Below are 71,428 nucleotides of genomic sequence, written 5' to 3' on the forward strand. Positions count from 1 at the left end.
TTGGGCTTGTGAATGATGAGATTCTATACATTCTTAGTTGCAACTGTAGCTTTTCACAGAAGAGAAAAGTAACCTCAGTGAAGCCAAGTGACACTCTGATGGTCAGAAAGGGTGACAGTCAGTGCTGGAGTGATCCAGTGGACTTGGTGCTTGCCACCAGAATTCTCCACCACCTACAGCTAAGGGGATTACAGTGTTCTTTTATTTTTTTAATGACTTGCTTTTATTTTTCTAATTATTTTTTATTGAAGTGTAGTTAACTTACAATGTTCGTTTCAGGTGTACAGGAGAGATTCAGTTATAAACAGATGCATATGTATATAAATAAGTTTTAGATTGTTTTTAGTACAACTCATTACAAGAACTTGAATATAGTTCCCTGTGCTATATAGCAGGTCCTTGTCATTTATTTTATATTTATTAATGTGTATCTGTTAATCCCCCCTTTCCTGCCTGCTAAATACAGTTTGTTTCTATGTCCATGAGTCCATTTCTAGCAGCATCGTTTTTCCTAGTTAATATATGCTGCTTGGCGGCTTTCAGTTTCAGTAATTCCATCTTATCTGTGGGCGTTTTACTTCTGGTGGGCCTGTATATGGTTTTCACACGTGGTAACAGAGATCTGTATTTGGGAGAACTCCAGGCCTCCTGTAGTCCCTGGTACAGCTCACCCACTGAGCTGATGCTTGAACTGGGAAAAAAACACAGTAAATGTTAGAATTTCCACTATGATTGAGACTTCAAAGTTTCTATAACCTCTCTAGCCCACCTTAATTTTGGCTGCACCCATACTGGGTAAGTTGATGGAACTCCATGTTATGGTGATGTAGAGACAGGGCCTTGTATGCTTCTTCTCTTTCCTTTTTCTAACACTCATTCTCCTGGGCCTCCCAGATCTTCCCACAGTGGTGCCCAGGGCTGGCTTGGTGCTGCACTCAGGCAATATTTGTTAATAAGGCCCTTTCCTCATCTCTTCTCAGCGTCCGTTTCCTTCTCTGCACAATGAGACCATAGACTAGGTAAGTGCTTTTCAGTTTCTTTTAAAGCCATGTTTCCTTTGAGAAACAGAAAATGCAAATCTCTCCTCCCATCCCAACTGTTTAGATTTTGATACGTCCTCCAAGGAGTGACAAAGTTCTTTGTGGAAAACTGATGTGATTGTGATTCCAGGTGGCACAGAAAAGACTCTTCAGAGATTTATTGCAGGGAAAGGGCAGGAAAGGGGCTGTATGTCACACTTTCTAGTGTGAGCAGTGGAGAAGGGGATTGGGTTTAAATACGGTGTCTGATGTGGCCTCTCTCTAATCTTGCACAATGTGATAAACTTCTCTCCCTCAGTTTCTTCATGTGTCAAGTTGGGGTGATAGTATTTTAGGGTTTTTGTGAAACATTATACACATAATCCATTTGTGTCTCTTTAGAAACAAGAGCTGCTAGGGCGTCAGTGATTTCTTTGAAAAAAAAAAAAATCTTGTCCATAGCACTTTGTCTGTGTGTATTTTGAAGTTCCTGGAGGGTGAGTGTTGAAACTAAAGTCCATCGTCGGACAGGTGGCCCTTGGTTCTCTGTGCCCCAGATTGCCCCCTCCTCCCCAGTCCTCTTCCTCAGTCCAGGATGAAGTTCCCTTGTAGATTTACACAGAGGTCTTGTGGAAATGGCTTTTCATTTTATTGTTTCACAAAGGAGGGCTGCCATCATGATCTCTGTGGTCAGGTTTTGGTGAACTGAAGGCTATGCAATTGGGGGTTTCTATTTAATAAAAAGAAAAATAAATTACAAATACAAACTTAGACCTAGGTTGGTGAGAAGGGCTCTTGGAAGTGGGGACCACTAGATTTGTTAGCTTCAGTTGCAGTGGCCTCTGGCCACGAGGACCCATCCTCGTGCTCTGAATTTGGAGGGACAAGTGGATTCAGTGGGAAATTTAACTGAGTGTATCTCATGGTCTAGGGATTGTTCTATTTGTGCTGTGTGTTCCTTATTTGAGACAGTGAGCTCATTTAACCTCAGTATCCTCTTTAAAATATTAGACTTTTAATTTTGTGATGTAATGTAGATTCCCATGTAGTTGTAAGAGATAATATGGAGAGGGCCTATGAACTCTTTGCCCAGTTTTCCTTAATGGTTCGATCTTGCAAAATTCGGGTACAATTCATTACTGACTCACTAACCCTTTGAAGTTTGTGTTATTGCCTTCATTTCTATTCACGATTAAACTGGGACTTAGAGAAGCACACAGGCCTGCCCAGGTCACCCACATGGTTAGTGCAGAGTCGGGTGAACTTCGGCTTGGGATTTCTAGGCAGTACCACTATGATGGTCTATAGCAGGGAGCAGCATTCACTTTGCTTGTTTATTCATTCATTCAACAAACATTTATTGAGTAACCTCTGTGGGTCAGATGCTTTCATAGGGTTATCTGATTCCTCAGCAGTAATGAGAATCAGGTTAAGTTTTCTTTTTTTTAATCTGAGAAAATTAGATGTGAGAAGTTATAACCCCCACCAAAGGTAATATAGCTCATAAAGGAGCGATAGTGAATTTCTACAGTCCCCCCTTTTTATGCAGGTGGTACCCTAGGCATTTTAATTTGCAAACTTGCGTAATCCAGATATATTCTTGTAAGGCAAGGATTTTTTTTTTAATTGAAGTACAGTCAAGTTTACAATGTTGTGTCAATTGCAAGATGTTTTTTGAAATTTGAATTAAAAATATTTTTTGAGGAGGGTAAGTATGATTGTTTATTTGTTTCATTTTTGAAAATGAGGTACTGGGGTTTGAACCCAGGACCTCGTACATGGTAAGCACGTGCTCTACCACTGAACTGTACCCTCCTCCCCAAGGCAAGTTTTCTTACCCATTATTCTGCAGCTTAGGAGTTCAAACAAATTGGAATTGAAATCCTGATGTTTAGATCCCACTGTGGTTCTTTTCTCTATATTCTACTTAAAGGGGTTTGGAAAGCTGTTCCTTTGTTCATTTCTTTATTCAGCAGTTTTGAGCACTGACTTTGCATCAGGGTCTGGCTAGGTACTTGGAAACAGAAAACAAGAAATGACACTGCTGTGCAGGCGCAGCAAGCCTAGACCAAAAGCTGGGTAATGTGATCCGAGCTACAATAGCCATGTGCAGATGCTGAGGACAAACTGTACCCCCGGCTTTGCTTGGGCTTCCCTTGCCTTCTGGCTGGTACACACGAGGTCACCGCAACCCAGAGGGGCGCACAGCCCACAGCAGAGTATGTATATCGATCTCCTCTCACCTCTCTGCAGGGACTGCAACATGAGCACCCCTGACTACGTGCAGTGCGCTGAGAACGACCAGATTCTCCCCGTGATGGTAAAAGCCGTTGGGATCATCTCAGAGGAGAATTTTTTTGCATCTATAAGCGAATCTCCTTGGTGAGCCAGATCAGCCCGTGCGGCTCCCAGTGGGCACTCTGTATCCACTATAGGCACCACTATGCGCCCGAGAATGAGTGGAGAAACTTCCAGACACATTGCAAGGTCGTGGGCCTTGTCACCATTACCGACTGCCTCTCGGCCAAGGCCTTCGAGAAGCTCCACGTGCAGAGGAGCTGTATGGCACCTCGTTAATGACTCTCAGCTCTTTGTCTTTGTGCTGTATGGGGAGGTGGCCGAGCAGACGCGCACCGACGTGGCCTTCAATCTACGAGGCCTGCAGGCTGGTGGAGAAGAGGATCGAGGACTTCACTGAGTCACTCTTCATCATTCTGAAGTCCAAGTGGCTGGATAGGGCCCCCAACAAGTCTGGAGACAAGATCCCCCTCCTCTGCACCTTGTTGGAGAAGGAGGACTTCATGGGACTGGACACAGAGAGCAGGTAAGCCTACCTGTAGGACCGGCCGCCCTGGCTGTGTGCCGGATTGCTTCCCTACATCCAGGAAGGGATCAGCAAGGAAGAAGGCTGTCTTGTAGCCAAGGGTGGAGGAAGGTGCAGCCCGCCGATTTACAGACATTTCAAAGTGAATCCACCTTTGTTTCAGAGAGATCCTTTTAGGGTTAGTGTGGACACTTCCTCCCGTTTTTCAGCCAGGACCACTGGTGGGACCCCTGGAGTTTCTGTCCAATAGAGTAGAAACAGCCACTGATGCTAGGAGCGCTGAGGAGGAGGCTGGTCTGAGCTGACATGTGCTGTAGGTCAAATGCACATCAGAAGCTGAGGCTTGTCTAGAAAAAGGAATGTATTCTATCTTGTTACTTTCTATATTGATTACATGTCAAAATAATAGTATTTTACATACAGTAGAATAAGTAAGATCTGTTCTTAAAATCAGTTTCTAATATTTGTTTTTTTGTTTGTTTGTTTAATTTTTAAATGTGGCAACTGGGAAACTTTCTTTACATGGATCTCATCTCATTTCTGTTGGGCAGCCTGTCCTGGGACAGTCTCATCCCTTTGCTTATAGATGAGATGCTGAATCCCGAGACGCAGAACGAGGTGCTGGTTTAGCTGCAGCTGGAGCCAGTGTCTGCTGCCTCCCAGGCCCAGCACCTGCAAGGCTCAGGCCCTCTCTCCCTGCCCGACAGCCACCATGCCAGGTTAGGACATCAGAAACACCGCCAGGGACTTCCGAATGAACTCCTTATGCAGGGAAAGTTGTGTTACGGAGTATAGGACAGAGCAGGGAAAGGTTCTTCCTCACTTTGCCCCTGTGATTAGGTCAAAGGCCTCACTTTGCCTCGGAAGTGCAGACGAGCTCTTCTGGGCAGCCTACCCCCTCACCCTCTGCTCTGTTTCCCATGTGTCTATCGTGTTGTCCCTCGGGCAGTAAAGGTTGAGATGCCTTTGCCGAGAGGTGGTTCCACTTTGCTGGGGAGGGTGAGGGAAGTTGTATCCCCCCGGCCTACGGCCTCGGGCTTTGAGTTTGGAGAGCGCTCATGGCGGTCCCAAAGGTGACGGTCGGAGAACCTGGCACGTACTGCTGGGCCCGCTGTGGAGGCGGTGCTCTGTGATTCTTGAACATACCTAAGATCAGATCCTACTTTCTGGTTGTTGGTCAGTTGGAGGAGAAGACTCCAGAGAATTGATAAAAAGAATGTCCAGACCAGCCCTGTGAGTGAGAGGCACAGGGGACCCGAGTCCCACCTGCGTGTGGTGTCTGGCGAACTCTGGATGAATTTTCAGTTCCTCCCCGGACATGCATCTGTGGCTTAAGGAAGGGGCAAGGCATGTCGTGGCCATGATCTGTACTTGTCCTCACAGGGCCCTGTGATCTACATGTCCGCATTCCCCTTCTGCTCCTTGGAGATTAGGTGGCAGGTTTAGGAGCCTGGGCACTGCTGAAGGCACAGCTGCCAGCACCGGGCTTCTCCCAGACTGACTCCGTTCACCTCACCTGTCACCTCCTGCTGAGCCCCCAGACATTAGTCAAGGTAGGTACATCGGTGCAACGTAAGCAGGGACCACCTTATCCCCCTGCACACACTGGTGGGTGAGCAGTGGAAGCCTGGAGCCCTGCCCCAGCCCCCTGGACAGTGCTTCCTCTTTTGTCATAAGAGGCACTGGTGACATTTTTGCTCAGCAACTGCTTGGCTCTGAGTCTGTAGACCCACCAGAGAATGCCAGCTTGTTTTTGCATTTTGAAGTCTGCCCTTGGGATTCGGCGGAGTAGCTGGATGTGTGCTTAGCCCATAGTGGTTGACACTGTCCCCATTGTTTACCCAGAACCTCGTGTACCAGGCATGGCTCTCGGCATCAAAATACAGCAGCGCATTAAACCTCCCTCCAGGTGGGTCTCTCTGTTTTGGTACAATAAGCGCCCAGCCAGCATCTGAACGTCAGTGAGATAACGCGGCCAGTGAGCTCGGGTCAAGCACATTCTTCTCCAGTCAGTTTTACTCCATTGTTGCTTTTACTATTCCACAGTCATTAATTTATATAGCAATGCTTTGGTGCAGGATCAGAGCCTAATTCTCTCCTGTTACTCTTGGTGGCAGTGAGTAAAACTGTCCAGCCTGAAATGCGACAACATTTTGTAGCTCAAAAGCTATCTAGATGCATGTAGGTGGAGTTTAGGTTAGGGGAGCTGATCACGTTGGTGTCCCCGGCAGCGCCGCTCCCCACAGTCTCCTGCCTTCCCTGGAGCAGGAGGTTAGCGTGGGTCTCACCGTCCCCGCGTCCCTGGCCTCACACACTCAACTAAGCTCTTGTACAGGCTGTCAAAGTCATTTTTGTCCTTCTGTGTTTCTAATTTTCGCTTATTCCTCTTTTCCTTTTTCTTTTTTTCCTTCTTCTCTTGTACTGCCCAGTGAGGATGTTGTTACGTCTGAAAAAGGTGGGCTGTGCACACCCTGCATTGGAAATAGCCAGATCACCCACCATACTGTCTACATCGCTTTAAAAAGCAAAAACTTAACAGCTGACTTGATTCATGTATTATCCTAGTCATCTATTTATTTTGTAATTTTTTGGAATATTTGCTTTCTTAGCACATTACCCACTGGTGTTTGATACCTGTTAAAATCCTTGCTTTGAGGAACCTGTTTGGTCCTCCTTATATTTGGTGACAAATGCGCCCTTATTAAATTTGTTTGTTTTCAAGAAGTGAGATGCGAATTGATTTAGGCTGCTGCTGAGGGATTCTTTTCATGGAGTATTTAAATTGGAAAGTCAAAGTCTGCAGCATCTTGATTGATTCGGCTTTTACACAAACGTGCTCGGCATGTGGTTCCTGGCTGTCGCTGTGTGACGTGCGTGACGGCGTTTCCAGGCCGGCGGTCACTGGTGAGGAAGTGGCCGGCTCGGGGGTGAGCAGCTGCAGGGGACGCTGTTGGAGGAAGCAGTCACTTTTTTTTTTGCATTCAACTTCCCCGTGCCATTTAGTTTACTTTGCCTTCATAAAGGAGCAGTATCGTGTCTAAAATCCATGCCACTCTTTTGTTCCCTTTACGAGGCTGGTTTCTCTGAGTATCAGGACTACATAGCCTTCTCCGAAGAGGCTGGCTCACCTGGTGGACAAATGGACCGCTAAAGGGGATCGAAGGTTCCACTCTGTTTCAGCCAGTGGGCATTCATAGCCGGGTCTGTGGTTTGCCTCAGCAGCCGTGCTGGCCTCCCTGCACCGGCCTTTATTTTAACCAATGTTGGCAGTAAATAGCTGACTCCGTGTCTGTTGCAGCTGATGTCCACCACTGACGGCCGTGTCGTTAGTTTGTGGTAGTGAGACACCAACACCTCAGTCAGCCGTGGAGGAAGATGCTTTGGCCGACCTAGGACGTTGCATTCTCACCCCCACCATGGTTCATCTCACCCGGGGGAAGTGTTTGGCCACCACCATCATGCTGACCATGAGGCCTTGTTTCTTCTTTCATACTCTGGTCCAAATGTCGACTCTGCGTTATTCACTGACTTGGTCTCGTTTGAGACAGGCCAGAATTTCTGAATGAGTCCATCACATTCTGGGTGGGGAACAGAACAGAAGTAAGTGTCGCAAGTTGAATGAGTTTAGGCTGTCTGGGTTGGCAAATGCAGGCTGGGATCTGTGATGACTGGGCTGTACCCTGGACACAGGCCTTTCCTGTGGCTCCTGAGAGCCCAGGGGTCGGAGTGAGAACATCCTTGCCTGGGCTCCTCCATCCTCTTTTGCTCACTGGCAGCTGTGTCTGCTCACTAGGAGCTCCCCAAGACCTCGGGCCCTTCAAAGCTCAGACCACGGACAAACCTTGAGTCCCTTCTCCTGGGCCTCCTTTGTGAGAATCCAGTGCCTTCTGAGGTGACCCTTGCCAGGAGATGCCTCCCCCTCCAGGGAGCACCCTTCAGAGGACTGTGACTCACTGCACACTGCTGTGAGCTTGTGGGGTTCCGGCCGTGGTCCCTGCAGAACCAGACTTGAGATGGGCTTAGCGACGGAAATAACAAGACTGATTCCAGGGCAGGGCCGGGGGGAGGGAACAGGGGAAATTTAATGTGACCTCAAACACCTAGATGTGTGCTGGGGCTGTTACTAAATTGGGAAGCCTGGGAGATACCTGCCAGGAATCGAATTCCAGAGTAAATGGTGGACATGAGGCATTTTTTAGATGCCATTTGTCATCCAAGTTAGGACTTCAAAGAGTCACTCGGGTCTATGAGCCTGGGGATCAGGTGAAGGTGCCGGAATAGCGATACACGTTGGGATTCGTCCTTCTTAGCTGGTGTTCACAGCCTTACATGTGGGTTAGCATTTCTCCAGAGGTGCAGACTGAGGGTGGGGGAGGGCAGGGCTGTGCCTCGGTTGGAGGAAAGCCCAGATCATGCAGCTTTGGTGTGTCAGTCAGCGGCGTTTGGGATTTTCACAGCAATGCCATTTATCCTTAAGGGGCCGGGTGGTGGGCAGGGCCAGCCAGGAAGAAATCTGAAGGGAGGTTCGTGGCCATGTGTGTGTCTTGGGACGTTGCAGAGTCTGCAGGGTCCTGGAGGGTAGACTACTCAGAAGCTGGACTTGGAGTGGGGAGTGGGGAGAAGGTAGTCACACTTAACTTTTGAGGGAGGGAGGGAGGCCTAGGGAGTCCCCACCCTACCGGACTCGATTTCCCATGAGCAGAAAGCAATCATACAGGATCTGAGATGAAAAGGGATGGGTGCTGGGAGGGGAGCCAAAGTGGAGAATGGTGCTTGGACTGTTCTAGAATAGTCTCCCTGTATAATAGAGTTAAAACAACCCAGACTCTAAAGAATATTGATAGTAACTGGGGAGGAGGCAGTTTTTCTGGCCTCCTAAGGGTAAGTTATATATCTGGGGATACACAGAAGAAAAGGGCAGTCTCTTGCTGGGGCTTGATCCTTACCAGAGGCAACAGTGCAAGTTTAAAGGGAGACAAGGGCAGCGGAGGGAAACTAGCCAGGCCCCGTTTCAGGTACCAGGCAGCCGCCCTACTTTCGTGTTGCATTCAAATCCATGCCTCCCAGGTGTGCGGTGGCAGCCCCGTTTTGCAGATTGGGAAGCCTTCTCAGAGGGGTTAAGGAATTGTTCCGTTTAGTGGCTAGTAAATGCTGTAGCAGGATTCAAGCATGGCCTTGTCAGACTTCAAGGGCATGTTCTCTCTACTAATTCCTGTTGTACCTGGAATGGTGAAGTGAGTCAGTTTCGGAGCCTTTCAGAAAAAGTACGATTTAAGTGCCTCAGGACTGTTTCACAAAGCTCAGTGTTCTTTGATGGTTTGGAAGCACTGCAGTGCTTTACACCCTACAGATGTAAGGTTTTACTCCTTTGACGATAACGTGGTTGCAAATGACGTACAGGTGCAAAACCAGACTTAGCAGCTTCTGAAGGGAAACTCTCCAGTTCTCCCTTGATAGGCTGTCTTCCACGGGATGTAACTCTGCTGCAGCTTAGGCCTGAGGTTTTCGTATGGAGTGAGGGTTTGATAACCAATGTTAACATAAAACGATCAGATGGAGAAAATCGATGTTGGCAATTTATTTTTGGGTTTCATTAGAAAAGATGCATTGTTGGTTAATAGCCCATATAACGTATGAAATTGAGTACAGAACATTGCATTTCTTACTTTCTACTTACAAATGTGTTCTATTGTAAGGTTGTCTGCTTTGAAAATTCAGCTCAGACACTAGGGCCCCTATCAGTGTGTTGGTGTGATTGCATTTACACAGTGCATGTAATCTGGGCTTCCACAACCCCAAACACTGCAGTGCAGAATCATGGGCTGTAGCAATCACTTAGTTACGCAAATACTTCTGAAACTATATGATTCCAAAAAAAAAAAAAAAAGAGAGAGAGAGAGATTGCCTTTATCAAAGTTCCTTTGGAATTTAACAGCATACTGTTGTTGAGCAGCTCTGGCTTGCTTTATATATGAATATATACATTTCTTTGCATGTAACTTGGTTCTTGGACTAAAACACCAAGCTCTTGCTTTCCATGAGCCACAAAAATCGTAGCCAAATGACACATGTATGAAACATTTTATTCTTTTTTTCTGAGAAAGGATCCTTAAATTTGGGACTTGGGCTCTAATTTTGCTTTTTGCTCTTCCCACCCCTCATCATCTCACTCCTTTTTCCCACGTGGCCTCCAAGATGTCATGGTCTCAAAGGAGTGGGTGGACAAACACCAGTTGGTTGCCATGCAGTGCTGCTGTAGAAGAAGCCCAGCCACAAGCTAAAGGGTATTATCAGAGAGGACTTCCTGGAAGAAATGGGCTCTACATTCAGTTCTGAGGACAGACTAAGAGTCAGCCAGGAGAAGGAGTCAAGAATGTGGCTCATGTGGCAAGTGTAGCCCGGGCAGAGGCCTGGAGGCTTGTGGTTGGGGACTCGTGGAGACTGCCCTCTGTGGTCCAGGGTGGAGGGTGCCCTGCTGGGGAGGACACTGGAAAGGGCCTGGGAGGAGGGCTTTGGAGGATCTTGGGTTTTACTAAAACTGACACAGGAAGCAGTGAAGGCTGTCAGCAGGAAGTGACCCTCAGGAAAGGTACTTCTGGTTTTGCTTCTGATATTCTACAGAAAGAAGGGCCGGGATGGGTGAAAGCAGGTATGTCTCTCCCTTTGAGACCCACCCCGTCATTCATTTATTTATAACACGTGCACTTCTGAGTGTCTAGGGTAGAGAGGGTGGACCTACATTAGTAAGCAAAATGCATTAGCTTCTTGGGAGCTTAGCAGTGTCAGAAGTTGACTTAGCCTAGAATGTTCTAGGAACAGAGGAACAAAGTGGGGAGGTTGGAGGGAGGGAAGGCTTCCTTGACAAACAGTCAAAATGAGCCTGGAGGCAAGTGGGAATTAGGAGCAGGTCAGGGGGACCCTGAGGTCACTGGGGACCTGGGTACTGAGGTGAGGCTGGGCAAGCAGGGTCAGGGGTGGGGCTAGAACTTTACCAGGGAGCCACTGAAGGGTTTGAAGTGGGGTTGATGTAATCAATTTTGTGCTATGGGAAGGCTGCCCTGGCTCTCTGTGTGTGTGTGTGTAGCGGGGAAGAGGAGGAGGGTGCCACCAACTGGCGGGGTCATTAGAAGACTATTCTCAAGCTGGGAGACGACCAGTGGGAGAGGTGTGTCTGGGCTGCTTGGGGACGGCAGGGGCAGTGTGTATGCCAGATTTCCTTATGGGGCGGGCTTGTTAGCGGGGCCACTCTAGCGATACCTTGTGGCTGGAAGAAAACAGATGGAGGCCGCCAGGTGGACTTTCTTCTCTCCTTCCCTGCCTTGTGTGATGATCTTAGCTCAGCCAACATATGGAACAGAAGAGCTAAGTTCCAGGGTAGCCCAGGATTTTATTGCACTCGTTCGAGTGAGATCAGATAGGACGTAAGTTTGTGTTCATATCTGCATGTTCACTTAGCTAGAAACGTCCCGTGTTTTGGATTTCCATAGGGGTTTTTATTCTTGATAAAAATTGCTTTCTTGGTGAGAGGAAATTTAACACAGCTGTGGTTTTTCTCAAAAAGAAATCATACCTTTTAAGAAATATAATATTCAAAAGAATCGGAATATTTAAAAATGATAAAGTAAGGTTTTGGTGTAGTTTCTTTGGTTTCTGAGTTAATGTGGAGTTAGAGCCTTTGCATTACTTAATAGCACATACTTGTCAGTATTTAAATAGCTGTTAGTGGGCGCACCAGGCCCCACCTCTCAAAGAATCGCTAAAGTTTGCTCTGAAATAGTGAAGTCATAAAGCTATTATTTGCAGAAGCCAAACAGTTGGTTTATAATCTGCAGCATAGCTCCCTTTATAAAATAATAATAGGATCAACATTAAGAAAGTGGAAGATAATTGATTTTCTTTTAAAGCTGAAACATAAACTTTCTTGTGCTAATGTTGCAACTGGAAATTTTGAAAAGAAAAATCCTACTCTAATAACATCTACGTGGAATACATATATGCCTTTCACGTTTGTAAAGTAACTGCGCAGTGGTTTTTGAAGTCAGGACCATTACACCACAGATACTGGCAGTGACGGTTGCTGGTTTTCAATGGAAGAACATAAATTTGCCTTCTTAGCTTTTTAATTTTTTTGTAGTGAGTGGGTTGAGTAGTGCTTTGTCAGTATGATTTTGGGGCAATTTGGGGGCAGAAGTCATGCACCAGCAGTGAGATATTTCCATGCATTTTACTTTCTGGACATCAACAGGGCACATCTGGGGTTGGTACCTGCAGGCTGGGATGCTGCAGGACTCCCTGATCCATCACCGTTATGTCCTGGAGCTGCTGCGGTCAGTGAATTGTTTTCTGTGTCTTGGAGGTAAGGTGGTCTGATGCAGATGATCAGATGTGTACTTAAAGTACTATTACTTGAAATAAGAGAAACCTAGAAAACTGGCTCTAACAATAAAGGATAAGGGAGAATTGTCTGAGCTGCTTGAAGTGGGGAGTCTTCTCAGGTGACTCCCTCACAGTGATCCCTTTCAATATCCGCCCCAGCCCTGCACGGTAGACCTGCTGAAGCAAGCAAGCCCTTTGCTCAGAAACGCAGTGAATTTCCTTGTGCCTCTGTTGGTTGGCTTTTTTTTTTTGAAAGCACATCTTGCCCTTTGCTTAAATGCCATCCCTGCCAGTCACCTCTTACACTCATTCTTCTGGACCTGGAACATACATAGCTGCTGAATGGATGAACAGAATGTAGTATCTCCATGTAGTGGAACATTATTCAGACGTAAGAGTGAATTAAAAAAAATAATAAAAGCGAAGATGAAAAAGGCCTCCTGCTCTGGGAAGTCCACCCTGACTGTTCAACCCGCCCTTTTCCCTTTGAAACCCAATCCCTTAGACTCCACTCTACTCTTTTTGATAGTACTTACCACCTTCAAATAAACTTGAACGTTTTCAAAAAAAAAAAATAAAAGACAGAGATGCTGATACCACTTCAACATGGACGAGTCTTTATAACAGCATGATAAGTGAAAGGAACCAGACACAAACGGCCACATATTGTTGATTTCAGTGATCTGAAATGCCAAGAAAAGGCACGTGCAGAGGCAGAGAGCAGGTGATGGTTGCAAGGGGCTGGGTGGAGGGGTGTTAGGGAGTGACTGTTAGTGACAAGTGGTTTCTTCTGGGATGATGAAGTGTTCTGGAAATAGATGGTGGAGAGGGCTGCACAACCGTGAGTGCGCAGAAGGCAGCTGAGCGCTGTCTCTGGGAGTGCCTGTTTTTGGGGCGGCTTTATTTTGTTCTCATCCTGCAATGTGAAGGGTCATCTTCTGCTGTGGCCGTTCTACTCCTGTGAGTGGTGAGGCTCAGAGACTTTGCAGAGTCATGTTTCTTTTTTCCCCCTTGCTGAGTGTAGGCAAAAAAAGTTTAAGCCTGAGAAAGTGCTCCATCTGCAGATATGTCTTTCGGGTTTGTATGGTGTAAAAATCTTGAGAGCTTTTTAATCTTTGAGGACAGTCTGTGGGGGGAAACAGCCCGTGAAGCCTGGGTGAGACCTTGAAAATCTGTGCTTCCCTCCCTGACATGGGTGGGGATTTCACCCCCATTCAGGCAGTGAAGGTCCCAGACCCGTGAGCAGACTTGACAATCGCGAATATTTACGTGTATCCGCTGCTTCATCTTGGATATTAATTTCAAGCTGAGTCAGTTTGTGGCGGCAGCCTCATCCTACATCAGGAATTTATAGTATCTGCTCTTTGAGGTGAAGATCTGACAGACTTGATTATTTAACAGTCTCGAATTGATATCTCAGATTCCTTTGTCAAAAGCAAAACAGCAGAAATACAGACATCCTTTAATAACAATGTGACGTGAAACGGGTTTAGTCTCTATGCCTCAGTGGCCTTATCTGCGGGTGGAGATGATAACAGTGCTTCCCTCAGATGGTGAGGGGGGAGTGAGAAGCACAATGGAGTCCTTACACGAGATGCTCATGAATGACCGAATTTAGTGCTCTCAGCCTGGTGAGGTCTCAGGGGCAGAGATGTCAGAACAGAGCAGTCCTAGCCGGAGCTTGATCCACATTGGCAGCTGTTACGATCAGTATCACCACTGTGGGTTTTCAGGTAGTTTTAAGACTTGGTAATATGAATTCATGAATAATGTTAGAAGACTAGACATCTCAGATCCAATTTACATAGTTCTTAAGATTTCCTCTGAGAAATGGATGGTTTCTTCCCCATCTTAAACCTGAGATGAGTCTCTAAAAAAATTCTCTATTCCTCCATCTTTTTGCTTTAATTCTCCATTTCTTAAAAACAAAGTTTTTAAATGGAGTTAATGGGGACTGAACTGAGGGCCTCATTCTTGCTAAGCACATACTCTCCCAAATGAGGTATAATCTCCCTCCTGATTTTTTTTAAAATTTACTTTCTTCGTATTCAGAGGTCAGAGGCCTCTAATTCTTTATCTGGAGACTTGTCCATGAACCAGTAAAACTATAATTAATGGACAAAACTTAGTTTATTAAAAAAATCCATATAATATTCTGCAATCCACCCAAAAGGAAATGCTGATTGACTTAAAATGTTTCTCCTTTAAGGTGATTTCTCCTGTTTGGTCTAGCTTAATTTGTTAACAGCCATCCTCATCATCATAATGACCAAACTCGCTGTGAGTGGACACCTACCTAAGGCTAAAATGCTTTCCTCATGTTTTCCTTCATAGCAGGTGTTTGAGGGTAGGTATCAGTGTCTCCTTTTTTGCAGCTGAGGGATTGAGAGATGGGCCAGCTTGTCCCAAATCACACGCAGCTGGCGGTGGCTAGCTCGGTGCTGGAATCCAGGCTGCACAGGATGCATTCTCAATTTCTCCTCTTATCAGCCTCCCGTTGAGTGGTTACCCGAACCCCTGTGAGTCCATAAATGATCGATTTTAGCGATCTCAGCCTGATGAGGACTTCAAAGGAGAGACACCAGTGAGAATGTGAGATAGAGTGACATAAATTAAAATTGTACATTTCACAAATGTTTTATTCTCAGGTAATGACTTAAAAAGGTAATTTTTTTTATTTTAGTGCTTTGTAAGCACTAGAAACAAAACCTTTAAAATAATTATTGTGCAAAAGAGAAGTTGGCTTTGAAAGTCGAACCTTTGCTAATGGTGTTACTTGTTTTTCTCTAGTGGTGCTTATTGACTGAAAAATTTACAAAGACTGAAATGTTCTTATGTAGTCTTAATATGGAAGAAAAGATTGTCAGTGAGTATTGTAAATAAAATCCTGACTCTTTTCTTTCCTGATGATGAATATGTTAGTTGTTTTCATGGCTTAAGTACATTTCGTCATTTGTGAAATTTGAGTAATATCGTTTACCTTGTCTGACTGTGAGAGTTAGATGCCTTGTATACAAATCACCCAAGAGGTGCTTAATAAAACTGTGCTTTCACAATGACAGATATTTTAGAGGGATCAACTCTGAATACTAAATAGTGTCGCTTATTTCTGATGCATATTCAATATGTATATATATGATATATGTGAATATGCCTTAAACTAACAAGGATTCAGTTTTTTTTTAGTGCAGTATGAAGTTTTAATGAAATCTGTATCATTCTAGTGAGACAGGGACTAGTTAAATTGCCTTAAGCAGACGACCTTGAAGATTATTTATACAGAATGTGTATTGTTACAACTCCGAATTCATGTTGCCGTGTAACCATCCACTCAGACTTTTAAATTCGTGGGATTCTGACCAGAACCATTAAGTTTAGAAAAATCCACATTGATCATTTTCAGGGAATAAGCTTCTCTATTTAGTGATTAAAGAAAATTTTGATTTTTTTCTGCACTCTTAACAGGTTTTAAAATATAAAATTTTTATTTGAAATGTCACTCTTTTAATAGAGAGAATTAAGCTCATGCTGTTTTAATATGTAAATAAATGTTTTTGTTTTTCAACAAACGTGTTATTTCCTGGCTCTTTGAGAAATATTTTGCAAGATACTTAGATTACCTACTGTTGGAAAAATACAGACTTGACTTTTATGAATATTGGCATAGTACAGATCTGTTGGTTTATTCTACAGTGCAAGACATGAGGCCTAGGAGAGATTTGCTGCTGATTGCCAGGAGGAAAGATCTAAGATCTCAGTCTCCCCTCCTGTTAATTTAAGTAGCTGGACTGAATTCTTTCCTCTTCTAGGATGAGTTTCCATGAGCCTATGTCTTTTTTTTATATTCAGGAGTATTAGCAATATCATATTAAATACTGAATACCCCTCCCTTCCCCCCGAAGCAAAGTGTAGTGTGTGCTAAATAAGCTTTTAGTTATCTGATTCTCCTTTCTCACCCTACAGGCAATTTTTGTGTTGCACCTTTCCAGGCAACCTGGAAGGTCTTTTTAGCGATAGGTGGCGCTATTGCACTTTCTAACCGTCTTAATTTTCCTGTTTGTAAAAGAAGGCTTAAACAAATTTATTTTATTTTGATTTCTTTGCTTAATGCTTCAGAATAGCCCAATGTCCATTATGTCTGTCTACCTGGAAAAATTATTCTGCTTATATCTTAGTTTTATTCTGTCATCTCGCTGTGAACATTTTAGACTTGCTGTGCAAAGAATGGCAAAGTCGGACTTTTCTTCCAGTGTTAGAAACCAGTGAGCCTGGATTTTATAAAACAGCTAGAAGCGGCCTCTGGAGCAACTTAAAGGTAAAAAGTGTGTTGAGTTCACTGAGTATTGACCCTGCCGCTGTGTGTTAATTGGTGGTAGGAGATTTGGTGCATATACGAAGGGGTGAAGTGCTTTGACTTGGGTTTGCGTGCACGCGCTGCCACTGAGCCACGTGAGCCTGAGTCAGTTTCTTCTGAGTTTTTCCCTTGCATGTGATTTGGGGATGCTCGTATCTGCTTTGTAGAATTGTGAGAATTAGTAATTATGTAAAGTGTTTACCACAGTGGGTATGTCAAGAGGGCTCTTAAACTTAGATGCTGTTTTTCTGTGTGAAGCCATCATTTGAGAGTCTTTGGCAACTATTAAGAAACAGGAAAATAAGAAAAGCTGGTTTTATGATGAAAGATATTTGAGGAGGTTTCATAATTCCTATACCTATAATTTAGCATCACCAGAGTCAGAACTGTTACACAGTTGCCATGAACCAACGTTAAGCCACAGAATTTTTTGTTACTTCATATATGTCTGGGCCTCAGGGGATCCAAGTTATACACATGTTGTCTCCAGCAGCCAACTGAGAGATGACACAAAAGACAAGGCAGGTGATAAATGTCTTCTTTGTTACTGATGAAGCCACATTCTCCATGAACTTCAGGGCTGTGGGAAAATGCGTGTCATGATACTGTGTCACAGAATTAGAGACTCACCCTGTCCCAGCTTTCTCTGGGCCACAGCGAGCCTTCCCTTGAGAGGCCCTGCCCCTTCATGCACAGGGCTGTCCTGCCATGGAGCTGAGCATCCTGGGTGCTTCCAAATGGTGGTCAACACTGGAGGGAAAGGAAGGGTTTCACATGCCCTGCTTGTCTCCCCAGACTCACACATCACTCTGTTAGTGTGACGAGGTCTAGCTGTGGGCCAGAGGTCAGGGGTGTGAAGGGAGAAGTACTCTCAATGGCCTAGAGGAGTGGGAAGAGGCATCCCCTCCTTCAGTTTAAACAGGTGGTGGGATGGAAAAGAAGGGTGCACCCCAAGTGTTTATAAAAGGAGAAATAAGGATTTCCTTTGTGACTTAGTCTAGCCAGGAAACACAGAAGACGATTAGAAAGGAGACGTGTAAACCACTGTATTTTTAAGTTGACATTTGTTGAGAACCAAAAATGTGCTACATTCTTTTCTGAGGGTTTTACAGAAATGAATCATTCAATCTTCTCAACAAGCGAGTAAGGAAGGTTTGATTGTTATCCCAGGTTTACAGTGTGGAAATTGAGGCACACAGAGGGTAAGTAAGTTTGCCATGGTCACAGAGTTAGTAACTGGCAGAGCTGGTATTTAAACCCTGGCTGTTTGGTTTTGAGGCTCCCAGAGATGGGCTTTGGGTGTTTAGATGTATCTACGTCCCTGGATTTCTGTACGTCTGTGCATCAGTTAGCCCAGAAAGGACAGAGAAGGGAGAGTTACACAGGGGCTCAAAGTCGTGTCTCGGCCACTGTCCACGAAGAGTGCACCGTGATTGCCGTTAATTGTTTTCCAGGCAGAAGATCTGTTTGTATAACAGAAATTTAGTCCATTGAGTTAATCTAGAAACCCTTCCTGCTCTGCTTCTGTCCACGCTTGCCATGTGACTGCCCGGGATTTGGCCGTTGAGGAGAAAATGCACTCATGGTTGAACTCTGATATCGCAGGCTGGTTCATAGTTTCACGTCTTCTGTTACATTAAGTTAAGTTTCTGGTTTTCTTGCATCAATGTCTCATGCATTTGGTTAATGTGAAACCAGTCCATGGGAGCCCAGGGGTAATGACGGTATAATTTCTTAGAACGTTGTGGCACTTCTAGCCGTGCAGACCTGACTGGAGGATGTCCGCCTTCCTCACTGATTTCCCGCAAGAAAACGGTCGTCTCCAACCCCCGGATATGAGGCTGGGAGCTCTCTGAGTAGGCCAGTCAGAGTCCAAGTCCAGCAATCAGAAAATGATGAAGTACCTGGAAGTGGGTTTAATAGAAGTAAGGGGCTTCCAGGCAGTCCGATGGGTTGTTCGAATAATTTGGTGAAAAGCTGTCCACTGTCTGTGGTTTAGCTGCTTCTTTGCTGTTGAAAAGTCTGGATTAGATGAAGGGATTTTAAAAAGCAGAAAGGAGTGATTTCAGGTGGTACATCCACACCGGGCAGATGTGATTGGTGACCGCCTGTGTGAGGCATATACAGAATCTTACAAACTTCATAAAACAGTTTTAAAAGCTCTGCCATCTGAGTGCACTTCATATGGGGTCCAGTTTATCACTGGTCGTGCTGTGAGGGCAAGTAACTGATGATGGCAGAAAGAATATGGAGGCATCAAAAAGGTCTCAGTCATGTTCCCTCTTTAAAGGATGTGGCACAGTGTAATATATTTGAGCTGGTTTTTCACTGAACAATTTTTAGTGTTTTCTGGGACTCCCCAGTTCCCCAAGGTTCCATGCAGCTGGGTGTCCCCTAAGTGCAGCTCTGTCAGCGCTTGCCCTGGGGTGACGTGGTGTCACGGGGAGCAGGGCAGTCAGCGTCCCCTGCTCCTCCGAGCTCTGTCTCCTCATCCGCAGTGCCGGGTTTCTCATCCGTGTCTACTTAGCAGGGTTGATGAGAATCACACGTGATGGTTATCAGGTGTGATTTGTGGTTGTCTCTGTGATTGGTATATAGTCAATAATTGATAGAAACACTTGTTTTTTTATTGTAATTACGGCTCCTCGATTGCAGTGGTTTTTAGTCTATTTTTTATAACTATATTCTTATTTTTAAATATGACCTTATTTCTATTTATTTTTTTGGAGGTACTGGGGACTGAAGCCAGGACATTGTGCATGGTAAGCAGGTGGTCTACAAGTGAGTAACACCCACCCTCCTTGTCTGCACTTAAAAATAAATATTGCAGTACACAAAATAGATCTTAAACACCATCATGGGACCTAGTCTCTGTATAGGCAATTGAACACTTATACTATATCAATAAGAATATATGTTGTTTGGACATACATTTCTGAATCTGTTAATGTGCTTAAAGATGATCACAGCTAGTGATAAACACGAGACTTGGATCCAGTACTTCTTAGGGTCTGTTTTGCCATCAAGGAAAATTACATTCTACAGAGAAGGCTAATTGGGTCTCTTTGATATTTGGATGGTTTAGCAGATGATCAAGGCTTTCAAAAGCTGACAGTTTTGTATTTTAAACAAACTACAAAGTTATCTTCTAGAAGTTGTAAGTCCTAAGCTTGTGAAGTGCCCAGTAATCCAGGGAGAATATGTCTGTGTCTGTGTGAATGACTGTGTGTGTGATTTCAGGAAGGTAGAAATAAGTTCCATATAGACTTCTGATATATTTCTCCTCTACTTTAAGATGTAGGCTTATATTTACACAAATAACTTGATATTCTTTTGTCATTTGGCATATTGGTGGAAATAAGTCATTCTCATACTTATTTCAGAAGGGTTGGGAAGCATGAGCTAAGAAAACGGGAGGAGAAAGAGGCAGGGAGGCACTTCACACTTCATGCATAATATGAGAAACAGTAACTTTTCTTTTCTCTTTTCTTCTAAAGCAAACTGGCACTGAATTGTAACCTGCTATTACTCAGAATTGCTTTTCTGATCAGATACAAGTGCCTCAGATTTTTCAAGGCAACATGAATGATGAAATGTGTTTTAGCAGTTATCTTTAAAAGTAGTTTTATTTTTCAAGTAAAAGGCTATAGACTGTTCTTTCTTCCAGCGTTACACGAAGTTCTCATTGATCCAGGTACATGATTTATGTGCTTAGTTTCTGTGGGTTTTTTTGGTTTTTTTTCAGTGCTTGTTTCATTGTGGTGTGAATGAATGTTTAAAATTTCTGGATTTTGATCTTTAGAACATGCTGATTTATCAGAACTTTTAAAAACCTGATTGTTCTTTCATCCTTGTTTGGTAGGGCACCCTATTGGTTACTGTTGTCTGTTAAAGAGGGAAATTTTTCCTCTAGCCTGCAGATCATTAAGTGAGTGGTTTGCAGTGTGCCTTTAAATTTCATTGAGTGTGTTGAACATGATTGTCCAGTGAATTTTGAATTGACTCACATTAATGACTTTGTTTCTTTGGCTTTTGCTCCTCTCCACAAGAGTTTGAATTCTCTGTTGCATTTTGTATACGTGTTCTTCACAGGGGAAGAAATTTTGCATTTTTTACAGAGGTGGGTTTTCGTAACCCCTCTGAATGCATTCTGTAATTGATACAACAAAAATCTGTTATTGCAGTGCTTAATAATTTGATAAACTAGTTTTTGGCTTAATCAGAAACAATGACAGAGTGATAATAAAAAATAGGAAAACCTTCCTTCCTTTGAAGAATAAAAATCAGGTGGTCAGGCTCACCCATGCTTTGTGCCAGACACACTTACTCTCATGTCATTGTGTATCATGATTCGGAGATGGAGTTGTTTCAGGTTTATAGATTTTTCTTTAAACATTTGTGTTGAATTCTTTCTCGAGGCTGATGTATCCTGTTGGGTTTGTTGAAAGTTTAGAAGGGAAACAAATGCGTTTTTTTGGTTTCGGGAGGTCTGAGTTGCTTATGATAAAAAGCTGAGTGTGGGCTGGGAAAAAAAGTGACACTCCCTCTCCTCCCAGTTGAAATTGATGAACAATGAAATCAATTAAGTGTATCGGTATTTGACCAATAGAAGTTAGCGAGCCCAAACTGGCTAGTTATGCCCAAAGTTAGTACTGAATTCACCTGCAGAATTAAGTGCTTTACCAAGAAGCAGCAGCTTAGAGCAATCAGAAAAATCAGTAAAATGATGAGATATAAAATGAATATAATATCTTTTATTTCTGAAACGTTTCTACGTTAAGTTGTGTAGAGCTAAAATTAAGTTTCAAGCACCAGGAGTTAAGAATGTGGGTGGTTCTGTATGATCGTTATTCAGGGATGTGCCTAGACCCTGCTAGAGTGGCTGAAGCTGGCAGGAAAAGGCCTAGAGCCAGGATTTGTCATTCTAGGGTGTCCTCCAAAATGGTTCCATGTGGGAGCCCATGATTGGGTTAAGAAATTTTAACAGACACCAGCCTCCTGTCAACTTTAAGAAGAAAAAAATATTCTTAGTAACTGCTTTTCAAACAAGCGCCTGTGCATCCTTACTGCTGTCTCCTTGCCTTAAATAGCAGAGACAATGCTTTGCTTGCGAAGTTGAGGTTTTAGATAGCACTCAGCTCATTGCAAAGCAATGACCTAGGCCCTCAGCTATAAACGCTGGGCTTGTGTACAGTTAGATAGTCTATTATCCCCAAAACAAGGACCTAGCTGCTCTGGTGGTCTGCTGTGTAATTGACATATCTAAAGAATACATCTTACTCCCCTCACCCCATGACTTCCCTAAAGATACACTAAGCCTTTGTACTCATGTTGGATTCTACAATCTGTCTGATCCCTTCTTTCCCCAGGTTTCTGTTTACTATCAACACTGTAGCTGTTAATGACTTTTTACTTTGATTATACACAATAAATATGGGAGCATTTGAGATGTTCGTGGATTTGGCTCCCTACTCCCTCTCTATTTCTTGACTATTTCCACAGAGTCTTGAGTAATCATTCCGTGTCGGTAAGACTTCTGCCAGCCAGAACCCACAGTTCCAGGTGAGAACGATGCAGGCTTTATCTCTCCTACCCGAGGGAGAGAGAGAAGAGAATTGAGATATGCTCCCCTAGTGGTCCCTTCCTGCCCCAGGAGACTACAGTTCACCTGCAGCCTTCTAGCCTCTGCTCAGAGGGCCTCTGTCCCAGGACTGACCGCAGCCTTTTCTTCCTTTGTCAACATTTCCTGTGCCTTTCCGAAGTTGGTCTCTTCTCTGAATTCAACCCTGGCAGATGTGATGGTGGTCAGCGTGCTGGTGGGCAGTCACATGGGGACTTCCGGGAGCCATGCTGTTTCCTCAGTCTCTCATTCAGGGTTACAGAACAGTCGAGCCCCGAAGGAAGCCCATTCACGTGAGGTCAACAGAGTATTTCATCACTTTCATTTTATTTTTAAATTTTCAGTGGAGAAATAATTTGTAGCAAACTGTTCCAGGTATTCGGCCGCCTGCTTTCCTCACCACCTTTTCCTTGTTGCCTCTGGTGCTTGTTTTAAGAACCAGGTTTCTTCTCTGATCATTTCTAGCAGCTGGGCTTGCTAAATCCTTGATCTGCATTTGAAGCAGAAGGCTTCTTGGTGATGTCAAACTGATTTTCCTATTTCTGAATATTTCGTGAACACTCAGCAACAGTTTCAAGTGAATTTCTATTGTCCAATTTCGGTTAACTCACATTTGCTGATCTCCTGCTTTCATGCTGAGGGCAGTTTCTTCTTCCTGTATTAAAAGTTAGCAATTTGCATTTACTATTTGAAGGTACTGGCCATAGGTTCTTTTTCCTTAACAGTTTTAATACAATTCACCCATTAACATGTGAAGCACTTTTTACTCTATGCCCAGAATTATGCATCTAAGTCAATCTCAGAACATTTTCATCCCCCAACAGGAAGCCCCATATGCACAAGCAGTCATTCCCATTTTCCCCACCCTCCCCCAGCCCCAGGGAGCCACTTTTCTCTCTCTGTGGATTTACCTGTGCTGAACATTTAATGTAAATCGAGTCACTTCATGTAAGTGGAAGAGTCTATTGTGACTGACTTCTTTCACACTGAGTAACGTGTTCAATGTTTGTCCACGTTGTGGCCTGGGTCAGTACTCTATGCTTTGCTATTGCTGAATAATATTCCACTGTATGGCTGAGACCCTCTGTTTACCCATTCATCACGTGATAGACATTTGGGTTGTTTCTGTTTTTTGACTCTGACTAGTAATGGAGCCGTGAATATTCCTGTAGGAGTTTTTATGTGGACATTTGTTTTCAGTTCTCTTACGTGTGTGCCCAGACAGCAGAATTGCTGGGTCATTCATAAACCAAATGTTCAACTCTCTGAGGACCTGCCAGGCTGTTTTCTAAAGTGGCCACGCTGTGTTACATCCTCACAAGCAAGGGCTGCGTGCTCCGCTTCCTCTGTGTCCTCATTTGTGCTTGTTACACTTTTTTTTTTATAACCTGTTGTAGTGAGTGTGAAGCAGTTTCCCCTAGTGGTTTTGACTTGATTTCCTTTACAGCTAATGATATTGAACACCATTTGATTGTGCTTATTGGCCATTTGTAAATTTTCTTTGAAAAATACATTTTCAGATCTTTATTCACTTTTTAATTGAGTTTCCTTTTTATTGTTGAGTTCTAGGGGTTTTTTTTTATTTGAAGATACAAATTCCTAATCAGATAAATGATTTTAAAAAATTTTCTCCTGTCTATTGTTTTTTCACTTTCCGGATGGTGTCCTTTGAAGCAAAGTTTTACATTTTGATGAACTCCAATTTATCTCTGTTTTCTTTGTTCCTTTTGCTTTTGGGGTATTATATAAAATCTGAGGTATTTTATTTAACCTTTTATATATAAAATAACTTAATTCTTAGGACCATTCTAGCAGACAGGTCCTGTTTTTGTCCCCAGTCTATGGATAGGAGACTGTGATGCAGAAAATTTCACTGACATATCAGTGTCACAGCTCAGTGACAGGGAGCTCAGACCCTCATGTTTGTCCCCAGCATCTGTGCTCTTCACAACCATGCTCCACTTCTTCCTGGAATCGTTATTGAAAAAGTCTTTCCTTTTTTGATTTCTTGTTAGTTTGTTTTCTCATTGGGGACCTCATCACCTCATTTTCCTTTCAGATATCAGTGTAGGTTTATTTTAGGTCTCATGTAGGCAGAAGCATTGCTGACATTTAACTTCCTTATTACTCACTCTCCAGTGATGATTGTTGCTAATTGACTTAATCAAGTCATCCTTAAGTCTTTCCTGCTCATGACACTAAAAACAGAGTCATGACTTACAGAATGCTCAAAGAAAAAAGTACTTGAGTGATTTTATTTTTCTAACCAATCAAATAAAAACCACGGTGTTGACACAGATTATAAGGTTTCCAGAATAGGGTCACTGTCTTCCTTGGGTTTCATTTGTTTGGTCACAGTGTCTGGATAGTGCCATGCTGTCCAGCAGTTTTGTTAGGATACGGTGCTCGTAAATCATTGTAAGGACAGAATTTTGACAACAGACTGTGTTGTTCATTTCACGAGGGAAAAGATCATATAGAAATACTGCTCAGATCCATTTTAAAATTAAGCTTGGAATTTTGAGAAGAATTCAAGAAAACATACACAGCTCTTTTTCCCAAATTTTAGATCTATCTTAGATACATTATGTTTACATAGCAGAGTAACTTATCAACTAGATTTGACCAGAGGAGTGTATTATTGATTATTTGTTTTAGTTGAAATATTCTAACTTTCATAAAGTAATCAGTGCCCATAAATGAACAAATATGTTTGTATTATTTTTCAACATAGGACCAGACTTCCTATGTTTCTATATAATATATATGACTGTGTGTTTTAATCTGTCTGTCAGTGTTTTCATAGTTTTTCAGCAATGTTGTAACTTTAGAATTCTTCTGAGAAAATCACCCGCGATTCTAGTGCAGTTTGTACAGTGCATCCTGTCTTTTGCATGGGATTCCACTGTCCCCTCAGTGAGGACTTTCCTCTCCTATTGAGTTAGTAGCAGAGTTAAAGGAACTGTGATTTCTAGGCCTTCGCTTTCCATGTGTTTGCCTTTGGCTGTCAATCACGATTTTCCCTTTCTTGAGTTTTCATTGTTCCATTAGAATTTTTGAAAATAACTATTAATATGTTGCATCGGTCTCCCTAGAAACTTGATGTGTTTGTGCTTTTCAGTTTTCAATTTATGAAACATGTAAATGCTCTCTTGTTTTTAAGTAGTACTTTTTCACTAGATATTTGTTTATCTCTTTATAGTTAAAATATTTTTTCCCAATGAATGAATCGGTGTGCATGTTTTAAAAGATACCTTACTTTTTATTGTTCTTATTGTAACAGTTATATTCATTTTAGAGAATTTAGAAAATAAGGATAAACACAATAATAACTTAAAAATGGCCTCTAACCTCACCTGGAGATACTGTTGTAAGGTTTGAAATTGAGAATTACAAGTCCTCTCAACTTGTTCTTCTTTTTCAAGTATATTTTGGTTACTGAAACCCTAGAATTCCCATATGAATTGTAGCAGAACTAGACAGTTCCTGCAGTGGAGCCCGCTGGGATTGTGATCGAAACCACGTTGTATGTATGAATCGCTCTGGGGAGCATTGCCATCCCAAGAGCGCTGTCTTCTGATCCATGAATGTGCGTGGTGTCTCTGTCCAGGTATTTAGGTCTTCTTTAATTTTTTTCAACAATGTTTTGAGTTTACAGAGCATTATTTTACTTTATTTTTCTTTGCCTTTATACTGAGGACAAGTGTGCAAGGTACCGGGATCAGAAGTGTATTTCAGCCCCGCGACTTGCTGCCACGATGAACGCTGCACTCTTGCTTGGCCCTCTGTAAAATCTTGCACAAAATAGGACGTCAGTAACTCTCTCGAATGAATGATAATATGATTGTTGATTGATGTTTGAGGGTCCTTGTTATGATGTCTTTTTCCCAGCCTTTCCCCTCTTCTTAACTATGCCCTTTCTCTTCCTTTCCTCCAGCCTGGTTTTCAGCCTGCCTGTGGCATTGATTTTCCCTCCCTGAAGATTCTTCCTTTCACTGGTTCAGGATAATGTTACATATGGGCTGTAGAAACATGCTAGATGACAAGAAAGAGCAAGTCCATTTCATGCTAGCATTTTTAGATTGTGTTATTCTTTTTTCGATTGAAATTAAATCAGGCTGACCCCCTGAGCCCTCCCATGAGCTCTTTCCGCCTTCCTACAAGTGATAATGCTCTTGTTGCTGCATGTTCCCTGCCCCAGCCTTGGTTTTGGAGTTGAGTAAGTCACCATCAGTGAAGCCCTCTCTTTAAAAGTTGAAGAGAATATTTGCTCCTTCTCTCTCATTGGGGACTTGGATGAAATGAGTTACCAGATAAAGAATGGGCCCCACCTCATTCTGAACCCGCTCTTTCCGTTCTTTTCTCCAGGGGAAAAGAGTACAATTCAACAGTATAAAGATTGATTGCGAGCTAATGAGATAGACAAGACAACCGATCATTTATTAAATACCCTTTCATGCTAGAAACAAATGTATTATACACACAAACAGCACACAAAGTACGGTAGTACCGTGGTTACAAACGTGGGTCCGAGTTCGAGTCCTGCTCTGGAGTGACCAGTCCTGGGAGATGGAGAAATGGTAGGTCGGCTTAGCCTCTCCAGGACTGGTTTTCTGTCCTGCAGAGACGGGGCTCACTAGGCGTCCCCCCTGTAGAGGTGCTGTGGGGTGTAAATGATGCGCGTGGGCAGCCCGAGCACAGCTGCTCGTTCCTCGTAAGTGTAGGATCGCATAGCTTTTGCTGTGACGGCTTTATGACCGCCCCGTGTAGACTCTCAGTGCTCCGAAGGGATGCCTTGTGGTTTGGAGATGGGATTCTCACTTCTGTAAATACCCAAGGATTGTGTTATTGGGCCCCGCTGATTTGAATCTCTTCTTTAGAAAATACATAATGTAGATATATTTTTCAAGCATGCGTGCTTTTTTTCTTTTACTATTTAAAATTCTACCCTCTCATCTCTTGGTGTGACTTTTCATGGAATCCAGGAAACAGCCCTAAGCTACCTGCCTCTTCACACTTCTCCGTGGTGGTTTCCTTCCCTGACTAGAAGAGGCTTTTGCATAGGAAATTTTATTTGTTCCCCTTTTCTTGGAGTCTCTCTGTCTGTCTGCCCATCTCTCACCTCTCAATCTGTCCATTTATCGACCCACTGATTCTTCTGACATGTTCCAAAACGCGTTTCAGGCAGCTTACAGAAGAACAGATACCAAATAAACAGGTGAGAAAATGAGGTCAAGTTCATACAGTGAAGCTAGGAGGCGAGTCTTTATGACGGTTGTAGGCGTGAGAAACACGCCTCTTCCTGTGACTTACAAGATGGACAGCAAGAGTGTGCCTAAGGCTCCCAGCAGACACAGGGAAACAGGGTTTGTGGGAGATGCTCATTGACCGTGAAATAAAGAAGTGGCTGAGCTACTTAGGCTTAGAAGAATATTTTGAATGTCTTCCAAAATCAGAGTATTGCATCTTTTCTTTTGTGAGAGTTCTACATATAGTTGGCTACATTCTATACCTGGAAGTTTCTCCAAAACTGCTTCCCACGTGAGTCCCATGGCTCGGGAATGGGGTGGTTCTGCTCATTGACGGGGGTTGGCCAGAAACAGAAAATGAGAGGCTCAAAAGAGCCTGGGATTTGTCAGTTATGTTTTGTCACTGCTGTAGAGTTCAAAAAATGCTTTCACAGTTTCTCTCCATCTGAGGCAGCAGCGTGCTCTCTTACCAGCATCAGGAGCTCAGGGCCACGGGATGGTGGGGGCTGACTGCACTGCGGTCAAGACAGCTGAGCTAGTCACTGCAGGTGTGGTTCTTTTACATACGGCATTTCATGTTCTTTACTAGAATTTTTCAACAGGAAGTTAATTAACTGAGTTAATTAACATTAAATAAATATGATCTTTATTGAAAAGACATTTATAGGCAGAATATAAGCTGTGTAGACTTTAAAAACCGTTTCATTACTGAAATTTCATTTGGGAAGATACACAGTTTATGTTACATATGCCTCTCTTAAAGTAACAAAGAAACCAGACAGGAAAGGCAGAGGATGGTTTCTGTTCTTCCTCTCGGCTTGCAGGTGCCCTCACGCCCAGTAGCATCAATCCAGACACCAGCACTGACACTGGCCGTGCTCAGAACTACCTCATCCCTGAAGACACTGCTGACAAATAGAAGGGGGCAGCGCCCTGTTAGAGCAGGTGCTGTCACTCTGTGGGTCCTTATGTAACTGTGTGGTGTTAATCAGGATCGCCCGTTGTACATTGTGTGACGCTGCTGTCTTGTCTCCTACTTACTTGTTTCTCTAAGTATTCATGTATTATTCTCCAATGCGTGGTACTACACACCTGAAAATGCTTTTTTCAGATGAAAAAGAATGTGCATTTAAAATAATAAGTCTGAAAAAGGGGGCAAAGTTGCTATCCTGGTCCCACTATTCAAAGATAATAATTAACACGTTAACGTCTTTTTTCTGTTATTTTCTTCAGTGTGTATCACCTCTGTCATAAAAAACCAGAGAGCACTCTGTGCCTGTTTAATGTGTGGACACCTCCATTTTCCATTTGGCTTATTATATGTTTTTCTACAATATTCTATCTCCAATGGAATGATTTTTGATGACCAGTATAGCATTCTGTCTTGTGGAGTCATCGTCCATTTTACTTCGGACTGAAATAAACTTTTAAATTCCAAGTATACTTAACTGAAATACTAAAAAGAGAACTGTGGTGGTACAGGAAGGCCCCTACCTCCTTTCCCCTTATTTCCTGAGAGTAAAAGCTGTTGAAAATTTGGTATATATATTTCATGACCCTTATGCCTATGACATACATATATACACACATATGAGAATTCTATATATACGTGTGTGTATATATGCTTTATTTAAATATGAGACCATACTATATGTTTTTCTGCTGCTCGCTTTATTCACTCAGGTGTATATCATACACGTCCTCCCACTCCAGACTCACCCAGTCCTTTCAGAAAGAGTGGAGGGTTCTCCTGTAGTGCAGGTGTGGTCTCTTGTCCACGGACACCTTTGGTGGGAGAATGCTGTGGACAAGGCCCTGGACCACGGCAAAACGCTGGCTCCCTCAGTGCTCGCAGGTCCCTGTGATTTACCGCATCATTGTCTTGATGGTGGACACTTAAGTTTTCTCCATTTTCCACTGTCAGAAAGGATGTTTGACTGGCATCCTTCTTGTACAGACATTCCTGTGATTTTGTATGTGTATTCCTTTAGTTAAGGCTTCTGGAAATTTAGTCCCTGGATGTGACATTTACATTCATCACAGACTCCTTTCAAGTGACTCTAGAAATTCCTTCTCCAGTGAGGAATGAAAAGATCTACAATTACTTATGTAACCAATTCTCTATTGCTGGATATGATTTCACTTCAGTTTTTCTTCCCACCATTGTAAACAGTGCTGTGTAAATGCCCTGATGGGTACATCTTTTTGGACTGAATTTGTTTTTTCCTAAAGGAAACAATTCCTAGAAGTGGTGTTGAGTCAGTATGTACGTAAGTTTTTCAGAGTTTACATATCCATTGACATGTCGTCCTCCGAAAATGTCGCTCATGGTTTGTCCTTCCACAAATGGACACTAGCTAGAATATGTATTAAAAATATTTGCCAATATGATGAGCAAAAGTGCTTTTTCATTGTTTTAGTTTGCATTTGATGACCAATGAGGTATTGAGCATTTTTTACTCATTAGCCATTTGACTTTTTTAAAATTAATGATACCTTTTTTTCCATTGCACACATTTAAGTGAAGGAGCTTCTTGTTGCTTTGTGACAGCTCTCTGTATGTTATGAACATTAACCCCTTGTCTTCATCAACATGTATCACAAAGCTTTTTCTTGTCATTTCTTGCCTTTCATTTTGTTCAGGAGGTTTTTTATTTTGGTTGTGTCTCAAAATATTCATATGATAGTAAATGTCTTCCTTATGGGTTTTATCTTTGACATTATTCTTCGAAATAATTTCTTATAATGGAATAAATTTCTTCTGTAGGTTTTTTTTTAATCTCTAACATGGAGATGATAATAGTACTTGTTAATGTAAGGGTAAGTTGAGTTGATAAGAGCAAAGTGTTGTATTTGCTGTTATTAGTACTTTTTAATATTTATATCACTGTCTGTAATTTATCTTCTGCTCCTTATGACAGGAATAGGATTTATTCTTTCCAGGTGATTCTCTGATTGTCCCAGGACAATTATTGAAGTCATGCTTTTCTCTTTGATTTGAAATCCCACCTGTACAAAATACTTATGTACACTAGAGTCTCTTTTTGAGCTCATGGTTCCTTTCTGTCAATCTGCCTTTCTTACTCCAGCACCATATGTTATATATTGTAAAAATTTATTTAATAATTGGCAGTCTGAATTTTTTTTGATTATTTTATTCCATCCTAAATTTTCTTGTCTAGAATTATGACTTTATTATTCCTGAAGAATTCCAAAATATTTTGTTCAAGTTAAAAAAAAATCAGATTGGCGTTTTCATGGGAATTTTTAGTAAGTTTTGTATTATTCTAATGAGAACTTACATCTTTACAAAACTGCCTTCCTCCATGCAATTTGTTGTTGTCTCTACATTCACACCTCTTACTTTACCCCTCAGTAGAATCCTGAAGTTTCTCCATTTAGAACATGGCCATTATTTTTGAATTTATTCCAGATTATTGTTTATGTTTTTGTCAATTTTGTGAGAATTTTTTGCTATTATATTTTTAAATGCTTAAATCTGACATTTAGAAAGGAAGATTAGGTTTGTAAATACTCACTTTGTAACTTGTCATTTAAAATTGTAAGTATTAAGTACTTGTTCCAGAATCCTTTCTTTTTTGTTTTTAAAAATTTGTGTCCAAGATTCTCAAAATGGTCTTAGCTAAGTAGTATAGGTGGGGAGACAAATGGAGAGAGGTTGTGAGGCTCATGTACAAACTGTGAGCAGTTTCATGGCTACCTTTAGGCTGGAGAAGCCACAGAAGAGACCAGGTTAGACCAGGGATGGCTTTGTATGCACTTGAAAGCCAGCTTTCCTGCCTGTATGGTGAAGCCTGGTGGGTGTGGCAGGTAGATGATCAAGGTCTGATCAAGGTCATTGGCTGCACACAGCGCTGTGTCTGTGAGAACTGGTGACCATTGCCATGGGAAATGCTTGGTGCCAGGAACACTGCAGAGGAGCTGGGGAGCCTGTGTGTTAAGGATTTTCCAGTCCTGGGAGTGGGAAGATCAGACTGCATTCAGATCTGAGTTTGAATTCATCCTCTTTAGTTTACTGGTCCTCTGACTTTTGTCAAGTTATACATCCTGTTTGAACTCCTGTCTCTCAAAACAGGAGAACTACGGCCTGCTGCTAGAGTGTTTGATCAGGGTAAATGATTTGTGTCTATAAGATGCCACGTACAGTCACAAGCTCAGTAAGAATTGGGCTGTTGCCTCATCTTCTGCAACTCAGTGCTCGATAAGTCATCAGGGGAAAGCGAGTCCCTAATTTATATGTGGTGCAAGGAAGAACAAAACTAACGTCTTGCCTTTCCCTGGCAGTATTCTTACTTCTTTGCTTCATGTACCTCTTTCCTCCTTTACTCTTCTCTTTCACCTCCTCCACCAAGTTCCTGAGAATCTCTCAGAACACCAGATTCAAATTACTTTAAATGTTGGCTCATCCCCCTGAAATGACAGTGACAAAAAAAGCTGTACACATCCCACACTTGATTGTATTTGATTTACACACACACACACACACACACACACACATCAGGCTACCTCCCATTTGCTGAGGGAGAAGGACCACTTTTTCTGAGTTTTCATTTACTGAGCGTGAGAGCAAAGTCTCTTGAGCAGAATTTCGCCTGGCTTCGTGCATGGTTTTTTAAATTGGATTTCTGCTTTGTGTCCATAGAAATATTCTCCTCTTAGAAGAGAGGAAGTGGAGACATAGATATTCTGCTGAGATATTGGTGTCATCATATTTGAGTTTTAAGGGACTTAAGACAGCATAGAGTGGTAACTTTTTATGGGTGAGAATCCATGATGGTGTAACTTGGACAAGAACCTGGGTCTCCTGCCATCATGTCCACGCGGGTGAAGAGGCAACTGGTTGGGGGATGGCAGGGATCCTTCTTGCTTGAGTTCCAGGGTCTTGTTAGTTTTCATTGCTCAGCTGCCTTTAGTTTATGTTCATGTGCCCTCTCATGGGAAGGTCACTCTGTACTGATAGACTGAGTTTCTAATCAGCAAAAAGCTCTGGACCCACTCATATTTTCCAGAGTTTTCCTTCTGACCTGCTGACACTTTATATAAATGAGACCTAACAAACTGGATATAAAATCCTTATTGTTATTGTTTTCCCTCAAGTTCCATAGGAATGGGGTGCTGTCTCAGGCTGTCTAAGGCTAGATCTGAACAAATATAGGGTGATAGGCTGTGCTGCTGGACCCTCCCCAGTCGAATTGGTTTTCCACCTTAGTTTTTAGAATCAGGCAGATGAGTTCAAATCTTGTCTTTACCAGTTATTAGCTTTGTGACCTTGGGGAAGTAACTTTCTTTTTTTGAGTTCCAATTTTCTTTATCTGTAAATAAGTTCTGTATTTATTTTATGGTTTTTGTTTTAGAATTGATGAGCTAATTCCCTCATTTATACCTAAAGTACTTATCGCGTGGTTGTATGATGGTTCCTTGGTAGTTGATTACTAAGGCACTCGGCAGTGAGAAAGGGGGTGGGGACCCCTGGATCAAAGAGCTTATATTCCAGGATATGCTTGTAAAAGACTGGATTGCAGTGGATTTTTAGTAAATGTCCATTCCTTTCCTAATCCCCATTGATTGTGTATATATCTTTATACTAATATATGAACAATTTGTTTTTGTAATTTAAATCTTTGTAGTATTTAAAGAATGTAATTATAACAAAAATACGTGAAATAAAATGATTTGACTATTATTTTCCTTTCAATAGGCAAAACAAAATAAAATAGAAAAGAAAAGAAAAAGTATTGAAGGAGTAAAAATAATTTTATTTCCGTGGAATTAACTCCCTATAATATATTTTTCCGTTGTGTTGTTAAACAGCATATAAAATTGACAGGTTGTGACTTCAGTGTTGATAGCTAGGTGGGTAAACTTTCTTTTTGTGGTTGTCTTTGATGAATTATTTGCACTAGATCATAAATGATGTACATGTTACATATTGGAAACAAGGAAACAGTGGATAAATACTACCTCCAATGCACTCATTTTGTTACCGAGTCCAAACTCGTTCTGCTTGCCACATGACAGGCCAATAAACTGGGGGATGAGGTGTTGGAGCAAGGAATAGTGACTTTACTTGCAACGCTGGCAGACCCAGAAGACGGCAGACTGATATCCTCGAGATCCATCTTCCCCAAGTCAGAATTCAATCTCCTTTTATAATAAAAAGGGGCTGGGTTGTGGTTGGTTGTTGCATACTTCTTGCTGCATGAATTGTTTGTCCTCTGAATCCGCTGTTCTTGCAGGTGTCCATGTGGATCAAATCATGGTGCCCCTGTAAAACCTCCAAAAAAAAAAAGGTTATTCTCTATTTTGCAACATGCCATCTCTACAGAAGTGCAGATGAGCTAACATTTTTAAAGATCAGGGCCAGGAGAATAGGCTTTCCTGTAGATTTCAGGCTAAAGGCAACTTTCTTTTACAAATGGTGCAGATCTACCAAGTCTGAGCCTAGAAAACAGGGCACAGGTTTAAAGCCAAAGGAATAGATCAAACATAGGGTCAAAATTGTTCTTTTTTATTACAATTCCCTTTTCAGCTTCATAGATAATTTTAGTAAGAAACATGAGCAATTTTTTATTTTTGCTTCTTAATAACCGATAAGTGGGCCAACAATATTTTTGTGAGCAGGGATGCTGTGCGGGCCCTGGTGTGACAGCAAACTCTTGTTGGGGTGGCCGACCCTGCAACATGTCTGATGCCCCGTGAGTGTTGGTGAGGGTCCCCCTAGACAGGGGCTCTCTTCAGGAACCAGCATATGGGCATTGTCCTCTGGAGACTTCTTTTTCGGCTGCAGGAAATTTTTTCAGATACTGTGATTGAAAAATCACTCCAGCTGGGGATAGTTAGGGGAAAAAGGAAAAGGAAAAGTGTTTGAGTAGAGTAGAAGAGTAGGACATAAGATCACGGATCCTGAGTGCTTGGCAGCGGGACCTCGGGAGAGAGGGGAGCACAGGTGGTGAGGGGCCTGGCTCCGGAACCAGCTCCTGTACCTGTCCCCGCACCCAAGCCACATAGGTTTTAATTTACCTGGGCCACCTCTCTGGGCTGTATGTCACCCTGTGCAGAACCTTGAGAATCGAAGGTAAGGGGTGGGCAGCACTCACTTAGGGGGTCACTGAGGACTTCGTTCAAGTCCACAGTGCCTTTCTGGTCATGTGTCTTCACTTGTCCTTTATCTCAGGATCTGAGGAGGAGGAACAAGGAACTCAGGGAAGGATCCAGGAAGATATCCGACTGTGTTAAGAGAGGACAGAAAATGTGAAACGGGGAGTGAGGACACTTGCAGCAAAGTAAAATGACTTCACAACTATTACTTCAGAGCTGCAGGTGTAAGAGAGCCTAAGCCTGTCTCAGAGTGCAGAGGACAAGCGGAAAGGAATGGCAAAATTTCCACTGACAATTGAAATTTTGTTAAATAGCCTGATACTGTTGTTTGCATCACTTGAATGAATGCAGGCATATTTCTTTGGGCAATTACAAGTTCACTCAAACCCACCAGCCCCTCTTGCCCCCATGAGGGATGGGCTTTCTCAAGCACAGTGCCCCTCCTGCTTGGGTGGGCCACGCTGCGTGTCCTCGCCTGGGGCCGGGCTGCTGCAGGGCACTGAGTCCCCGAGGCATGGCCTGTGATACACGACTGGAACATCTCTGCTCTTGACTGGGGGCCTCCGTTTCCCCTGCAGTGTAAGAATGCCGGTGACTGAGTTAGAAGCATGCTTCCAAGCTGTCCGTGTCCTCGGCTTCCAGAAGCGGAGTCTGGAAGCTTCTGAGTTTCTCCAGGATGCGGTCTACTTTCACCTTCGGCAGGTGAGTTCATGTCCTTACACAAGTGGAGGAATTACTGCACTTTTCCTGGAACTTTCTCACCACTAGTCCATCTGATTTATCTGTGCTAGGATTCAGTATGGCCTGCTAAAGAATCTGGAGTGAGATCTTGAAACCCTGATGAAGAGGATTATTTATTTCATTTCTCTATATGATAGTCTTTTACTTTTAAAATTCAGAATGATCCTTTCAGGAAATTTTGGTGGGGTTGGAGAATCAACTTTGCTGTTAACATCTTTGCTACCTGTTGCTTTATGCCTCTCACCAGTCTTCTGTCACTTGTGACGCAGTTTCATTTGTGATTCTGCCCGGGTTGTTCATGTTATAAAATATAAATTCTATAAAAGTACAGTCTCTTTTACTCCGAAGACATTCCACATATACTCCTTTAATCTGGGTGTGGTTTTAAGAAGACAGAATCATTAGAACATATAATTGCAAGTTGCTAGTGCAAAATCCCCAAATCAATAGTCTAGCTAAACATCTAAAATCTTTCTAATCTACCTTGGATTTGTATGGCTAAGTGAAGCAGTTTGCTAAGAACACAAGACCAGGTTTAGAATATAGGCTGGTGTAGCTCAGCAGGTCCTCCCAAGCTGATGCTCTGCCAGAAGGTGGGGCCGAGGGAAAAGGGGGTGTCCTGCCCTCCCTGAGCTGACAATTTTATAGCAAAGACCTTCAGCAGGTGAAGAAATTGGGGTTTCTTCTAAGAACAGTGAGTTTGAAAAGAGTCCCAAAAGCACGGGAGTGGCACAATCCCATTTGTCTCAAGTAGGGGAGAGTGGCTGTGGGGCCACTTGGGAGACTCGTGAGTCCAGGTGCGCAGTGTTGGTGGCTTCCACTAGAGCGGTGGGACGGTCATTGGGTAAAAGCGAACAGATTGAAGGCACGTTTAGATGGTAAAAGTAAAGGATGAATTCTGTCTGTGAATGTAGGATGGAGTAAGGCCCAGTTTTCTGTGTGAATTAATGAGGTAAATGATGCTCCTGCGGTGCTCTGAGGAGGAAAGCTGCAGAGGGAGTTCTAGGGGAAAACTGAGGAGTTCAGCTGTGGGTAAATTTAAAGGCTGTTAAATGTGTGGTCTGGGAGCTCAGGTGAGATCCAGTAGTGAGTAGGGGGAGGGGAGAGGGACTTTCAAATCATTTTGTCTTGTGAACATACAAATAAATATGAGTAATGACTCACTTAACACCTCTATATTCTGGATTTAAAGCCCAGTAACATTTTGCTATTCAGACTGCAGAGGTTCTTAATTTTTTTTAATAGAAATAAATAGAAACAAAATATTGGAGTTAAGGAACATCTTAGAATTGATGTGTGTCCTTGTTTGTATTTTTATACCTCATCTGTTTATAAACATAATCTACAAAAAGTTAGCTTGCTTAACGTAAGAGTTAAACAGGGAAGTGACACACACTGTTGGGGGTTGAAGCTGATTTTCTTGGGCAAATTATGTAGTCTCTGTGCCTTAGTTGCATCTTCTGTGACTGCCCCCGGGCTCCTCATCACAGCAGATTTCCTAGACTAGATGTTGGGAGGGAGGCTGCTGAAGGGAATAAGAAGTGGCAACTGCTAGGGATACTGAAGACAGAGACAAAAACAGGTTAAAGCCAATATACTGAGTGCTAATAGCCTCAAAGGAGAAAGAATCCCACAGTGTTTTGAGCCACTTAGCGTAAGAGAAACAAAATCACGTGGACCCAAAGCTCTTGAGCATATGAGTATTGTGGGTGGGAGGGTGTCATCAGAAAAGTGTTGAGAAAAGGCCTCTTCGTTTTCCTTGACGTTTCCAGTAAGGATGGGGAGCAGAAGTGAAAATCCCCTGCTTCACAGTTGAAGGTGCTGTTTTGTGCGAAACTGACCAAAGTTTGGAGACCAGACATCAGCGGTGCTGGCAAATGAAGAGGCTTGTGGATTGGGTGGGGCACTTGCTGTGACTTCCAGGTGACCTGTTGGCTAGGGGCTGTGAGGAGGGCAATAGGTTTACAGGGTGGCCCGGGCATACTCCCTGGCTCTGATGCTGCTGGTCTGATTAGCAGACCTGGGCACCCGCAGTCCTAATGGGGCAGCTCAGGATGTGGCCTGGGACACCTGCCGTGCTGAGGGCGAGAAGAGGGCTCCCCTGAGGGGGTGTCCCTGCAGAGAGTGTGAACGTCCTCCTGCAGGTGAGGAAGAGCCTCTGAGCAGGGGGCCGGATGCACAGGCAAGACCAGCCTAAGCACTGAGTTTTCTGGGAGCCAGAAGTCATACAGTGGCCCAAACCGCCTTGTTCCTGCGAGACTGGAGGGAAAAGATGCTGAAAAGACAGGCTAGAGTCAGACCCTGTGTTGGGTTATGAGTGACAGGAAAGGACTATTCAGGCAGGCACGAGAGAACCCTGTGGGCCTCCCAGCTGGGGCGTCATGCCGAAGGGAAGAACAGAGATATAGACTTTGCCACTTATTAGCGGTGTGACTTTGAGCAATATCACCCCACCTTTCTCTATATATCTTCATCTGTAAAGTGACAGAGTGACAAGCTCGTGTCATCAGAAGGCTTAGTTTAGCTCTGTTCCTCTTTGTCCAGTCCTGTCAGTGCTGCCCTGCAAGGTTCTGCAGCAGCTGCTCTTACCCTGAGAAGGGAGGGCGTAGAGGGACATTGTAGCGCCTGAGGGCAGGAGGAGGGTGCTTTAAAACCAGTCATGTAACCGCCTGCAGCTGCAGACCTGCAGGCAGTTTGGTTGACGGTCCTTGAGAGGACTTTGGAGCCCTTAACTTCGTCTAAAGTCTTGTTTTCCCTTGGGGACCGGATTTGCCTTTGCAGATTGATGTTGAAGCTTTGGACTTCTGGCAAAGCTGTTTTCAGAGATGGGTATATACGTAAAATATCGTATAAAATAAAGTGATTTATTTAACGTGTGCGACTTTGCAGCTGTTGGGAAGAGCTCTGTTGGCCTGGTCTCCACCGAGTACACCAAGGGTCAGCAGAACATTCGGGAGGGCAGGTAGCCTGCAGTGCTGCTGCGGGGTTTCTCCCCAGCAAGGCGCTCTGCTGAGTTGACTCTTCTATGAGTTTGGTTGCCAGAGGAGCAGACAGAATGTTAATGAGTTCTGGAGGGATTGTATAATGACAGGAAGAATGAGGAAACCGTAGTTTTTCGGGACTAGAACACGCTTTTGGTTCCTGATTCAGTGTGTTCCATTACAGAATTGATGAGTTGTGTCTATTCTGGGACTTCATTGAAATAAACGTTCAGCCTAAATGTTAAGGGATTTGTTTTATTTGGCTGGAGGACTCGAGCCGGGATGACAGCCTCTCAGATCACTCTGAGGAACTGCTCCCAAGAGGTAGGGGAGGAGCTAGGATATATAGAAGCTAATTGGTAATTTGAACAATAAAAAAATTGCTTGTTATCTGAAGAAAGCCAGATATCTCAAGTTCAAGTATTTAGTGCTTTTCTATGTATGGTGGGAAGCAAACATTTGGGTCATTGAATTCATTCCTTTGGCAAGCCCCTGGCTATCTAGGGCCAGTATCCTGTCCTTTCTTACTCTGAGTCTGCTCAGAGGGCACCACTGTGAGTGGCTGAGAGGCCGGGCTTCAGGCCTCTCCTCGCTGGAGCTTGGCAGCAGCCGCTGATGACTTGGATTCAGCATTCTTTGTTTACTGACATGGTTGCAGTATTTTCATTCACAGTGCTCCCCCTTGGTCCTAAATTCGACCAATATTTTGAGAGACATTTCATGACCAATTTTGTCCCACGGTGCTACGATAGCTCATTCCTAGTTCAGGTGAAGAATCTTCTGAATTGCCATTCAAGGTGTTAGATTTTTTTATTAGGCCTTGTTGATACTAAAAGTTCTCTGGATCACCTGTCTTACTAGTCTATTATGATCCAGGAAGTGTTTACCCTTCATTGCTCATTCCCATACCTAGAATCACACTATTATATTTATTTTATTCAAAGTTATAAATTCTATCTGTTTCTTCAAGATGTTTAGCAATCATCAATCTTGTGGGCCTAGTTACACATTGGGAAATGTAACAGACAACAATTTTATAAAATAGACAGGATATAAGTAATATAACTAGTAACGTTAATAAAGTCACGAGTAAGAATTTAATAGTCGAGAAGTTGTATTTTTGGGTTAAAATTTTGTGTTTCTCATTGAGTTTGATCTTATGAGAAAGCTCATATTTATTGTCAGGCTCACAGCAGGTATTAATTGGCCAGGTGAAGTCTCCCACCTTGTAAGATCAACAGTGGCCTAAGCAGAACTATAATTTCTTTTGAGAATAATGTTTCTGAGGGCTATCTAGTTAGAGCCTTGTAGTAGGGAAACCCACCAAGGTAACACAGAAGTACTAGACATAGGTAATTTATCATAAGCTTAACAATTGGAGTAGTTCATAATCAAAGGTTGGAGAAATTATCAAAGTAATTGTTATACAGGCCTGGTCCGGTGCCTTCGGTCAGCTGTCTAGCTCAGATGTCGTCTTCTTCTCATCCTGGCCTGGTAGATTTTTCTCCAATTGGGCATTGCTTTAACGTGAGCAGTGCTCTGTTGGCCAGTGCACTGCAGGGGCTGTTTCTGATAGGAAATGAATCCGATAGTCTGTTTCCTTCAGCTTTGGTGTGTATGGTCTAGTTAAGAGTGCCTGATAAAGGGCCCTTCCATTCAGGTTGGAGACAGTAATTTAAATCATCCCTCTTCCAGTATGTATAATTCCCTGGCTGCAGGTCATGGGGCATTGGAACTTTACCCAAGGATAGATTACTGAGCTTCACAAACAAACATACTGTATCCTTTTCATAATTCAATTAAACTGTACAGCAATGTGACATTACAGCAAGGAATGATCTGGGAAGTGTCTTAGTAAATATGGACCTCAATTAACAAAACTAGAATTAGTATCCACTAAAATATAATCTTTTTTTCTCTCTAAGGTTACCCTCAGTTTTCTCAAATAAAACCAAATGAAGATTAATTTCTTTACAAGTGAAGTCTGATTATTTGATAATATAGGCTATTTTAAATTGGCTGTGTTGGAAGTTTTAATACGGAGTCTCAGGGTAGAATGTTAATAAGGTTTGCTAAGGCCAAGAAAGCCACGTCAAGGCTTTTCATGGGTTTCTGCCTTACAGATTTAGGTAAATTCTTTTCTCGTTAAAATCCTTAAAATACCTTTATACTCCTATATCTCTTAGGAGATGATTTTACTAATTTGTCTGATAGAGCCACTGGGGACCTAAGTATTTTTAGTCTCTTGAGGGATCAGATAGAGAGAAAAGATAACTGTTCCAAGTCTGTATACATAGGTATAATTTATCAAATTGCTGTGAACCATAACTAGCTTAAGGAGAAGAGATTCTTTATGTCTGGGAAAAAGGTTAAAAGCCAGTAGTATTTCAAACAATATCAAAAATTATAATCATATTCACCAGTTTACTCAGTCCCATGTAACTAATTCTTTTAATGAGAGTTTCCATTAGAACTTTAAAATTTCTTACCCAGTTTAGTTCAGTGCTATAGTTTGAAATTTATTAGAAAACAGTAAATCTCCTTGAAGAGAAAGCATTTTGTAAAACCAGCAGAAGAAAACAATTAACTGTCTATAAATGACAAAAGTTTTAAAAGCATGGTTAAACACCGTTACACTATAATCGATAAAGAAACCTGTTCACTATACCCATAATTATCACTGGTAACATTTCAGATATACCAGAATTTTAGGGAGTCCATATAATTTCTACAATATCTATATTAATAATATTTTCTCATTCAATATAACCTTAAAAGTTTTATGATTCATTTGACAATACCATGTTATTTAACATGCCAAATGAATCTTACTAGTTTAAAATCTCTCTTTGGGATGTTTCAGGGGCCCTCTGTAGCAACCCAAACTTAACTGGAGATTAAAAGAACTTTAATTAGAATTTGATATTTGTAGAGCTTGTTAAAAGATTTCAGAACACTTGGTCAGATAAACATATAGAACACTGTAAAGTAGTACTAATTCATTAACAAGAAAATACATCAAAAGTAAAGGCAGAACAGATCAGCTAAGTGGTATAAGTAGTTTTACAATCTGTTACTGAATGTGGATTAACATTTTAAGAAAATTTTTTCCTCTTAACAGAGAGAAAACCAAATCTATTCTTGTACCAGCTTAGTTCTAAGTTTCACTTACGTTGCCCAATTTGATTCTAAACTTAGCCAATTCTGACCACGTACAAAACACTTTCCTCAGGTTACCTTTTCCACAAGCCTTCCACAGATTTCTATACTCATATTAATGTGTCCCTTATTTTCTCTTCCATTCAGAAGTAACCAGCTTCAGGAGAAAGTCACTATTTTTCATTAACAAAATATAATTCCATTCTTATATCTTCCTTTACACATTTATATTACTTTCCTTGGATACTGAGATCATTCCCTTAATAATAGAGACTTTTTCGGTGTGGCACCAACCACTTATTAATATTTCTAAACACCTTTAGTTTCACTGTAAGAGGAAGTTAAATATTAAGTAATTCATATTTCAATCTTATTTTAATCTCAAAATGGCATAGCTATTTAATAAATCCCATCATTTAACTTAATTTAGCACATCTCTAGAATTTAAAGATACCAAACGTTTAGAGATTATCTTAAGCAAACATTTTAGAAATATATATTAAATATTTACCCAAAGCTCTCATCTCATTTGCATTTAATTTACTTAAAATTTTACCACACCACATTAATACTGTCTTTTTTTTTGACAAATCTGCAACAGATATAACAGGATTTTATTTGACTTTCATTAAACCTAGGTACAGTAAAGTTATTATACTTAATATTGATGACTTTAAAGATGTCTATATTAATTAGAACATACTTAAACTAAACAATATCAAATATTATCTTAATATTGAATATTTTCCATTTCACGCGATGCTGAAAGTCAATTTGTTCAGTTTTTATCTTAAAAATTCTTAATTTTTAAGTTCTTATTTTTTACGTCAATTAAGCAGAGCTCTTTCATCTTGACTTTTTTTTTTTTTAGCAGTAGAAATATCTCACCACTATAATGTTTACGCTGGCTTATAATCAGACAAAAGCTAGAGATCTCATAGCTTCACTTTAAAACTTACTTATAAGATAGGTATAATAAAAGTTGCAGTAAGCTGAATTTGCTTGCTCAAATCACTATGGCATACTATTTATGAAACAGACAGTTAAGATTTCTTCACAACGTCTGAAGGGCCCGTCAGAGTTCTGAGTTCTAAAATGCCAAAAATTTCTTGGCCTTAAGTTCTATTTCGTTGAGGGAATTAGGCTCAGTCTATGATCACTGTTTGTTGTATTTATATTTCTGATCTGCAAGACAAAGACACTCTCTTCCAGGTCCCCAGAGAACTGCTCTGTCAACCAGACCCAAATTTATCTCCTTAATTGACATATTTGTGTCAGTGAGAAGAGCTGTAAACAAAGAATTCCATGTTTTAAAATTTTAAGGTTTACTGTATCATGTCTTCCAAAGCTTGCATAAGGCATTTAGTAAGGTCTCTTTTCCTTGAGTTATAAGTTAAACCCAGGGTAATACTCTAATTATATTTTTTTATTAGCCACTCAATATTAGTTCTTAGATTTATGTTATATTGGACGGCTCATGTATCAATATTGGTTTCCTTTAATTTGTTCAATTAATATTTTCAGAGGGACAGATATGTGCCCAGCCTTATAATACCAAGAAGGGGAAGCGTTTTTCCACTGAAACATATCTATCCCACAACACAAGCAAAAGGATTGTATAAAGACCATTTAAATATAACAATTTCACAATCTTTTATCTCAATTTTATTAAATCTTATACCTTTAATTTTTATATTTATTAGGTTTAATCAATAATTCTTATTTCTAGAAGGAGTGCCAGAAGCCTATTTTTTTTTGTGCATTGTATATAATTTTATAGAAGTCTCTAGGATGCCCAAGTTTCAGCCAAAGAGCTTAGGCCCTTCTCAGTTTTTAATTTCATTAATTGGTCTGTTGTCGCAATCATTGATCAAGTATTTCAGTCTATATATACATATATTTTAAACTGTGGTAAATAAAACTGAGTTGTTTGAACTTTAATGTTGGGGGGGAGTAGGTGATTTCTTTGGTCCTTTTTTTTTTAACTGTATGTAATGTAGTATCAAAACCTTGTATGTAAATCCAAAAATGTCCATTTTATTTACCTCATTCAAAATAACCATATAAAAATATTTATCCATTTGGGATAAGCTACTTATCGTTTTTTAATGACATTTTTGCAATCTTTTTTCCAGTTATCAATTTAATTAACATTAATTATTCTAAGTTTTTATTAGCATCTCTAGAACCATTTATTGGGAAGGAAAAACACAAATGTAGCTTTTCAAACCAGTTTTATTTTTTTAACTAAGTTCTTAGGTTAACCATTAGATATATTTTTCTACATTTAAACTTGATTTTAATAGGTACCAATAATACAGCTGTTTATAATGAGAACTCTTTAAACTTTCACCAATTTAAGTTTTTCCAAATTAAAAGATCCATCATATGGCCATCAATTTATATATATATATAAATATATATATAATAAATATATATATATATTTATATATATATATAGTGATTTTAAACCAATAAGATGAAGCGGCTCTTCCGCATGATTGTCAGGGTGTTGCCTAAATAAAATTCAAAGGTTTTCTCTCCAAAAGCTAAAGGCCATTGTGGTCCAGGCTGATGCAGCAAAGTTTAAGATGGCAAAATATCTGAAAATTGGTACAATCAAAGAATTGCTTAGAATCCCAATTTATTTGCGTGGCCACCATATGTGCACAATACTTGAACCTTTTGTATGGCAGAATCCAAGGTTTCCTTTAAAAAATAAAGTAAACATATATATACATACATACACACACTTAATACACCCAGAGAAAGATAAAACTTTTAAATTTCAAGGACACAGGAAGAGAAATCCAAGTTCCCCCTAAAGGGGATTTTGTTTTTATAAGTTCAGAATTCCAAAAACATGTTTTTATCAGGCCTCTTAATTACTTTCAGAGTGAGTTTTTTTTTTTTCTTACTCCCAATTAATGTTGTAAGTTTTGTATGTACATAAACCTGGCTGGGGTAATAGTTGGAGACAGGCAATCTGTCATTTCTTTTTCTTTTCTTTTCTTTTCTTTATTTTTTTTTTGAATGTTCTATTCCCCATTGTAAGGTCGGGTTCCCAGAATAAATTTGTTGGTAAGATTTCCCACAGGGACAACTCTGTGGCATGAAGTCTTTGTCACTACCACGGCTGGAAGATTCTCTGTCACCCGAGAAAGCTGTTACGAGCCAGGAGGTTGGTCCGAATTTTCGAGTTGAAAGGTTCCTCATAAGAGTTTTAACTTTTATCCTGAAAAATTCAATGGTTGTAACCAAATTGATGAAAATATTAGACCAGCCTCTTACCTAAACACTCAGTCCTGAACCCAGTGTCTTTCAACTTGGACTCACTCGGGATGTCTCCCCTGGGTGAGTATTTTCCTCATATATTTCCACCAGCCCCACTTTGGACATCTCCTCAAGGTGGGTATTTCCTGTTATCTTTCAACCAGGCCCCACCCAGTATGTCTCCACTGGGTGGGTAATTCACCCCAATTTCTTTCAACTGGAGGGCCACGTACCTGGATATACCGCCAGATAAAACTGAGGATCATCAACCAATATGTGAGATCCGAGAACCAGGAGAGACTCACCCAAATTCATCTGGACTCCCCGAGGAGGCGGATGGCACAAAGGGCCACTGCTGGTACCAAGGCTCCGGTTACTCGGAGAGTCCAGGTGGAGAGAAGTCTGCCGTGGGTCCCTTCAAGGTGTCCAAAACTGTTGAGTGAAATACATGTGCAGCCTAAAAGTTAAGAGTTATGTTTTATTTGGCGGGAGGGCTCGAGCCGGGATAACAGCCTGCCAGATCTCTCTGAGGGACTACTCCAAAGAGGTTGCGAAGGAGCTAGAATATATAGGAGCTTTACAACAAAGACCAGATTGTTGGAACAATAATAGATTGCTTGTTATCTAAAGAAAGCCAGGTATCTCAAGTTCAAGACTTTAGTGCTTTTCTATGTATGGGAGGAAGCAAATATTTTGGACTCACTGAATTCATTCTTTAGACAAGCACCTAGCTATCTAGGACCAGTAGCCTGTCCTTTCTTATTCTGATTGTGCTCAGAGGACACCATTGTGAGTTGCTGTAGCGGCTGGGCTGCAGGCTTGTCCTAGCTGGGGGGTGGTGACAGCCTTTAATGACTTGGTTCCAGTATTCTTTATTTACTGACATGGTTGCAGTATTCTCATTCACATTGTACTATGTTCGTTCACAGACTGATTTTGTATAATCTGCAACCTTGGAAAGCAACCGAGATGGAATTACTGCAGGTAACTTCTACTTTAATAAGCCGCATGCAAACATATACATGGAGGAAGCATACACTTGGATTTGGTGATGTAGGGAAGGGTTTCTGCACATTACAGGAGAACGCAGTGCAGAATTCCTTAAGTCCACTTTTCGTTACTGTAGTGGTTTCTGAGAACTGTTTATGGTAATTAACTAACACTGACAAACGGTGGCACGCATTGCGTTTAAGAGAATGCCGGCTGCAAACTTGTGTATTGGACCGGTGGAATTCATAAGCAAGTGGTCAGGTGGATGGGATAGAGATGGAGCCATGTGCTGGGCCCAGATTCCGGTTTAAATTGCCATTTCTTCACCATAGGGCCTTGGACTAGAATGTAAACTCTCTTAAACTGTTGGAGAATCTGTGAAATGGGCATGATAATATTCTTTTCTTCCTGGAATTGTTGTAAGTTTTATAGAGTATTATAGCACACATGAAGCACTTAACACACTGGCACTTAGCAGTGTTCACTGTGTGGCGCCGCCCCGCTAAGCGTGTGTCAGAGCCGTAAAGGCAGCATTTGTCTGTTGAGGATGCACCGGTAGCCCCTTGGCTAGGTTGTGAATTTGGTGATTTCCTTTAATCCTTGTAACTCTGTGTGCCATGGGCATTTATTTTCATGGACAGATGAGGAATCTCATGATAAATTTGCCCAAAGTCAGACCATAATTTTGGGTGCAGGGGCCTCTGTTCAGCATGGGCCTCTCGGCCTTGTGCCCTCTCTGTTCAGCACCAGAGCCAGATGTGGGGTAGGCTGTTTCCCTGGCCAGAATATCCGGCAGGCCACAAGACATACCTGGCCCTGTGCTGCTTGATCAAAAACTCCAAAGGAGAGGCAGTTACAAAAGGGATAAACATAAAAAGAGACGACAGCAAAATGTGATCAGCTCTGAGAAGGAAAGGAACACGTCTCGTCGTGCAGAGTTGGATGGTTTCCCATCGGGGCTGCTCTGGGGGCGTTCATCTCAGCTAAACAAGCTCTGCTGCTGCACCAAGGCAGGAAGGCAGGGCGCGTGTGGCCAGGTAGACAGGGCCTCATTGATCGAACTCATTCCCCATTAAGCAGCAGCTGTCATGGGCACTTACCTAGCAAAAAGGTGTCGGTCATAATCATCACGCACTTTACTTGGTAGTTTTATTTGCCCCAGCTTTGAGATGAGGTCATTGAAGCTGGGGAGTTTGCTGCATGCCCGTGATTACCTTGAAAATACCCCCACTTGTCTTTCAACCTAGACTGGTGTGGCTGTCATGCCCCAGCCCTGTGAATGGCATCGTGTAGCTTCTCCCAAGTGCCCCAAATTACTGACATTGATATGCTTAATTCGTAGGAAATGGTATGTGACAATAAGAGAAAAAGGTAGTAAGAAATTGTTTGGAAAACTAGAAAAAAACTATTCTTCCACAGCTGGGGGAGTGTACCCTTTATCACTCACCCCACTCACTGCCTGTCACATCCTCCCTGCTGACTCCGTGTTCAGAAGCCATTCTGAGCCTTTGAGGAACATTTTGCCTCATGATACTTTTGACTAGGACCTGCGACTTCTCTGTTCCTGGTTAACTATCTCTTCAATGCCATTTAAATTTCTTGCAGGTTCCTCCACTCAGATGTAAGAGTAGCCTCTTTAAACTTCTTGATGCAGCTCCTTAATGAAGATCTTGGGATGGAAACCTAGCCAAACCTGGGAGGTATGCACACAGTGACTGCAACCTCAGCATTTTGTGAAGTTCAGAATCAGAGGAGTGGGTGACTCAGGAAAGGCTTTTTTAAGGTAACAAGGGGAAAGTGAAAGGACGCACAGGCTGTGTGAGAAAGAAACATCTTGGTCACAGCCAGCAAGGCACCTGGGTTCAGGATGGAGTTTGGCGAGTGCAGAGTTCTCACAAAGAAAGAAGTGGTGTGATGGGAGGGAGGACAATTGGGTACTTTATTGGGGAGGAAAAAAGTGGGCAGAAAATTTCCTGGTTGAACAAGAGGATTGTGACATGATGTGCTTGTATTTTGGAGAGAAGGTTTTTGTGGGGACAGGCCTAGGATTACGCTGTCTGGCTGGGGAGTCAGCACAACAGAGAAACACAGAGAACCGGGCAGACGCCAAGGCCCATGCTGGGGGAGAGGCTGCCCGCCAATTGGAGCCCTGGAGGCTGCTTCTGTCCCTTAGCTGGGGACTCAAACTTCCCTTGACAGCCCAGTCCTGTTGATACAAGAATAAAAAACGTTGGGCATGAGAAGGGCTGTGTCCCAGGCTTTGGTTGAGCCCCTGGGATGTGCCCCACCAGATTTTGTTCCTTGGCTTCATGCAGTAAAGTATTCAAGAGCAAGCCAGTGTTGAGTAAAAGTAGATTTATTCAGAGAGATACATTGAAATGCAAGAGAAACTTCACGAGGTTTGGGGGTTTGATGCTCAGTTTAAAAGTAGGTGCACACTCCACAGACAGAGTGTGGGTCTTCTCAGAAGAGGGTGAGAGAGTGGTGACCGCGAGGTGGCGCTGTGTTGCTTGTTTTCTTGGGCTTGGTGGTTTCATATGCTAATAAGTAGAAGGACCAGCCTTAGGGCAAGGGGCTGGGATTCCCAGGGAGTTGGCCATTTCCCACCCTGTGACATTTTGTGGCTAGTCTGGGGACTGCCATTGTGTCTGGGGGCATGTTATTCACCATGTTACTATTACAATGGGTGTTTACTGAAGCTTAAGATCTGCTAGAAGTTAAATCTCTTCATCCTGAGCCTCAAGGCCTATTGGGGTTTGAATCCTTCACCATTTTGATGTTAATTGCTGTGGCCTTCCTAGAATGGCTGTGCTCTGCCCCCTTCCATCCTATCTCACTGTGATGACACAGAGAGAGCAAAGGCTGGGCCCTGCCTGTGCTCCTGCATTTAACAGCGGGAAGGGTGGGGTGGGCTTATGATGACTCTGAGTGGTGAGAAGGATGTTTCAGATTTTCCCACGTGAGACATGGGGACCTGACAGCAGCCACCGCAGATTTATTTCACGGGCATTATCGCTTGTGTTGTTACAGAAACAACAGGCCAGCCAAGAAACAAGGATCACTCAGAGGGTTGGAGTACTGAGATTTATTACGCTGGCGGGCTCAGAGGGGCTTCTGTTCCGAAGCTCTGAGCACCTCCAAGACCTGCACATGAGGTTTTATAGGGTTAATTACAAGTATGGGGCTATTAGCCAATAAGGCTCAAACAACAAAAAGCAAGGAATCAGTGCACTGAATCTTATCAATTTGGAAAAGATCACGTTATTGACAATTGTTGACCTTAGATTTACGATTTAGCTTGTTAACCCAGTAAACTGACACTAAACTTCAGGTTTACCAGGTAGCCCAGCAAAACTTAGATCAGTAAACCGACACTTATCACACTTAGATTTGTGACTTAGCTTGTTAGCCCAGCTGGGCTTTTCCTTCACAGTGTCACTTATCTTCTCTATTTTTCTTTTTTTCTTTTTTTATGTATTTAATCCAAATTTAATATCAGGGTTTTTTGGGAAAGAAATATCTCTTTTACTTTTCTTTGGAACTCTTTTGGGGGGTGAGGTAATTAGATGTATTTATCTGTTAGTGGAGGCCCTGGGGCTTAAATTCAGGACCCTGTGCACCCTAAGCACATGCTCTACCACCCGCCCCATCATCCTTATCTTTTTGCTTTAGCTGCCAAGAATCTTACAGCTGAATTCCTAGTCAGCCTTTAACACTTGCCCTGATTTCATGGAATCCATTTTTATGAGTTTATCTCCCCGTGGTTTCATTTAAGTATTGAATCTCCATTTTCTCTTCACTCTCAGTTTTGCCTTTTTGTTGTTTTGGTTGTTAAGCTGTGTTTAAAAAAATTGTTTAAATTCCCTTCAAGCAAGAGTCTGAATGTAAATAAATATGTAAACAAACAGCACAATTAAATGCTTTTATATATTCTAAGCTGTTTAGTAGTTACTTAAAAACCGAGTTGAATATTAAAGTGATAACACTTTAAAATTATTTTTTAATTTTTTATAAAGGTATAGATGAGTTAAAATATGATATTAGTTTCAGGTGTACAATAGATGCTCCATATATATTTACTGTAAAACATTGTCTGTATTCCCTGTGTTGTAAGATACGTCCCTCAAGCATGTTTACATTACACATGTTGCAGTTTGTATAAGAAAGTTGGGTAATGCAGAGTCTGGGACGTGGCTGGGTCTGATCCAGGTTCAAGCTCACCCTGCCTGTCAGATCTCAGGCCCTCACTTCTGTCTGCAGGGGAGCGAGTGGAGGCAGCTCTCATCAGCGCTGGCACCACCCTCTGAGTGGCAGTGACAGCAGTGATTGTGTGTGGATGTTCAAAGTGTTGTTCCAAGCGCTTTACATGCATTTCTGCATTTAATAATTAAAGCCCTCCTGTGAGGAAGCGTTTTAAGTTTTTAATGTATAATACATTTTATTTTGATATTGATAGATTTCAAACCTCCGGAAAATTTACAGGAGTAGTACAATAAACGCTTAGATACAGTTCACCTTAAAGGTCACTATTTGGCTTTTTGTGTCTGGCTTATTTTAGCATAAAGTTTCAAAGTTCTTCCATATTGTAACCTGAATCAGTACTTTGTTGTTTTTGTTTGATAATATCCTTTTTCTTTGTTTTCGTTTTTGGTCTATTTAAATATATTTTCATTGAAGTCTAGTCAACTTATAATGTTGGGTCAGTTTCTTGTGTACAGCACAACACTTCAGTTAAATAGGAACATACCTGTATTCATTTTCATACTCTTTTTAAACATACGTTACTATAAGATATTAAATATATTCTCCTATGCTATACAGTATAAACTTGCTGTTTATTCTTTACATACTCAGTATCTGCAAATCTTGAATTCCAAATTATTGCTTCCCACATCCTTTCCCTTCTGATAACCATAGTTTGGTTTCTATGACTCTGTGTCTATTTCTGTTCTGTAGAAAAGTTTATCTTTTTGTTTCTTTGTTTTTATTTTTCTTTTTAGATTCCACATGTGAGCAATCTCACCTGGTTTTTTCCTTTCTCTTTCTGGCTTACTTCACTGAGAATGACATTCTCCAGGTCCATTGATGTTGCTACAAATGGCATTATTTTATTATTATTTTATGTGTGAATAGTAGTCTATTGGACAAATATGCTACATCCTCTTTATCCAGTCATCTGTCAGTGGACATTTAGGTTGTTTCCATGTCTTGCTATTGTAAATACTGCTGCTGTGAATATTGGGTTGTAGGTGTCTTTTTGAATTAGGGTTCCTTCTAGATATATGCCCAGGAGTGGGATTGCTGGTTAATATGGGAGGTCAATTTTTTCTTTAGAGAAACATCTATGCAGTTTTCCACATTGGCTCCACCAAACTACATTCCCACCACAGTATAGGAGTGTTCCCAATTCTCCGCAGCCTCTCCAGTATTTATTGTCTGTGAACTTCTGAATGATGGCTATTCTGACTGGTTAGAGGTGATACTTGATTGCAGTTTTGATTTGCATTTCTCTGAGAATGATATTGAACATTTTTTCATGTGCCTACTGGCCATTTGTACGTCTTCATTGGAGAAATATTTCTTTAGGACTTCTGCCCATTTTTGAATTGAATTGTTTGTTTTTCTCTCTTATTAAGTGTGAAAGCTGTTTACATATTCTGGGAATTAAGCCCCTATCAGTTTCATTTATTGTAAACATTTTCTCCCATTCCATAGGTAGGTTGTGTTTTTGCTTTGCTTACTCTTTCCTTAGCTGTGAAAAAGTTTGTAAGTTTAATTAGATCCCACTTGTATATTTTTGTTTGTTTTTCTACTGCTTGAGTAGACTGCTCTTGGAGAACATTGCTTAGATGTGTCAGATGTTTTACCTATGGTTGCTTCTAAGAGATTTATAGTGTCTTGTCTACATGTTTAAGTCTTTAACACATTTTGAATTCATTTTTGTGTATGCTGTGAGGACGTAGTCTAACTTCAATGATTTACATTCAGCTGTTCAGTTTTCCCTACACCATTTGCTGAAGAGGCTGCCTTTACTCCATTGTATGTTCTCACCTCCTTTGTCAAAGTTTCAATAACCAAAAGTTTGTGGGCCTATTCTTGGTAATTTTGTTTATCCGTTCATTGATGGATGGATATTGTTAGTAACTTTTGGCTACTCTGAATGATACTGCTATGAATATTGATGTGAAATTTTTTATGAGAATATATTTTCATTCTGTTGGCTGTACAGTTGGCCAGCCATACCTGTAGTTTCCACTACATGGATCCAGATGGCTGATTGTAAAAGGACTCGAACATCCTTGGATTATGGTATCCAGGGTGTGGGGTTCCTGAAGCCAACCCCCCGAGAATACTGAGGGATGAATCTATATGTAGGAGTGGAATTGCTGAGCCATATAACTCTAAGCATTTGAGGAAATACCAGACTTCTCCAAAGAAACTGCACCATTGTGCCTTTCCACTGGCCGCATATGAGGTTTCTCTGCCTCCTGAACAACATTTGTTATTGTCCATGTTTTGATTATAACCATCCTAGTGGGTGTAAAATGAGATCTCATTTTGATTTTGATTTGACTAGTGATGCTGAGCATCATTTCATATGCTTATTGGCCATTTGTATATCTATTTAAATTCGTGGTAAATTTAAAATTTGGGTCTATTTTCTTATATTGTTCAGTTGTAAGAATTTGTTATATATCCTGGATGCTACTCTCTTATTAGATACATGCTTTGCAAAATTTTTCTTCTACTCTGCACGTTGTCCTTTCACTATATTTTTTTAAACATTAAAACAACTTCTTTACAGGGGAGGTAATTAGATGTTTTGATTTATTTTATTTTTCTTGGTAAGCACACACTCTATCACTTGAGATACCCATTTCCACTGTCATTTCACTTTCTTGATGATGTCCTTTGTAAGAAAAAGGTTTTAATTTTGATGAAGTCCAGTTTATCTTCTTTTTTCTTCTATCACTTGTGCTCTTGGTATTGTATCTAGGAAACCAAACCCTATCCTAAGACCACAAAAATTTATGTTGTGTCTTCTTTCAGAAAGTTTATAGGTTTAATTTTCACATTTCTGTCTGTGATCTATTTTGAATTAATTTTTATTTGTTATATAAAATATGAGTCTTCAGATTCCAGATTGATTCTTTTGCCTGCAGATACCCAGCTGTCCCTGTACCATTTGTTGAATAGACTATTCTTTCAATGGAGTGTTGTTGGCCCCCTTGTGGAAAACTGTCTGTAAATGTAAGTTTTTTCCCCTTGGTTTTTATTGTGTCTCATAGATTTATATATCCAACCTTATGCCAGTACCATACTGACTTAGTACTTTAGCATTTTAGTACACTTTAAAGTGAGTCCTCCAACTTTACTCTTCTTTTTCAAGGTTGTTTTGACTGTCCTGGGCCCCTTGCACGTCCATATGAATTTTGGGATTAGTTTTTCAATTTTTGCAAAGAAGTCAGCTGGAATTTTGATAGGGATTCCACTGAATATGTAGATCTCTTTGAGGAGTCTTAACATTTTTAATAATATTTTCTATCATTCCTTGAAAATGGGATATCTTCCATATATGTAGATCTTTTACAATTTATTTTAGTGATACTTCAAAAATTTCAATGTACAAATCTTGTAATTTTTTGTTAAATGTATCTCTCATTTTATTTTTTATGCTGTTGTAAATGGAAAGGCTGAGTTTCTTATGGGTGGGACTATATATCCATCTTCTTATTTCTAGAATTCTTTCACAGCAAATACCCGAAATTTATATTTACTACATAAATCTATCCACAACTATTCCCCACCCCGTTTTATAAGAAGCCAAGACCCAAGTTAAGCTGCCTGAACACCTATGAGGAAGTGAGAAATGAGACCCTTAGGTGGGGCTTTGTGCAGATGATACTGAGAGCTTATTCAGGATGGCTTCTTCATAAATTCTTTTGAACAACCCTTTCAGTGTATTTAGTCAAATACATTAAGAACATGCCCTTTTGATGTGTGGAGTAGCTAAGACTACGATTTTCAAATAATTTCTAGTGAGAGTGTTGTACTTGAAACGTAATTTGCATCAATCTTTGAAGATTTATGTTTCAGGAGCTTTGACAAAAGAACACCAGTCTTTATTCTATAATGACAACTAAATGTTCAAGCATCATGTAACAGTTTGAGCAAACTGCCCCCGTGCCGTTGTGCTGGGTGACTGCAGCTGTAAATGGAGTCATCGCTTACCTCTCCCAGTACGCTTGTGCTGATCTGCTCAAAGGGGTTCGTCTAAAATTTTGTCAGTATTCTGTTGGACAAAGTCATAAAACATTGATTGAAAGTTGCTGGAATGCAATATATTCTTATTAATATTAAGTAAGCACATATTGAGTGCTTACTGTATGATGGAATTGTCCCTCAGCTTCACATGAATATTATTTCTCTTAAAACTTCTAATATTTCCTTGTTATTCTCACTTTACAGATAAGGAGACTGAGAATTAGGTCTTCTCTATTTTGGAGGGAGATCATAATCAATGATGGGAAGTTGTAAGGAAAAACATATCGATTCATCCTAAGAAATCATTTTTCTAAGAGTCAGCAATGAAGAAGTTGAACACTGAAGAAGGTGATGATTGTTCAAGTGAGACAAGCCCCGGGTTGTGCGGAGTCAGCATCCCTGTCTGCACACGGCACATGTAGTGCTACGTGGTGGGTGAGGTGGCGCGGCTGCGCAGGGAATGCGGATGCCGGGCCATTGGGCTGTGCTCAGGCCCGGTGGGACTTTCTCCAAAGGGCAGTGGACCGTCATTGACAGATTTTAAGTAGGGAAGTGGGGTGTCCTAGTAGTTCACTTTTGTCTTGTAGAATGCTTGGAAACATTTAGAAGGCTTGGCAGGAGGTGATGTGATGAGTCAGAGTAGGGTGGCTGCGAGGTGTAGCAGTGTTCAGTTTTCAAGTGGTTTTCAGTCCCAGGCTTGTGGCCCAGTAGCCGTGTCACTTTGGATGACGCATTCAAGGAAGTGAAACAATTTATCTAATCAATTGAAGCAGTGATGTACCGACCTCCCAGGACTGCTGTGGAGATCCAGTGAGATAACTTGTGCACAGTGTGCAGCGTGGTCTCCAGCACAGAGTCAGTGCTGAGTGAGTGTTAGTGAGTACCTGGTAGGACAGGTGAGGGTGGTTGGCCTCGGTGACTGAGGATATCTGGGCCCTGAAGGAGGGGTCCATTCACATCTGTGAGTGATGGGCCTCAGCTGGGAGACGCAGGGAGACCTTACCCCCCGAACAGGTGCCCTGGGCAGGACGACTATGGGAGGAGCACCGTGAAGTCAGCTCTTTGCAGGTGGAGTTGGAGGTGCCCTTGAGACATCTAAGTGCAGTATCACGAGCTCATAGTGGAGGTCTCGGCCCGGGCTGTGCATTTTCCTATAATCTCAACACGTGAGGACGCCGAAGTATTGATCACTTAACATGAAGTCATACTTTACAGGACAAATGAATAGTAGTATCATGTCTGTCATCAAAGCTCACGTCTCTTTATTCATCAGTCACTTTGTTAATTGGGTGCTTACAGAGCTCACTTCACCGTCCTCCCCTGGGCTCAAGCTCCACAGAAAAGAGCTGGTGAGTCTCCCTCTTTTCCATAAGCAGACACATTTAGCTGGTAGCCTTCTGTACCTCGCCAGTCTTAGGATATTTGTTTGTTGTTTTAATTCAATTTTCTGATGGCCATCTCCTGACAGGAGAGACTTTTTACCTCGTGGACATGTTTCAATTAGCTGTTACTGAGAATTGTTGATCTGATACATAGTGCATGTATTATATTAGCTTTGTAGAGTAGTTATCATTTTTCTGTCTTTGCCCTTTAATTTTGTTTGACCCTTCAATGTTCTATCTTACTTGGGGCCTTATTTTTTTTAATTAAAAATATCATTTAACAGTTAAGAAAAGCAAAGAAAAAATGCACATGAGTGCTAATTTAGAAAATGTATAGTGTGTTTTCTGTCTCGGCAATGGAGGGTTCTAGAAACTCATGAAAACCTTCATTACACAAGTTCCTTAAAATGCTGATTAAGAAATAAAACCTTCCTTCCTCATCTTTCAAACTGCACAACTAATTGTCAAGAAAGAGAGGGGAAATCCTCAGAAGCCAAGACAAACGAGAAAGCAGGGATTCTGGGAGATACGCGAGCCTTAGAAGCCCTGGGATGCCGGTTGGCTCCGGAACTGATTTTCAGTTGCCTTGACAGGAGTGCAGGAGGTGAGCCCGAGGCCTCTCACACTGGGAGTTGGATGGCTGATCATATTATAGGCCAAGCCCATCCCGAGAATCTTGGTTTACTAAAGGTTGAAATAGGAAAAAAAATTCCTCAAGGCAAGAAAGTAAGGAAAGTCAATTTTGTTGGAAGAGGGGAAAAATAACAAATCCAAAGTAAGGATATAGTTTAAAGCTCTTCTGGCATGAGAGTGACCACAAACTCCTGGCAGAAAAGCACAGCTACTCCTTGATTGAGAAGATGTGTTTTGAATCAATCAGTGAACATCCATTCCGAAAAAGGCCTCCAGATTCTTGTGGATAAAGATACTGGACCACAAACACCTCTCTTCCAAGGTCTCATTCAAATAACCAGAAAGGTTTTAAAGGAAAGTAGCCATAATCATAATTCTATTTATTGACATTACTATATGCTAGGAATTCAGAGGTGACTATGCAGTTGTCTCCTCTTTTATGGACCTTACTTTCTCTTTGGGGAGACAAAATGTCATAGTTGTGTAGCTTGGTGGAGGGAGGTGTTCGTCTGTTGCAATTAGCCAGGAGAAGAGATTAAGAAAGCAGTGAAGGGTGGGTGAACTTTTTAGCTGAGGACGGTCTTCTTCTGCTGGCTTTTAATTGCAGGCTCAATGAGCTGTCACTGGAGGGAATAGATCTTACCGAGGATGGACTTAGCTTAGGCCCCTTTAGTATGGACAAGTGAACCTGGAGAAAGACAGTCAAATCTGTGCAGACATTAAAGTTCCCTTGAACGTGCTCCATCCCTGAGCCAAAGATAGGACAAATATGCAGCACTTCTTGAGGAGAGAGGAGTGGTTTTTAAGGTTCTCCAAGAATAAATCCCAGGGAACCGGGATGGCCAGTTGTCAAACTGTGACTTTGCTCTTTGGACGGTATACCCACCAAGGGTATTGGCCTTTTATAGGTTTTCATTTCTCTTTATTACATGTCAGGTGATGGGGACGTGGGCACAGATGTTTGACACCTTGTTGAGTCGACTTTGAATACCTGCCTAGAAGCACGGTCACAGTTGCGGCTGTGTCATACATCTTGCAGCCCATCCCGTTCGCCGGCTCCGTGATCACGGCAGAGTGATTCCTTGTTGACCTGTCCGTCTCCTCTGTGACATCATAACCCATGAAAAGACCGGAACGTATTAACTCGGCTTTGTTAAAGTCAAAGGAACAGATCAAATATGGAGTCAGATTTGTTCTTTCCTATTTCAGTAGTGCCATGGAGTAGGCAGTTTGGGCAGCTTTCTGTAGGATCCTGGTGGCTTTCCCTCTCAGCCTCTGGGCGCCTCTATTGAAAACCCTTCATAGCTGTCTGGCCTGCTGGAAAAACACTCTGCCAATTATGCCCTAAATAAGTTTTCAGTTTATAACTCATTTCTACTCCTTGGAAAACAACTCAAAAAAACTCAGTTGGTTTTCCACCAGCCATGGGCAGGGGTGAGGGGTACCTACTTATTATTTAATAAAATAATAATAATAATAAATAGTAATAGTAATAGTAGTAATAGTAGTTGTTGTAGTAGTAGTAGTAGTAGTAATAATAATAATAATAATAATAATAATAATAATAATAATAATAATAAAAGAAGTCTTAAAACAGCACTGGGCACATTGGAGAGAGTCAATCAATGCTTCCTGGGTTAAATCGAAAGTGATAACTCAGTGATTCCATGGCTGTTGTATTTGCTGAGCTATTTATTCCTTTGTTCCATTACACATATTTTTTTAACTGAAAAAGAAATTCAAGCAAATGGTTCAAAAAATTCAAACAGAGCACAAATATACACAAGTGAAAGAAGTTTTCCCTCATTCTCTGTTCTGTCTGCCCTCCCTGGTAATGCCACTGTTTACTATCCTTTTGGTGATTTTCCATATATGCTATGCACATTCCCAACTATGTATGTAAATTCCTTTAAGGTTTTAGTTATTTTTAACTTAAAGGGATTTAAATCCTCAAGTGGCTTCTACCCGGGTAATAGAACAGAACAAGTCTGACTCCATATTAGATCTGTTCCTTTGAATTTAAATTTATGCTCTGTCTCCTAGGCTTCATCTTGCTTGTAAAACAATGTTGCTTAGAGCCTGAAATATACAGGAGAGCCCATTCTGCAGGCTCTGACATTTAAGGATATTTAACACTTTTCATTCATAAAAAGATAACAAATTGTAGAATAGAAAATAACATTTGTTTTGTTGGTTGCTTACAAAGATTTGACTCAGGCAGATAACTGTAAGGACAAAGGATTCTAACAAGAAGGAATACCTACACCAAGAAGATTGCAACAACCAAGCACGTAGGAAAGGAGCCTGAATTGTGACTTGGGGAGATGGTTTTTCAAGACATTATTTTGCCATTTAGGTCTACAGAAACTTGCTATTCCATGACCGAACAGCTGGTCTCCCAACTTATTGTCCTGTCCTGCACTGAGGAGAATGAATTTGGACTCGGTAACACTCCTATCTACCTAGCAAGCTGGGCACTGGAACTGAGAGTTATGGAAATAACAGGCCAGCCAAGAAACAAGCACCAATCGGAGTGTTGGAGTACTCAGATTTATTATGCCGGCGGGCTTAGAGGGGCTTCTGCTCCGAAGTTCTGATCAGTTCCAAGATGTGCACATGAGGTTTTAAAGGGTTAATTACAAATAAGGGGGTATTAGCCAATAGGGCTCAAACAACAAAAAGCAAGGAATCAGTACACTGGAGGTTATCAACTTGTAATAGATCACGTTACTGACACATGTTGAGCTTGGATTTACGAGTTAGCTTGTTAGCCAGGTAAACTGACACTAAACTTAAGATTTACGAGTTATCCTGGCAAAACTTAGAGCAGTAAACCGACACTTAATCACACTTAGATTTGTGACTTACCTTGTTAGCCTAGCTGGGCTTTTCCTTCACATGAGGACACCTCTCCTACACCCAGGGACCTACTGTTAGCCCTTGATGGTTCTACAAGTGTGGGGTGTGGTTTACCCAGGAGGGATGGGGACTATGCACCAACACTCAGGCAGTCTGCTCTGTCTGGGGCGCTGATCTTGTACCACCCCGCTCCCCGCCAGCCCGACAGCTGGAACAGTGGGATTAAGGTAGAAATCGTGCCTGCTTGTTTCCCAGCGTGTAAAAGGGGAATATGTACTCTTCTCAAGTTAGTTCTGAGCGACAACACCTGCGGATGCTTGGTTCCCAGAGCAACAGAAAACCAAGTTCCGCGTGGGGGCATCGGGTTGAGGGCTGGACCAGCGAGGTAAAACTTCAGCTGCGGGTCTTGAAAGGTTACAGAAGGGTACAGAGGCAGTATTGCTGCCTCTTTTGGGGTGCCCCCAGAGGTAAAGCTTTTTCTCTTCGCTAAGACCCTCACCTATCCAGATCCCTCTCTTCTCTCCGCTCTTCCTGTCCATCTGTCTCCCTCCACTTTTCCCCTCCTCTCCTCCCCCTCCCATCTTCTTCCTTCCTCTCTGCCCCACCTTCTCTCGCAGAACACAGAGGATCGCTGGCCTTCCTGCGCATGCGCAGTGGGTGCCAGCTGACCGCGCTTTGGAAGCTCCAGCTCCGAGCCGGGGATCGGCCCCAAAGGCTTCTCAGCTCTGTAGCCCGGTAAGCCTTTGGCTCCTGCCTGGGGCCGGGGCCTCTGGCTGTGGAAGTGCAAGGTGGGGAGCCCCCGGGAAAGTGGTCAGGCGGCTGCAGGAGGGCGGTCCGCGTGTCACAGCCCTCAGGGAGCCAGTCAGCCTGTGTCCAGCTGAATTGCTTGGGCCAGAACCCTCTGCCCACGCCACCTGCCCCGGTGCCCCAGGCACACCTGTCCAGGGCGAGGTGTGCACCTGCCGCCTCTCACCCAGCCGGGCTCCCCTCAGTCCGCGGCTGGTGTGCACTTCCCCTCTCCCGCCCGAGAGTCCTCTCCTGCTGGGCTACCTCCCCTCGGCCGCCGGCCCGTCCCCGCCCCTGGGCGGGCTGTGTCCCGGGCGGGCAGGGTCTGCGGACATGGACGGGGCAGCTGGGGCTGGGGCTGGCCTCCGAGCGGGGCTGCAGACCGCGTTTCCAAACCCGCCCGCGCTTTCCCTGCCCCGCGACCCCCGGGCTGCCTTCCTCTCCCTTTCCCGCTCCCTGAGGACCAGCTCAGTGGTGTGGGCGCTGCTCTCTGGGCTGAGAGCCTCCAGCTGTATCGCCCAGCTTCTCCTGATGGAGTCGGGAAAAGGGAGTGTAAGTGATGAGCGAGCTCTGTCTCCTCCCTCAGTGTTTCTGCCCCAGGTAAGTACCTTGAACACTTTCAGGTGTTATAATGGCGGTGCTTGTTGATGTCACGTGTTTTTATAGTGAGAGGGATTACAGTGGTGAAAGCAGGGCTTGGTTCTGTTAAAAATGAGCTGAAGGCATAAGGCTGTGACATCCTCCTTCCTTCCCTCTCCCAGGGTGAAACGTGTGACCATCGATCTTAAAAAGATAGTTACAGTCCCTAACTAGCCCAGCCCAGCTAGTGTGTTTTAACAGGAACAGCACCACCAGAGGCCTTGGAGACCCAGGGGCATTGCAGTCCTAAAAAGCTCCTGGCACAGTTTGATTGGTTTTGACTTTTTGTTTTTCTTAAATTGTGTGGCACACTAGTAGTAAAGAGGGAAAAATAATTGTCAAGAAATATTTTTTCATATGCCAGCTTTATTGTGATATTGTTCACACACCATGAAGTCCATTCATTTAAATGGTAAAATTCAGCAGCTTTTAGCATATTCACATTTGTGCAACCATTATTATTCCAGAACGTTTTCATCACTTCAGAAAGAACAGTGGAAATAAATGACCCAACCACCCCTCCCCAGTGGTGTTTCTAAAGAAGTTTCTTGGCTATTCCTGACCATAAATTAAGTTGTTACATTCCATGAAAAATCTGGTAGGAATTCTAATCAGAATTGAAATGAATCTGTCTATCAAAACAGGAAGAATTAAGGTCTTTATGGCATAAACTTCTTCTACCCATGAATATATCTGGGACCCTATATTTTCATCTCTCCAGAGCCTGGCCCATGGGAAGTCCTCGCTGTTTGTTGGGCTTGTGAATGATGAGATTCTATACATCGTTAGTTGCAACTGTAGCCTTTCACAGAAGAGAAAATTAACCTCAGTGAAGCCAAGTGACTCTGATTGTCAGAAAGAGTGACAGTGCTGGAGTGATCCAGTGGACTTGGTGCTTGCAACCAGAATTCTCCAGCACCTACAGCTAAGGGGATTAGAGTGTTCTTTTATTTTTCCTTAATGGCGTTGCTTTTACTTTTACTTATTATATAAAATTATTTTTTATTGAAGTGTAGTCAATTTACAATGTTATTTTCAGATGTACAGCAGAGATTCAGTTATAAACATATGCATATGTATATACATTTATTTTAGATTGTTTTTAGTAGAACTCATTACAAGAAATTGAATATAGTTCTCTGTGCTATATAATAGGTCCTTGTCATTTATTTTATATTTATTAATGTGTATCTGTAATCCCCCCTTTCCTGCCTGCTTACCACAGTTTGCTTTCTATGTCCATGAGTCCATTTCTAGGAGCACCATATTTCCTAGTAATATATGCTCTTTGGCTGCTTTCAGTTTCAGTAATTCCATCTTATCTGTGGGCACTTTTCTTCTGGTGGCCTTTATGTGGTTTCACACGTGGTAAAAATCTGTATTTGGGAGAACTCCAGGCCTCGTGTAGTCCCTGGTACACAGTACCCACTGAGCTGATGCTTGAACTGGGGAACAAACATAGTAAATGTTGGAATTTCCACTATGGTTGAGACTTCTAGGTTTCCATAACCTGTTTAGCCCACCTTAATATTGGGTGCACCCATACTGGGTAATTTGGTGGAACTTCATGGTATGGTGGTGTAGAGACGGGGCCTTGTATGCTTCTTCCCTTTCCGTTTTCTAACACTCATTCTCCTGGGCCTCCCAGGTACTTCCCCAGAAGGGCCCAGGGCTGGCTTGGTGCTGCGCTGAGGCAATATTTATTAATAAGGCCCTTTCTTCATCTGTTCTGAGCCTCCGTTTCTTCCTATGCACAATAAGGGCTTGGACTAGATAAGTGCTTTTCAGTTTGTTTTAAAGCCATGTTTCCTTTGAGAAACAGAAAATGCAAATCTCTCCTCCCATCCCAACCCTTTAGATTTTGACACGTCCTCCAAGGAGTGACATAGCTCTTTGTGGAAAACTGATGTGATTGTGATTCCAGGTGGCACAGAAAAGACTCTTCAGAGATTTATTGCAGGGAGAGGGCAGGAAAGGGGCTGTATGTCACACTTTCTAGTGTGAGCACTGGAGCAGGGGCATGGATTTAAGTACAGTGTCTGACGTGGCCTCTCTCTAATCTTGTACAATGTGATAAATTTCTCTACCTCAGTTTCTTGATGTGTCAAGTTGGGGTGATAATATTTTAGGGCTTTCGTGAAACATTATACACATAATTAATTTGTGTCTCGGTAGAAACAAGACCTGCTAGGGATTCAGGGATTTGTTTAAAAAAGAAAAACCTTGTCCATAGCAGTCTGTCGGTGTGTATTTTGAATTTCCTGGAGGGTGAGGGCTGAGTCTGAAGTCCATCGTGGGACAGGTGGCCTATAGTTCTTTGTGCCCCAGATTGCCCCCTCCTCCCCAGTCCTCTTCCTCAGTCCAGGACGTATTTCCCTAATAAATTTACACAGAAGTCTTGTGGAAATGGCTTTTCATTTTATTGTTTCACCTAGAAGGGCTGCCTTCATGATCTGTTTTGTCAGGTATTGAAGGAATGCCATCATGATGTCTGATCAGGTGAAGGCTATGCAATTGGGAGTTTCTATTTAATAAAAAAAATTACAAATAGAAAATTAGAACAAGGGTGGTGACAGGGGCTATAGAAAGTGGGGCCATTAGCTTTGTTAGCTTCAGGTGCGGTGGCCTCCTGCCACGCAACCCATCCTCTTGCTCTGAAGTTTGAGGGACCAGTGGGTTCAGTGGGAATGTTAACTGAGTGTATCTCATGGGCTGGGCATTGTCCTATTTGTACTGTGTGTTCCTTATTTGAAACAGTGAGCTCACTTAACTTCAATAACCTCATTAAAAAATTAGACTTTTTATTTTGAGATATAATGTAGATTCCCATGTATTTGTAAGAGACAGTATGGAGAGGGCCTATGGACTCTTTGCCCAGTTTTCCTTAATGGTTCCATCTTACAAAGTTGGGGTACAATTCATACTGACTCACTAACAATTTTAAGTTTGTGTTATTGCCCTCATTTCTATTCACGATTAAACTGGGGCTTAGAGAATCACACAGGCCTGCCCATGTCACCCACATGGTTAGTGTAGAGACGGGTGGAACGTGGGCTTGGGATTTCCAGGCAGTACCATTATGATGGTCTGTGGCAGGGAGCAGCATTCACTTTGCTTGTTTATTCATTCACTCAACAGACATTTATTGAGTAACCTCTGTGGGTCACATGCTTTCATAGGGTTATCTGATTCTTCAGCAGTATGGCGAATCAGGTAATGTTTTCTTTTTTTAATCTTAGAAAATTAGCTCTGAGACGTTATAAACCCCCCAAAGGAAATATAGCTCATAAAGGAGCAATAGTAAATTTGTACATTCCCCCCTTTTTATGCAGGGGGTACCCTAGGCATTTTACATTTGCAAACATCCGTAATCCAGATATATTCTTGTAAGGCAAGGATTTAGTTTTTAATTAGAGTATAGTCAAGTGTACAATGTTGTGTCAATTGCAAGGTTTTTTTTGAATTTTGAATTAATATTTTTTGAGGAGGGTAATTAAGTTTATTTATTTGTTTCATTTTTTAAAATGAGGTACTGGGGTTTGACCCCAGGAACTCGTACATGATAAGCTCGTGCTCTACCACTGAACTGTACCGTCCTCCCCAAGGCAAGTTTCCTTATCCATTATTCTGCAGCTTAGGAGTTCAAATAAATTGGATAGAAATCCAAATCTTTTGATCCTACTGTGGTCCTTTTCTTTATATTCTGCCGAAGGGGGTTGGGGAAAGCAGTACCTTTGTTCATTTCTTTTCTTTTTTTTTTTTTACAAGTACACATCTATGTTTATTGTTAAAATAAGAAAATTGCAGATATTTGATGACATTTGCCAACATCAATTTTTTATTTTTATTTTATTTTATTTTTTTACATTTTTTTATTGATTCATAATCATTTTACAGTGTTGTGTCAAATTCCAGTGTTCAGCACAATTTTTCAGTCATTCCCTTTGTTCATTTCTTTATTCAGCATTTTTGAGCAGTGATTTCGCATCAGGGCCTTGCTAGGTGCTTGGAAACAGAAATCAAGAAATGACCCTTCTCTGCAGGGGCAGGAAGCCTAGACCAAAAGCTGGGTAATGTGATCCGAGCTATGTGCAGACGCTGAGGACAAACTGTACCCCCGGATTTGCTTTGCCTTCCCTTGCCTTCTGGCTGGTACACACCAGATCACTGCAACCCAAATGCGCCCGCAGCCCACAGCACAGTATGTACCTCGATCTCCTCTCCCCTCTCCGCAGGGCCTGCAACATGAGCATCCCTGACTACGTGCAGTGTGCTGAGGTCTATGAGACTCTTCCCGTGGTGGTCCAACACGTGGGGATCAACTCAGAGGAGAATTTCTTTTACATCTATAAGAGAATCTCCTCGGTGAGCCAGATCAGCCCGTGCGGCTCCCAGTGGGCACTCTGTATCCACTACAGGCACCACTATGCGCCCGAGAGTGGGTGGAGCGACTTCCAGACCCACCGCAAGGTCGTGGGCCCTGTCACCATTACCGACTGCCTCTCTGCCAAGGCATTCTAGAAGCTACATGTGCAGAGGAGCTGTATGGCACCACGCTTAATGACTCTCAGCTCTTTGTCTTTGTGCTGCATGGGGAGGTAGCTGAGCAGCCGCGCAGCGACGTGTCCTTCAATCTACGAGGACTGCAGGGTGGTGGAGAAAAGGATCGATGACTTCACAGAGTCATTCTTCATCTTGCCCAAGTCCAAGTGGCTGGATGCAGCCCCCAACAATTCTGGGGACAAGATCGCCCTCCGCTGCATCCCGTTTGAGAAGGAGGACACCATGGGACTGGATACAGACAGCAGGTAAATTTCCCTGGAGGCCAGTCCACCCTGGCTGTGTTCCGGGTTTCTTCCCTACATCCAGAAAGGGATCAGCAAGGAAGAGGACTGTCTTGTAGCCAAGGTGGAGGGAGGTGAAGCCCGCCGGTTTACAGACATTTAAAAGTGAATCTGCCTCTGTTTCAGAGAGATCCTCTTAGGGTTAATGTGGACACTTCCTCCCGCTTTTCAGCCAGAACCATGGTGGGACCCCTTGAGTCGCTGTCCAATAGAGTAGCCACAGCCACTGATGCTAGGAGCACTGGGGAAGAGGCTGGTCTGAGCTGAGATGTGCTGTAGGTCAAATGCACATTAGACGCTGAGGTTTGTCTAATAAAAGAATATAAACTATCTTGTTACTTCTTATATTGTTTACATGTCAAAATGATAGTATTTTACATGCAGTAGATTAAGATCTGTTCTTAAAATTAGTTTCTAGTATTTGTTTCTGTTTGTTGGTTTGTTTCTTTGTTTTCTGTTTCAAATGTGGCAACTGGGAAACTTTCTTACATGGCTCTCATTTCATTTCTTTTGGGCAGCCTGTCCTGAGACAGTCTCATCCCTTTGTTTATAGATGAGATGCTGAATCCCGAGAGGCAGAAAGAGGCGCTGGTTGAGCTGGGGCTGGAGCCGGTGTCTCCTGCCTTCCAGGCCCAGCATCTATTTGGCTCAGGCCCTCTCTTCCTGCCCGACAGCCAGCATGCCATGTTAGGACATCAGAAACACAGCCAGGGACTTCCGAATGAACTCCTTATGCAGGGAAAAGCGTATCACGGAGTTTGGGTAAGAGCAGGGAAATGTTCATTCTCACTTTGTCCCTGTGATTAAGTCAAGGGCCCCACTTTGCCTCGAAAGTGCAGACGAGCTCTTCTGGGCTGCCTACCTCCCCACCTTCTGCTCTGTTTCCCCATGTATATATCGTGCTCTGCCTCGTGCAGAAGATGCTGAGATGCCTTTGCCGAGAGTTGGTCCCTGTTTGCTGGGGAGAGTGAGGGAAGCTGTGTCACCCTGGCCTATGGACTTGGGCCATGAGGCTGGAGAGCACTCATGGTGGTCCCACAGGTGACGGTCTGAGGACCTGGCACGTGCTGCCGGGCCCGCTGTGGGGGCGGTGATTTGTGATTCTTGAACTTAACTAATCTCAGATTCTACTTTCTGGTTGTTGGTAAGTTGGAGGAGAAGATGCTGGAGAATTGATAAAAAGAATGTTCAGACCAGCCCTGTGAGTTATAGGAACAGGGGGCCCGAGTCCCACCTGTGTGAGGTGCCTAGCGGTCTCTGGATGAATTTTCTGTTCCTCCCGAACATACCTCTATGGCTTAAGGAAGGGGCAAGTCATATCGTGGCCATAAACTGTACTTGTTCCCACGGGGCCCTGTGATCTACATGCCCGCACTCCCCTTCTGCTCCTTGGAGATGAAGTGTCAGGTTTAGGAGCCTGGACACTGTTGAGGGCATAGCTGCTAGCACTGTGCTACACTGAGGCTGGCTCCGTTCACCTCACATGTCACCTCCTGCTGAGCCCCCAGGCGTCAGTCAAGGTAGGTGCATCGGTGCAACGTAAGCAGGGACCACCTTCTCACCCTGCACAGACTGGTGGGTGAGAAGTGGAAGCCTGGAGCCCTGCCCCAGCCCCCAGGCCAGTGCCTCTTTTGTCATAGGAGGCACTGGTGACACTTTTCTCAGCAATTGCTTGGCTCTGAGTCTGCAGAGCCACCAGAGAATGCCAGCTTGTTTTTACCTTTTGAAGTCTGCCCTTGGGATTTGGCGGAGTAGCTGGATGTGTGCTTAGTCCATAGTGGAAGACACTGTCACCATTGTTTACCCAGAACCTCGTGTACCAGCCATGGCTCTCGGCATGAAAATACAGCAGCACATTAAACCTCCCTCCTGGTGGGTCTGTCGGTTCTGGTACCATAAGGGCTCAGCCAGCATCTGAACGTCAGTGAGATATCGCGGCCAGTGAGCTAGGGTCAAGCACATTCTCTTCCAGTCACTTTTACTCCATTGCTGCTTTTACTATTCCACAGTCATTAATTTTTTAAACAATGCTTTGGTGCAGGAGCAGAGCCTAATTCTCTCCTGCTACTCTTGTTAGAAGTGAGTAAAATTGTCCAGCCTGAAATGCGACCACAGTTTGTAGCTCAAATCTTCCTAGACGCATGTAGGTGGAGTTTTGGTTAGGGGCGCTGACCACGTTGGGGTCCCCTGGCAGCGTCGCTCCCCTCAGGCCCCTGTCTTCCCTGGATCAGGAGGTGAGGGTGGGTCTCACCGTTCCCGCGTCCCTGGCCTCACACACTCACGTAAATTCTTGTACAAGCTGTCAAAAGCATTTTTGTTCTTGTGTGTTTCTAATTTTCTCTTGTTCCTCTTTTCCTTTTTCTTTATTCCTTTTTCTCTTGTACTGCCACGTTAGCATCTTGTTGCGTCTGAAAATGTGGGCTGTGCACACCCTGAATTTGAAATAGCCAGATCGCCCTCCGTGCTGTCTCCATCGCTTTAAAAACCAAAAAATTAACAGCTGCCTTGATCCCTGTATTATCCTAGTCATCATTTTTATTTCTAATTTTTTGAAATATTTGCTTTGTTACCACATCACCCACTGGTGTTTGATACCTGTTAAAATCCTTGCTTTGAGGAACCTGTTTGGTACTTCTTATATTTGGTGACAAATATGCCTTTATTAAATTTGTTTGATTGTTTTGAAGAAGTAAGATGCGAATTGATTTGGGCTGCTGCTGAGGGATTGTTTTCATGGAGTATTTAACCTTGTAAAGTCAAATTCTGCAGGATCTTTCTCGATTCCTGCTTTTACACAAACGTGCTCGGCACGCCGTTTTTGGCTGTCTCTGTGTGACATGCGTGACGGCGCTTCCTGGCCGGCAGTCACTGGTGAGAAAGTGGCCTGCTCTGGGGTGAGCAGCTGCAGGGGACGCTGTTGGAGGAAGCAGTCACCGTTTTGTTATTATTTTTTTTTTTTTGCATTCAACTTCCCCATGCCATTTACTTTACTTTGCCTTCATAAAGGGGCAGAAGTGGGTCTAAAACCCATGCCACTCTTTTTTTCCCTTTACGAGGCTGGTTTCTCTGAGTATCAGGAATACATGGCCTTCTCTGAAGAGGCTGGCTCATCTGTATCTGGTGGACAAATGGACCGCTAAAGGGGACCGTAGTTTCCACTCTGTTTCAGCCAGTGGGCATTCATAGCCGGGTCTGTGGTTTGCCTCAGCAGCCGTGCTGGCCTCCCTGCACCGGCCTTTATTTTAACCCATGTTGGCAGTAAATAGCTGACTCCGTGTCTGTTGCAGCTGATGTCCACCACTGACAGCCGTGTCGTTAGTTTGCGGTAGTAAGTTTCCGACACCTCAGTCAGCCGTGAAGGAAGATGCTTTGGCCGACCTAGGACCTTGGATTCTCACCCCCACCATGGTTCATCTCACCCGGGGGAAGGGTTTGGCCACCACCATCATGCTGACCATGAGGCCTTGTTTGTCCTTTCATGCTCTGGTCCAAATGTGGACACTACATTTTTCACTGAATTTGTCTCGATTGAGACAGGCCAGAATTTCTGAATGAGTCCATCACATTATGGGTGGGGAACAGAACAGAAGTAAGTGTCGCAAGTAGGAAACTAGGCTGTCCGGGTTGGCAAATGCAGGCTGGGAATTGTGATGGCCGGGATGTGCCCTGGACAAAGGCCCTTTCCCGTGGCTTCCGAGAGCCCAGATGTTGGAGTGAGAACAGCCTTGCCTGGGATCCTCCATCCTCATCTGCTCACTGGCAAGTGTGTCTGCTAATTAGGAGCTCCCCCAGACCTCGGGCCCTTCAAAGTTCAGACCACGGGAATGCATTGAGTCCCTTCTCCTGGGCCTCCATTGTGAGAATCCAGTGCCTTCTGAGGTGACCCGTGCCGGGAGATGCCTCCCCCTCCAGGGAGCACCCTACGGAGGACTGTGACTCAGTGCACCATGCTGTGAGCTTGTGGGGTTCGGGCCATGGTGCATGCAGAACCAGACTTGAGATGGGCTTAGCGACAGAAATAATAGGACTGATTCCGGGGCAGGGATTGTGGGAGGGAACAGTGGAAATTGAATTTGACCTCAAACACATAGGTGGGTGCTGGGGCTGTTACTAAAATGGGGAGCCTGGGAGGTACCTGCCAGGAATCGAATTCCAGAGTAAATAGTGGACATGAGGCATTTTTAAGATGCTATTTTTCATCCAAGTTAGGACTTCAAAGAGGCACTCGGGTATGTGACCCTGGGGCTCACCTGAAGAAGCTGGACTATAGATACACGTTAGGAGTCGTCATTCTTAGCTGGTGTTCACAGCCTTGCATGTGAATTAGATCATCTCGAGAGGTGAAGACATTGGCTTGGGGGGGCATGGCTGTGCCTGGTTTGGAGGAAAGCCCAGACCATGCAGCTTTGGTGTGTCAGTCAACGGCGTTTGCGATTTTTCGACTAATGCCGTTTATCCTTAAGGGGCCGGGCGGTGGGCAGGGCCAGCCAGGAAGAAATCTGAAGGGAGGGTCGTAGCCACCTGTGAGTCTTGGGAAGATGCAGAGTCTGCAAGGTGCCAGAGGGTAGAATCCTTTGAAGCTGGAGTTGGAGTGGGGAGTGGGGAGAAGGTAGTCACACTCACCTGTGAGGGAGGGAGGGAGGCCTGGGGAGTCCCCAACCTACCGGACTCACTTTCCCATGAACAGAAGGCAATCATACAGAGTATCTGTGGTGAGAAAGGATGGGCGCTGGGAGGGGAGCCAACCTGGAGAATGGTTTTTGGACAGTTCTGGAATAGTCTCCCTGCAAAATAGAGTTAAAAATACCCAGACTCTTAAGAACATTGATAGTGGCTTGGGAGGAGGCAGTTGTTTTTCTGGCCTCCTAAGGGTAAGGCATGTATCCGGGGATACACAGATGATATGGGCAGTCTGTTCCGGGGGCTTGATCCTTACTGGGGGAACAGTGCAAGTTTAAAGGGGGAGAAGGACAGCGGAGGGAAACTAGCCAGGCCCCGTCTCAGGTACCAGTCGGCCGCCCTACTTGCATTTTGCATTCACATCCATGCCTCCCAGGTGGGTGGTGGCAGCCCCCTTTTGCAGATTGGGAAGCCTTCTCAGAGGGGTTAAGGAATTGGTTCGTTTAGCGGCTAGTAAATGCTGTAGCAGGATTCAAGCAGGGCCATGTCAGACTTCAAGGGCATGTTCTCTCTACTGTTTCCAGTACTTCCCTGTTATACCTGGAATGGTGAAGTGGGTCAGTTTTGGAGCCTTTCAGAAAAAGTATGATTTAAGTGCCTCAGGACTGTTTCACAAAACTCAGCGTTCTTTGATGGTTCTGAAGCATGCAGTGCTTTTTGCCCCACAGTTAGTAGGTCTTACTCCTTTGTTGATTACATGGTTACAAATGACGTACAGGTGCAAAACCACACTTAGCAGGTTCTGAAGGGAAACTCTCCAGTTCTCCCTTGATCGGCTGTCTTCCACGGGATGTAACTGTGCTGCAGCTTAGGCCTGAGGTTTACTTATGGAGTGAGGGTTTGATATTCAAAGTTAGCATAAAACGGTCAGATGAAGAAAATCGACGTTGACAATTTATTATTGGGTTTCATTAGTCAAGATATACTATCAGTCAATGGCCCATATAACAAATGAAATTGAGTACACAACATTGCATTTCTTACTTTCTATTTAGAGTTCTCTTACAGAATAAGGTTGCCTGCTTTGTAACATCAGCTCCACCACCACGGCACCTATCAGTGTGTAGGTGTGATTGCATGTACACCGTGAATATAATCTGGGCTTCCTCAGCTTCAAACACTACAGTGCATAATCACGGGCTGTAGCCATCCCTTAGTCACGCAAATACTTCTAAAATTATAGGATGCCAGAAAAGAAAGAAGAGAGAGAGAGAGTTTGCCTTTATCAAAATTACTTTCAATTCTAACTGCAAACTGTTTTTGAGCAGCTCTGGTTTCCTTTGGATATGAATATATACATTTTTTTTGCATGTAATCTGAGCTTTGTACTAGAACACCAAGTTCTTGCTGTCCACAAGCCACAAAAATAGTAACCAAATTGCACACGTGTGAAATGGTTTATACTTTTTTCTGAGAAAGTATCCTTGAATTTGGGACTTGGTCTGTGATTTTTGCTTTTTGCTTCCCCCACCCCTCTTGTAATCTGTCACTCTTTCCCACTTGGCCCCCAAGATTTCGTGGTCTCAAAGAGTGGGCAAACAACCAGTTGGTCACCATGTACTGCTGCTATAGATGGAGCCCAGTGGAGACCTAAAGGACATTATCTGAGAGGACTTCCTGGAATAAATGGGCCCT

At 42.7% G+C, this 71,428-nt stretch overlaps 2 protein-coding genes across 5 annotated transcripts; both read left to right on the forward strand.

Moving 5' to 3' along the window:
* Nucleotides 1–3,345: 3,345 nt before the first annotated feature.
* LOC140693902 (trafficking protein particle complex subunit 9-like) lies at nucleotides 3,346–34,908 on the forward strand. Of its 4 annotated transcripts, none has more exons than XM_072957471.1 (3): nucleotides 3,346–3,843; nucleotides 12,089–12,199; nucleotides 34,638–34,828. In XM_072957471.1, the coding sequence occupies exons 1-3, from the start codon at nucleotides 3,596–3,598 to the stop codon at nucleotides 34,642–34,644; spliced, it is 366 nt and encodes a 121-aa protein (XP_072813572.1). In that variant the 5' UTR covers nucleotides 3,346–3,595; the 3' UTR covers nucleotides 34,645–34,828. The 4 variants fall into 4 exon arrangements, 1 of the variants encoding a protein (XP_072813572.1); XR_012069606.1 differs by lacking the exon at nucleotides 12,089–12,199 and adding an exon at nucleotides 19,303–19,354 and having other exon boundaries at nucleotides 3,582–3,843; nucleotides 34,638–34,669; XR_012069605.1 differs by lacking the exon at nucleotides 12,089–12,199 and having other exon boundaries at nucleotides 3,574–3,843; nucleotides 34,638–34,908.
* Nucleotides 34,909–54,345: 19,437 nt separating this feature from the next.
* LOC140693901 (trafficking protein particle complex subunit 9-like) lies at nucleotides 54,346–64,790 on the forward strand. Its single transcript, XM_072957470.1, has 3 exons — nucleotides 54,346–54,401; nucleotides 59,462–59,579; nucleotides 64,505–64,790. Exons 2-3 carry the CDS (start codon nucleotides 59,491–59,493, stop codon nucleotides 64,788–64,790), a joined length of 375 nt encoding a protein of 124 aa, XP_072813571.1. The 5' UTR covers nucleotides 54,346–54,401; nucleotides 59,462–59,490.
* Nucleotides 64,791–71,428: the final 6,638 nt, after the last annotated feature.

The sequence above is a fragment of the Vicugna pacos genome, unplaced genomic scaffold (assembly GCF_048564905.1).
Source record: "Vicugna pacos unplaced genomic scaffold, VicPac4 scaffold_20, whole genome shotgun sequence".
Lineage (NCBI taxonomy): Eukaryota > Metazoa > Chordata > Mammalia > Artiodactyla > Camelidae > Vicugna > Vicugna pacos.

Excerpts from the sequence above, each read along its gene's own strand:
- LOC140693902 (XM_072957471.1), top strand. The coding sequence starts at position 3,596 with ATGACTCTCAGCTCTTTGTCTTTGTGCTGTATGGGGAGGTGGCCGAGC. Across the intron at positions 3,844-12,088 it reads GGACTGGACACAGAGAGCAG|GGCACATCTGGGGTTGGTAC; the intron begins GTAAGCCTACCT and ends GGACATCAACAG.
- LOC140693901 (XM_072957470.1), top strand. The coding sequence starts at position 59,491 with ATGCGCAGTGGGTGCCAGCTGACCGCGCTTTGGAAGCTCCAGCTCCGA. Across the intron at positions 59,580-64,504 it reads CTTCTCAGCTCTGTAGCCCG|GGCCTGCAACATGAGCATCC; the intron begins GTAAGCCTTTGG and ends CCCTCTCCGCAG.